The 72,089-nt window shown below is 38.6% G+C and overlaps 1 protein-coding gene and 2 long non-coding RNA genes across 3 annotated transcripts; 2 read left to right on the plus strand and 1 right to left on the minus strand.

The window, feature by feature from the left end:
* Positions 1 to 8,557: 8,557 nt before the first annotated feature.
* Positions 8,558 to 33,691, plus strand: LOC115605539. The gene is made up of 3 exons (XR_003990631.1): positions 8,558 to 10,901; positions 18,106 to 18,200; positions 31,481 to 33,691. It is a non-coding gene; the product is annotated as an uncharacterized LOC115605539 (long non-coding RNA).
* On the minus strand, positions 14,183 to 51,862 carry SYT10 (synaptotagmin 10). The gene is made up of 7 exons (XM_030480155.1): positions 51,413 to 51,862; positions 38,034 to 38,391; positions 31,569 to 32,133; positions 19,385 to 19,505; positions 18,916 to 19,087; positions 17,310 to 17,439; positions 14,183 to 16,235 (listed from the first exon to the last, which is right to left on the minus strand). Exons 1-7 carry the CDS (start codon positions 51,561 to 51,563, stop codon positions 16,164 to 16,166), a joined length of 1,569 nt encoding a protein of 522 aa, XP_030336015.1. The 5' UTR covers positions 51,564 to 51,862; the 3' UTR covers positions 14,183 to 16,163.
* On the plus strand, positions 34,181 to 41,159 carry LOC115605538. The gene is made up of 3 exons (XR_003990630.1): positions 34,181 to 38,121; positions 38,212 to 38,468; positions 39,477 to 41,159. It is a non-coding gene; the product is annotated as an uncharacterized LOC115605538 (long non-coding RNA).
* Positions 51,863 to 72,089: the final 20,227 nt, after the last annotated feature.

Below are 72,089 nucleotides of genomic sequence, written 5' to 3' on the forward strand. Positions count from 1 at the left end.
GTTCTAGGAATAAAGAACAGACATACCTTTCCTAGAACATCTACGTTCACTTTTTAGGCTGCAGCCACAACTCCAAACCAAAGTTTTGCTGGAATTTCCTCCTGTGAAACATTTCTCCTTCTGATTGTAAACACAGATAAAACTAAGCTGCCAATCCCTTATGATAGTGAGCTGTGTAGAGGTGATGATCTCCAGCCAGGTGTTTCCCATGCCCACAGTTAGAAAGTCTGACATTAGTTGTCTAAATCTCAGCACATTTACTTCAGAAGTGCAATCCGCAAAGGAAAATTGAGGAATTGCAGGATGCTGTCTCTTTGGATACCTTCCAGGTTTGGGAGTTTGGCTGCCATGCTAGTCAGGGGCTCTGGCCTTAAGGACCTGGGCATGGGTATTTTTCTGTTTGGTTGTAATTTATTAATCCACCAATGAAAGTGGCAGATGACTAAGATGGTTAGCTAGCTCATTTCAGACTGACTTGGTATCAGAGGGATTTTAGCAGGATGTTTACATAAAAAATAAAAACCTAATTTCATTATTTTTAATTCAGGGGTGTCCGAAACTGATGGTTATGAATTGCTTTTAACAAGGTGGCTTTAATACACACATCCTGAAAAACAAAACTAAAGGGCAGAGAAGCTTATTAGGTAGGTATCTTTGTGGACTTGATGGACACAGAACTCAGAAATGAAGAACTCAAATGTCAAGAATTCTCAAATTTAAGTTCGAAGTTAAATAAAATCTGAGTATAAAAGAGCCGTATTTCTTTTTTGTTAGTTTTATCTATATTTTAGTACAAAATAATTATCAAATTTCGATATTTTTTGCATTGTTTTGTACTTTTGACAAAATTAATCTTCAGTGAGTAAACCACAATAGCTCTGCATAAAACATATCTGCCTAACCCCAGTGTTGCAAAAACTTTACAAATATTTTTTTTATATAGCATTACATATGGTTTTGATATGTGAAGTCTCACATCTTGACTTGATTTTTTAATTTCTGTAAGCGCTTCGTAACAGCCAACCTTACAGAAAATCTTCTTCAGTCACTCCAAAGAAAATATTGACCCTTAAAGGCTCTATGTTTGAAATTGTGTTAGAGTTGGGACAGGCAACAAATTCTTGTCAATCTCACTTACTTTTTGGAGCAAAGCAATTTTCTTCATCATTTTCCTTGAGACGCAACATTGGAGCAAAAAGAATTTAGTTTTAAAAAGCTATGAAAGAAATTAAAATGGGAAAGTGTGGCTGGTCATCTTAACCGGAAATGCACTACTCCATGGGATGTATGACACTGACACAAAGAGAAATGCTATTTTTTGAAGACGTGTAGTGTCAAGCCTGAGGGCATTAAAAGATATATGCTGGAAAAGGCAAAAAAGCCCCTGAGTGGGAGTGAGTATGCTCACCACTTCAGCAGAAGAGCTTAGCCTGTGACTGCTCCATTTTAAAATTCCTAAGGAGAGAGTAATTGATCCATTTAAGTGTGGTAGGCCTGTTAAGCAAAATCAGTACATGCGCAAATCAGAGCACTTGCACTGCTCCCAAAATATCACCTTCAGCAGTGACAAGTGATAAAGATTTCTGTCTTTATACTGCCATAGACTTGAAGCTTTTAAAATAATCTGGTTTGTATGACTATAGCCAGCATTGTGATCAACTGAGCTGCATACAAGCAGCACAGAGAATGGAGTTCATGCAGAAGCTTTTGTTCTAAAAATATGTCTGTTAAAAAACAGATTCTGTTATCTACAGTAGCAGCAGAAGGGCTTTTATTCAACTTTCAGAATGACATAGTAGGCAATACTGTGAGAAACTAATATTTGTTTCCTTATCTGAATCAATGTGTTTTAGCAGGATAAGAGGGCACTATATATATTTAAAAAAAAAAAATCATTTTTATGCCCCCATGTGCATAACAACTCTTCCTTTGGGAGACTCTCATATGTTCCACACAAAGTACAAATCCATCTAGAGGAACAGTAGTTTTGTGGTCTAGAAGACAGCAGATCTGGATTCAGTTCTGATCCCGAATTTTCTCTGTATCTCTTTTAATGTTGTGGTAATTGTGTGTACTGGCTGAGAAACAGTGCTCTTCTCTGTATGTAAAACTATTTAACAATTTGTGAAACTATGTTATATTTATTTTTGACAGGGCCAAAGGGTAGAAAAGGATGGCTTTTTGCAGGAGCCATTCACCTCTCTCTAAGTCAATAGCATGCAACTGGTTTAGTCTATCTCTGAGGCAAGCTGCAAAGAGAGGCAACAGCCACCAAAAGTTTCCCCAAACCACAAGATTGTCTGAAAACACAGAGAAGTCTGGAAAAAAAACATCATGGTGCATCATGAAGCGTTCACTTGCAGGGGCAAGTGGAGAAGAGAGGAGGGACAAAGCCTTCCACTATGCAGCACAACCTGATTACCACGCTGGGGCCAGGCTGGGGTCATAGCACTGCAAAAAGGGGAGAAACCTGTACCACCAACCTGACACCCTGCCCCATGCAGCCTGCATTTGGGAGCTGAAGAGAAGCCACCACACTGCCCTGGAGAATGCCCATTGCTTGCTTCTTGGTTGGAGCAGAACAGTAAGGCTAAATTTCTCAGAGCTTTGTCTGCCCTCCTTCTTCTCCTCTTTTCCTGACAAATCTGCTCCTGGCTTCCCTTCTGGGTCTTGCACCATTTTAAGCTGCATGTTCTCCAGCTCCTCTGTGGGAAGGTAAATTTGATTATTGTAAGGAATGCAGAAACATTCAGCAATTATTGAAGCAGAAGAAATAGGACTTTAAAAGGAAATTGTATGGCACAGACTGCAATGAAATCTTAAAAAAGGTGGTATTGCTTCTAAGTGAATTACAGCTAATTTTCCAAAAGAAACTATACTACTTGTGAACATCAGAACCCATTCCTCTAATGAAAATGAGTATTTTTTATATTAAAGAGGAAATATTAAGACTAAAGACAGTGGCAAACTGGAATGATGTTACCCATGCTGGATAAAGACAAGCAATTTTTCAAAGAAAACTGAATCTTTCAATCACAGATATAAACCAAGTCCCTGAATTAAAGCAGAGAACAGATCTGCATTTAATATCGTAGTAGAAATTTGACTTAGGATAGATTAATGTTCAGCAAGCAGAGTTCAGAAACAGGATTGGAACCTCACACCATATATCAAATTTCACTTCTCGAGAACTACAAAAGCATGCCAAGGGGCAATTGCTTGAACTTGTTGAACTTGGATACTACTTTTGTCCAGACAATATTCTCCAGTGCTGTGTATATACTACAGTGGTGTATTTTCCAAATTTTTATCGGATCAAATTGAGCAGCTGGTAGAATGAAAAAAGATCACAACCAGCTGAAACTGAACCCTTGCAGCTTAGGTTTCCTCTTTTAATGCTGCTGTCCTGCTAAGTGCCAACTGCTTAGCCAGTACTTAGCCAAAGTATCTGAAGTGCTTAAGTCTGTCTATCTTGGACCATTGTTGCTTCATAAATGTCTTGTCATCAGCACCAATTCAACTTAAACATAAATTAAGCCCTGTCCAAATCTGTCTTTTTTTCCTTTGCATGGTCGTAAATTTCTTGTATGTTTGATCTAAATGATTAGGCAACTAGGAACAAGGAAGTTGGAAATTAGGCTTATGTCTAAGTGAAATTCTTTTATAATCTTAAACACTTTAAAAATCTTAAATTGAATAATTAATCCATTATTTAAAATATGGTCTAATGACTTTGAAGATTACAGTAAACAATATCATAGCAGGAAATGGAAGATAATGTGAAAAGCATTACACAAAGTACTAGTTAATAACGGAGCTGCTTGATTTAATTGTTCTCATTGAAATATATTCTGTCTTCAACCCTGCAAAGCTGGTGGCAATACCCTACACCTCTTCATGGTGTAGGATTTTAAAGTAATACATTCATGAGAAGAAAACATTTTTTAATGATACTTGGATATAGGCAGGGGTGCTCAACCTGGAGTCAGAATGTTAAGTAGGCTGCTCTTCCCACCCATGGAAATGAAAATGAACTATTTTCCTGTTTTAGAATTGATCTTCAGGCATCAAGTCAATGGGAATATGCTGTAGGTGCACAACGAATTCTGGCATGGAAAAGGGAGAGAATAAATAGAAAAAGATGATCTCTGCAATTGTAACCCATTGATCTCTATTTACTTTTGAACAGTTTGTTTTTGTAAGAAAGACAAAACCTGAATAATTTTAATCACTTTATTTCTTGTTCAAAATACATATGAAACAATTAGAATAAAATTATTTCAAATGAGTTCTTTTACTTGTCTTTTTAAATATAAAATTATCACAAACTGTACACTTCATAACATCTTTTGAGGTTTCATTGTTACCTATTTTTTCAGAACTGACAAATAGATTCACACTTTCTATAGAATACATTGTAAAAATACTGAAATGTATTACAGCTCTCAAAGGCTAGTGCAAAAGAAACATTTACGATCAGTAGTACAATTTTATGCTGTCAAGTTTCACAAATGGCCATTTAGCGCATACAAAAAGCCAGTAACACAAGTTCAAAAAGTTTTGTTTTCTTGTCTCTATAACGCAGAAGCCAAGGATATTGACTTGAACAATGGCTAGGTATCAAATCACAGACTTCATTTAAAAAGTCACATCATGAACACTGAATAAAGGGTACTAAAACAGTCAGGTATTTAATATTAGATCTTGGTCAGCCAACACCACATAGCAAGAAGAGACAAAATCTTAGAAGGACTCTGCAGTTCTTTGTAAGCTACATAGACTTGGCAACATATCTGATCTAATCGTAAAGGTTATTTTAAAGGTAGGGAGTTCTGTTAGAGTTTGGCCAGTTAGGTCCTAATCTAGAACCCCACACTATCACAGCAAAAATGCTCTTCTGACAGGCAATGTATTGGGTGCTTTCTTTTAACATTTCAAAATACTGTTTAAATTTTGAGTGGACTTGGTTGTTTTTTTTAGCTGTCAATGTTTCCTATGGTCAGGAACTCCAATTTAACTTCCTACCTTTTGAAGCATACACTCTGAAGAACGCTTTCCCCACAAATAAGCGTATACTAAGAAAACATAATGTTCTGTGCTGAAGAAAGGATGTGGCTAATTTCTGTGTTCTATTCCCCCTCACTTCAGTTCTCATAAGTGTACTGAAGCCTTTCAGTTTGAACACAGCATAGACTACAAGCTCATGAGTAGAAAGGAGAAGGTTTTTGGGACAACCCTTGCAGTGGCTACAGGAGTGTCTGCTGGTGTGCAGAGAAGCCAGTGCTGCAGTCCTGCCGCCTAAGGTGGTAAAGACTGGTCAGAGCACGACAATGAAGAAATGCAACTTGGCTCTGCCCGCTCTCATCCCAGCTAGCACAGCTATGCCAGCAAAGAGAGTGCTGAGATGTGCTTTTAGCACAGACTAGTCATGAGACTCCTCATATCACTCCATTCCTAGCCAGCAAAGCACCTGAGAGGCTGCTCTGCTCAGGCTGCATGCCCAAGCCATCATGACTTTGGGGGGGAACTTGATTAGCAGGTCATGTTTAAAAAATACTTCACATGGTTTGCTGAACCCCACCAGAAAGGGAAGAAAGCACAAGTTAGCAGTGTCTCCAAATCAGGATGCCAACAGTGCCTACTTGAGAACTAGCCATACCTCGTCCTTAGACATGTGCGTTTAAATCCAATGTATCCTACTGAGACTACTCACCTAAGTAGATAAAAATAGAAAGAATTTAGACTCACACTTGGAAGAAAAAGAAACAAGAAACCATATGAAATATATATCTATACTTCTTCCTTTTCTTCAGAAATAGTTTTTTATTTCTTTAACAAAAGTAAATTTTGTTCAATATTTTTCCATAGAAATATAGAGTGAAAAGAAGTGCTTTATATCTGATGTGCAACAGGACTATCTAAATATTACATATTAAAGGTTTAGTCTATACAGACACCCTCTGAGCTTCAATAGCAAGATGGCATCAAGTGGAAAACTGTAGGGCACTATCAAAAAGGAAAAATCCAGTGAAAATACATCTGACCTCCATTCCTAACTACAGAGACCAGACATTTTTATTTACCAAATCAGGCAGCTGAGGCTCATATTTCTTACCAGTGTTAGTAAAATCAGCATTTGCAATAATAGTTCATCCCCTAGAGATGAAGCTTCAGAAGCACTGAAGACTTTTAATATAGTCTGAATTGCCAGCAAGCCACAAGCATCTGTGGTGGATATGAGTATTCATTCTGCTTGCTTTGAGATTCCTTACTGGGTTCATTTCATAAGACGATACAATACATAATCACATGTAATCTGATACAAAGCCAACTGAAATCAATAGCAGTGCTCCTGCTCAATCCTTGACCAGCCCAGTGGTGGGCTGGTCAAGTATGTAGTGCTTTGCTCTGCAATGGAATGACATACTAAAAAGACCTACAGAGTAAGTTTGTTGAATATATTTAATGGTCTATTGCCATGATATTAAAAAGAAATATTTTCTTTTTATTTAACACAAGAGCAATTGTCATATAAGCTAGAAAGCAACAGACCTAAACAAAAGCTCCTTTTGAAAGCATGTTATAATTCTTGTATATTGGAAATAAGGTAATGAATAGATTTCAGTAAGCTTTTGTATTAATGCAAAATATATGAATATGTATTGTTAAAACTACATCTTAAAAGGCTGAATTTGACAACTTTTTTTTGTGCTGCATTATTTCAATGAATATTAAAGTTACATTAGATACATTTATCATTTTGTGTTTTTTGTAAGATAGCCCAAAAAAGGGAGACTAATACTATTAAAATAAAAGGAAAAAAAAATTACAGAAAAAGAAAAATGTCGTTTTATCAGCATCTTTATATTTTGCTGTCACAGATATTTTTGCTAAAAGGCTTTTTAATTTTTTTTTGTGTCAATATTATTTCCAGCGCATGAGTAGATTGATACTTTAGTACCACTTTTTGCCCTGCTAGAGATTAATTTATAAAGTTTTGCCTTAAGAAAAAGTTCATTTTTAGCAACAGTACAGAAAACAAGGCAAAAAATTCTAGAGGATGCATTGGAATAATCTGAATAAAATCTCTTTTCTCAGCACAGATTGCTCATTATCAAGCCCTCTTTAGGCAGGACTGCTCTTTGACTTCAAAGGCTGCCGTGTTTCTGGAGGGCATGCAGAATCAGACCCAAGATTTTAGAGGTTAATCCTCAGAGCTTTTCTGAAACCTGGCTATGGCCTACAATTGTCTGTCTGCTACTGGAAAGCAGTTAACGTGCGATAGTGCCAGGCTTCGTTTCAGAATAATAAAGAAAAGGTCTAGCTCTGCAGATAGATAAAGCTATACTTTTTTGTTAGTGATTGTGATTCTCTGGCCCCAAGTTACCTTAGTGAACTAAGAACTGAAAGGTTGTAGGTTTAAATAAATGAATTCTTGAACTATAAGGATAATTAAGTTCATTAAAAACACTACATAAAGCTTGAAAGGAATAAATGTAAGAGTGTAAAGTGCTCTTTGGAGAGTCTATGAAATCTCCTTTTTCATTTTCTGTGGTAGCCAAGTCTCCATTTACATGAAGAAAAACACACCCATCCACACATACCCAATTGCAAAAAATAATTACAGATGGCAATTCTGTGTCTTGTTCAGCTATGCAGCCATTTCCCTCATAACTATTATTACACAGCTAAGCCTCAGAAAACCGTGGTGAGGGAAGTAATGGTCCTCTATTGATCACTGATTTTCAGTAAGAGGCAGCCACTCCCAGGGTGAAACAATCACAGTACAGCCATTATTATGTGACAGTTTAGGACAAAGAAATAAGAATTCATTATTCAGCTGAACCTCCATGAACAGGAAGAACAGGAGGAGATGGGATTTGCCTGGAACACCAGTTCCAGGACCCTATTCATAAACAAAGACCTGTGGGATATTAAGTAAGAAGTACACCATAATTATGACTTCAGTTTTGTGAGTCATTGGAGAATTAGCACCTGCAACAGCCCAATGACTCGTCCACCATTGTGTGACATTAGTTTAGACTTCACTTGAAAACAAAACCAGTACCTTGTGTATCACAGCAGCATTTTCAGAGGTGTTACCTACTGGTAGTTCAAGTACTGATTGTCAGAAGCTTTGAAAATGTGAAGAGGTGACATTATATAAAAATGATTCTTCACCTATTGGAGATTTTCCAACCTATGCCAGGTGCAAATAAACAGGAGGCTATTAGTGCATCTAGAGAGGAATACATCTGAACACATGCTGGTAATGTGCCTTTTTTGCCTCAGTTATGCTGCAAGAGAAAGACCAGAGGGGGATGATGTGCCATGAGCAACTTCAGTGTTCTTCGCACTATGAACCCTTTGGGATTAGGATCTGTGGGGTGGAGGGATGTTTTTGTTTTAAGAGAGGACTCAGGTTCTGCCACATGGCTCCCACTACCCTTGTGAGCTTGCAAATGAATGTACAAGATATGAGGTAGGGGAATTACATCAAAAATATCTTTTCTGGAACTGTTTGCTACATATACACTTTTGACTACTGAAAATACTCTCAATTCACCCCCTTTTTATATTTTCCATTTTCGTTTCAGTTTTTTTTCTAGCAAGCTCTTTGCATACTCAATAGGCTTTTCCCCTCCTCTCTCATGATGATGTCTTAGATGTCACAAAGATTTTATATACTTTCTTGCTCTGTCCTCTTCACTTCTGATGCAATTATCAGTCTCATAGTAAATTGAAAAAACACCCTGACCCTTTATCTATTTCCTTTTGCAGATGTATTTATAAAAATCTATGTACTTCACAAAAAAATCTCTACCAGACCACAACCTCTCCTCCCCTGACATTAATCTAGAAACCATCCCAAAACCGAGATTTCTTTCTGGTGATGTTAATCTTAAGTGCTAAAATGCCTGTCTGTTATGTTGACAAACATTTGTTAGAACACCTCTGATATTACGAATCACTTAGGGACTAGGCAAATAGGAATTCTGTACCTGCAGAAAAAAATTGTTTTATAATAGGAAACATAGCCTTTCCTTTTAACCCTAAGAAGTCTCAAGATATCAGGTCTTAAATTTATTCATTATTCTACACATGAAAGCAACTTCAGACATGTTCTAGAGCTTTGTTTTTACTGAGAGTTTTGATTCCCTCCCCCTTTTTTTTTCATCATGCGTAGATGCACAGTAAGATTTATTTTACTACAGGGGTTTGAATTTCTAAGGTATGAAAAGATCCCAAACTATTTTGAAAAGCAATCCCTCCAAACATTTTTATACTTGTATTTTGAGGGAGAAAACTGTACACAGTAGGCTGCTGTCCTGAAAACATGTTGCTGGCACTCTTACTATGCTCTGTGTAATAAATGAGTGGCAAAGCTCTCTGTGAGCTCTGAAGTTGTCATGAAATAACTGTACCCTCATCCTTTCATTGGTCTGTTTTCTGCTATCTTTTTTCATGTCAGGCTTCCTGACTTCACCTGTCCCGGGGAGAGGCAGGATTTCACAATTGTCCTGTAATTATGCTGGGTTCTGGGACACTGTTTATGTCTACAGTAGCTGTGTTAACCCAGACAGCCTGAATGGATTTGTAACTTCTCTTTCAGGAAGTGTGTGAATACTTTGCTTCCTTAACAATAGAATGCTAATTAACTATTTAAGCTTAAATATGTAAACTTAAATATTTCAAATAAATAAATTGATTTGAAAATAGCAGTCTATATGCATATCTGTCCTGCCTCAAGCTTTCCCATGCACTAATGGTAGTGTAACCCTGACTAATTTCTCTGTAAAATATACCAACAGCTTGCATCCCAGACTGCTCAGACATAAGTCTTGTCTGTTCTGAAACATCTCTTGATCTTTCATATACTTTTTTTTTCCTGTGCCTGCTTGGATTTTCAATATTTTTGATGAGATGCATTTTTCAGACCGGCTGTAGAATCATTAGAATCTCCTGCACCACCAAAATGGACATTAGTGTTTTGTTAATCTCACTTTCTTCTAAGAGGCACTCCCTTGTACAACATTTTCTGCTTCTTGTTTTTTCCCCTAAAGCCTACTTATTGAACTCACCTAATTTAAGACCAATAGCCAAGTCAATATATTGTATTCATAAATCATTACAGAGCAGCTCCACTTTCATCACAGCAGCTATGTGACTTCCTGAAGATCCAACTTTCAGAGCACACTGTCTTGACTTACGTATCAGAGAGTCGAAACGTCTTTCCCACTGGAGAGAGCTTTGGTACTCTGATAATGTATATAACCTGTATTTATATTTATCAGTTATATTTTGACAATGTTGATACTAAGGGTCTTCAATAGTGCTGAAATGGTTCACCAACATAGGCTTAGCAGAGTACTGTATGAAATGTCCTTCCTTGGATCAGTAATGCACCAACACTTGTCCTTAGTACCAATAAAGTAAATAGCCCTCATGATGGTACAGTGCAAAGCTTTAATTGATTTTTCCTGTTCAGAAAATTCAACTAGCTTTGTACCCTTCCAGATGACTGAGTCCCATGTAACATAAGAGTCACAGTCTATACTTGGGCTGAAAAATTTTACATAGCAATATCAGAGCTCTTCTCCGAGCCAGTAAAGAAAAGGTTTCCCAGCAACAGCAACATTGTAGAGGTACTATCAGATAAAACATAAAATCACAGCCCTGAGCACTAGCTATCACCAAGCATTCCCTAACACTCAGCACAAGATTGAAAGTGTTAGTTCCATTTTCCTGGCCAGATTCCCCTGCAATATTTAAATCCAACCTGCTGCTTCCCTTTCTCTTAGAGTTCCAGCTCTTGGTCTCCTGTGTGCTGTTAAAAACTGCCGGTTTCCAGCTGGGGCTAAGGAAAAGGGGAATTGTGCAGAAGATATTTATTCATTTGGGTGAGTAAAGAAAAAAAACAATCTACTTTTTGAAGTTAAGGCATTATTTGCCTTGGAAATGGCAAATGGCTGTGATCAGCACCTCAATTAACTCTTCTACCTAATGCTGACTCTTCTTCAGGAACGCCCCTCTTTCTTCCTGCTTTACAGTACAGAAAAAAAGGACAAGTGATATGAATGTTGTAACGTTTATCAGTTTTGAAAGGAGGCTTTTCATTTCAGAGTGTTCGCAGTTGCATTGAATAGCTTTGTGTCTACTGCCACATTTTCCTTTGTCTTTCTTAGCTCTGCAGTCTGCTCTGTGCCATGATTTAGGTATTTTTCTGACAAGAGAGCTCAGTTTAGAGCAGCAAGGCTCAGAAACTAAGTGAAAGTGAATCTTGAGCAAAGGATAGAACTGAGTCTCAGCTGTTGTGTGAATGAGAAAGAAAATTTTCCATCCAAACATGCATTAATAGTCATGTCATATATACTCTATTTTATTCATATTTTGGATGGTCTAACAGATACTATGTGAGCTTTGTCCAAAAGTCACCTCAGTGTCTAATTAACATATAAGTCATATTTTAACACTTGCAAAATTTACAAGCATATGCATTGGTAGAAATAACGTCATATGAACTTTTCAGGTCAATGAACTATCCGTACAGATTTGACCAGTATTTATCATGAGCCAAAATGTATTTCTGATTAGGCATGGGTGATCTGTTATAATAGAAGAGCTAAATAATAATGATTATACATTTTGCAAGTGCAAGTACTTGTATGTGCAAATCTAGGTTTTTACATGCTCTAATAAGGTGGTTTTCCAATTCTGAGGCACATTTATGGATCTCTGAAAAATTTTGCATTTTCAGCAGAACTCTATTATTGAGTTACAAAATAATTACTCACTCTTAAATGTTTACATACCTTAAAAATATAGTCAAAGCATTTCAGATGTATAAAGCTTATTAAATTAATGGAGTTATATTAAAAAGCTAGTACATATACAATTTATAAGATATAAGCATTTAATTAAAAATATATAGTAAAATAATTTTGGAACTAGACTATCATGTATTTGTTGTGCATCATCATGTTAAAAACTTTCAAAAAGATCACATTGAAGCCAATTAAAAAAACTAAGAATTAGGAAAAATGGATGGATCAAATAAGTCTTTTTTTGCAACTTAAAGTTTTCTTAATATTGCTCCAAAAATGTGCCCATAAAAGAAATTAAGAAATAATTGCTTTGCCTTTGGAAAAAATTAACGTAATGAAAACATTTCATGTTTACTCCAAATTTTGTTCAAAAATATTGAATGTGGTTGTGATTCTTTAAGAAAAATATATCGTTTTGTTACTTAAATATAAGAAATCAAAATAACTCCATAGATTGAAGAAGAAATTTGGTAGGGAACTTGCATCCTGACATACTAGGTTTTGTTGCATTTTAATGGCTCTTGCCACTTTCTCTGTCCCTGATCAATATACATATCCCTGAAATATGTATATTGTTCTTTCAGTGCTTGCTAGAAGCATAAAGCCAGACAGGATTACTGATTTCTGAATGTCAGATGATCATATGGGATTGCAGAGAAGGAAAGTTACTTCCTGGGCAGCTCTTCATGGAATGAAGATGAGCGATGCAGCTATCCTACACCTTTTGGCCAAGACCTCACAGGTTTCATAGTTCTACTTTTTTAAGGCCAGGAGTCACGTTTCAGCACTGCAGAAAAAGTAAGGGTCAGGTCTCTACTGCTTAACAGAAACCCAATAAAGACAAAAGATGGTGGGAAAAATATGGTTACTTGCTGGGAGTGAGGGGAAGGACTATATTGGCAGAAGTATACAACACAGTGATCTAAAGTTGAGTTCAGGGAGTACAATATGTGACTTACATCTTATTGAGTATTTGCTCACCTATGCTACTTCGCTGTGTGAAAGTACAAAAAAACCTCTGCAGTGCTAAATTCAATTATTATTAAATACTGTTACTGTTTCCAGCAAATAATTTCAATAAAAAAGACTTAGGCTTTTAGGAATGAAAGTTTTTCAAACGGTTGTAAGAGTACTACAATAGACTTTATACCGACCGTTTGCAGTTTTGATTTTGCTCAAATAAGGCTAATGTTTGTGATATGGCAGAAATGTTGATAAGGAACAAAAAAACCCCAACAACACTCAGGATAGGAGCAGGGAGTTTACAACTTCTCCAAAATTAAAATATTTTAAATGTCTTTATAAAGAGAAATATAAAGCAAGATATTCATTGAGTAAAACTGTGCTAAGCTTTTACTTTGTGCTTCTGTGATTGCACTTGGAGAGTAAGTTGTGAACCAGGCTCTAATGCCAATGGGTTAGTTATACTAAATACACACCCTATTTTGTAAGACAGCTAAGGAAGCAGTGGGCAAAAAAAATATAATATTTTGCATTAATTATATTAATCACTGGTAAGGGACTAAAAATAATTAATTAGGGGTCATTTAAGTTAGACGTTCTGATAATTTTGCAGCCTGATTTTTCCTAGATGCAGAGCACTCATAAATCAAGTTTAGACAAAGAAGTCATTCACTACTGTTATTAACAATACCAAAAGTAACACAACAAGAGGGCACAAACTGAGCTATTATTCCTTTGGTGTTTGATAACGATTTAAATTTAAAAAAACAAATATTGAAATATCTTAATACTTATGATGAAACATACAAGATACTCATAGAGAACAATGAAATAGTTAAAAAGATGTTGCTCATTGCTGAACACTTATGCTACATTTGATCATGAAGTTGTTAGCTTTTTGGATATTAGGTGCAAAAAAGTGCAAAGAATATTTAGTTAACTGTTACAGTACCACATTACAAAAAGTATTTTCTAGGCCACAAAGGCCACTACCGATATAATTTATATTAAGATAAATGTATACACAAAATAGTTTTTCAATCTCCACATATATGGATATATATATCTGTTTCTATATCAACCTTGCAAAATCATGATGAAAATTATCTAGGCCACAGAATCTCAGGATGATAACAACAATGGAAGGGAAAAAAACCCACAGAGGAGAGCTTGTTCTCCTATTTAAAAAATTACTCACCCAGAGCAAATGGAGGAATGAAATTCTTCAAGGCTGCTCTGTATTTATGGTGATGAAAATACAATCTTGAGCAGGGAGGATCAGTGTTCAGAGTTACCAGTCCTCTCTGGGAAAAACTGTTTCTGCCTAGAGACCATGAATAGCAAACTGGAACAGGATTTATTTATTTGTCTGCTTGCTTGCTTGCTGTGTTTGTAGGCATAGAAGGCAAGGTATAAAATCTGCTGCTTTTTTTTTTTTTTTTTGCCTTAGAAACACCTGCAATTTTAAGACCAGCCTTCCTAACTTTCCTGGAGCAGTTAAGACACTTCAAGGCATATTTGACTTAGAGATTAGTTGATGGACTGGAGGGACTGGTTCTTCATAAATGGATTGTGTGTCAACCAGGCCAAACCAACCAAGCCAAAATGGTTCTTCAGAAGTCTGTCTAAACTGCTTTTTCCCTTCATAACTAGATTAATTCTCAGAAATGCTTCCATTATCATAAACCAATCTTCCATTGGCATTTTTCTCATGTACAACACTTCTGTAAAAATGCTGTTTTGGAAAATACTATCTATCTTCTCAGTTTTCTTCATACTTTACAAAAAAAGCCACCACGTCAACTTTTTCCTAGTTGCAGTTCAGCTCTCAAAATCTGAGTCCCAGTCATGAAGTCTTTGCTATGCTTTTCACAGACAAAAAACCTCAACCAACCAATCAACCAACTAACCAACCACAACAACAACAAAAAACTAACACCCAGAAAAAAAGAAAAGAAAGAAAATAACTATCCAATTGAGGTAAACTTCAGTGTTAAAAAGAGCTAAATCCACAAAATAATATGTAGTTCTCTTCTAGTTTTTAAAGCAGCTCACTTCAGATGATACTTTTTTGCATTTGCTGTCACTGTGTATTCCAATAAATGAGTTTACTAGTTTATAAAATTGTTACATTTCAATTATATTGACAGAAAACATATCTCAAATTCATATTTAGCATAGAACACTAGAGTTATCCAGCCAGGGACCAGAAACTATTGCGAGCTGTGCACTTAGTCAAAATAATTTCAAAGAAATCTAATACTGTCACATTAAATCCAGAATCAGAAAATGTTATGCAGAATTGCAGTTTTTCATCAATTTTTTTAACAGCTAAAATTCATTAAATCAATTCCTTTAAAGCGTTTTCATATCTACAGTTTGACCTGCGTAAAGACCAAGTAAGGGCTGCATGATGCTGGCAGCAAATTAGCTGCTTCGAAGGGGCTGGATGCATCTCATTAGGAGACACCTATATCTCTATGGAGCTTCATCAACTTCCAGACAACTCATTGCAGACACATTAGCGTTCCAGATCAATACCCGTACATGTGCTGTTCAGTGTCATGCAGAGACATCTGAGCTAGCTCTTCATCAGCTGGTGGGTAGCTGAAGCAAAATAGCTGCAGAGTACAGCCAGCTGCCTGGGCTCAAGCCTGGTTGTTTTGGTGAAGAGGCTAACGAGTTCCTCTAGGGGCAGCCGGCGTCTTGATTGCTGGAAGATTGTAACTGCATAGATCCAGCTGTGAGACCTGTTCCAAAGGCTGAACTAAAACCCAGTGAAGCCAGTAGGGTCCTTCTCTTTGACTTCAGTGGGCTTTTGATAAGCCCTTCCTCCCTGCCCAAGGGATGAACTGATTTTCCAAACACCCAAAACATGACAACAGTTGTTTTTTCCATGCAACATTCATTTGGAGTTGCTATCTTGAGATGTCACACAGGATTTAGTGCAATTTAGAAGAAATTTACTGCATTAGCTATACATGACTATTTGCTCTCTCTCAAAAGAATTAGGCATTACAAGCTGCATGAGTGGTTTTGAACTGCTTAAGGGATTTCTTTTTTTCTCTAATTTCTTTGTCTATGCAAAGATATAGGTCATATCAAAGCACTGCTTGGATATGACGCTGGATATATGTCAGCAAGAAAACAGGTGAATGAATTTGCATGAGGAAGGGTTATATTTGGCTCAATTCAACTTCATTCATACATTAAGAAATTATTATAAACTGTAATATAATACTTAGAATAGGAAAAATGTATTTTAATAAAAAAATATGGATACAGTTCATCTGCGAAAGCCAAACCTTCTGTTTATGTAGATGTGAGCTACAAGGGAGCTTTGGACACTGAACACGATGAATCCGCTCTTGTTCCCTAGGGCGTAAGGGGTGGTTTTGGTGATGAACAAGATCCCTGGCTATCAAAACTGGTTGCTCGGCCAGGCAACTGCAAAAAAATTGTTAGTTTTACAAATGTCAGCATATCATGATCATTTCAGAGGATGAGAGACTCCCTCGAAGAAGAACCCAAATCACATCTAAACCCTTTCTTGATCAATGTCTCCAGCAGAACTAGTAATGGGAAGAAAATTCCTAAAGTGACCTAAAAATGCCTCTGGGTCATTTCAGAGCGGGTTTATTCCACTAATTGGGGGTGGTACCTCTGTCTCCAAACATACATAATCCAGACAGAGCTATGAGCCTCTAAAAAGAGGCTTCTCTGCTGCACTGACTTGGTTTAGTTGCCCTCATATTCTTCTTTAGGTGTTTTCTGCTGGGCTTTTTCTAGCTGTCACTGGACATACCGTGCAGCCATGTGCTACACAATGCAGAAAACAAATGGCCCATAATGCCTCAGACAGCAACTCATTTTTCTGCAGAGGTTGCTTTTGGGAAGCAGTGTGCTGTCTGTGTCCTGAAACATTGCCTGCTGCTTCTTAAGGCTTCAAATTGAATCTTTCAGAATCCAAAGCTGTGAGCATTTTGCATACAGAAAACCAGTAAGATATAGCCGCAGCAGGTTGAAGAGGGAGTCCAAGCCCACAGATGTGTAGGTATAATCACTCATGCATTTGAATAAGCTTCCAATAAGTCTGTTTGAGTAACTCTGGAGGTATCTGCTGGTATGTTGCCTTAATTCAGCCTAATTAGCAGGCCAGTTTCAGATTAATATTTTAGCAACATACCTGTTCATGCTAAAGAATTTTGAAGAGGAAATGATTACTTTTGAAATACTTGCAAATGATCTCTTCTAAGTGGATATAAGCTCTTTATCATAATCTCTGGAAATTTTTAATGTCTTTATTTAATCTTATAATGCTATCAGTGCACCATGGAAGCTTTTGAAATAGCACTTTTAAGTAACCAATAAACCCACGCATCTAGATTTAGGTTGTGCTAAGGATCTTAGAGCTTCTTCTTCGATGCTGCACTGGTTTTCATGATTCTTAGAAGCACATAAGTGTGAGAGAGACAAAAACATTCAATATACTGAGAAGAAGAAAATTTGACTACTGCTTACCTCTACTAGTGGATGCCAGTGTGTTATTGGTTTACGTGGGTAAGCCAACATTTCATTCCAATGATCTCTTCCAAGCCCTTCAGCATCAATTCCTGTCCGACATACTCCAATGACCTCATTGTGCCCTACTCTGAGAATTGCAGAAAGGCAGATTTTTTAAAAATAAAAACAGTTTTAGTAACATCTGATGTAATTCTGTGTACTGGTTTAGTGCAGCACAGAATACATACCCAAAGTTTTCACATTATTTATCACAGATATTAGTTTTAGCAGTAGTATAGTAATATTATGTTCTATAATGGTAGCATCAAAAACCTCCAGACGCTACACGCTTATAGCAGCCATAAAAATTGCAATGAAGACTTAACCCTTGCCATTAAAAGGTTACAACCCAAAGAATACAAGGAGAGAAAAGGTGCATAATGCACCAAATGATCTAGAAAGAAAGCATGCTGAAATTTTGTCAAGAGGAAGGTGAAGGAAAACAGCGGGGAATACATTTCCTGCTTCAAATCCTTCAGACATTATTTCACTCTATTTCCCAGCTCTTACTGCTGTCATCATCGGAACTTCAGTCAGAATTGTGAAAGGCAAGAGGCATTGCCATGATAGGCTATGCCTTAATACTTCATACTCCTGGCAGTGCCATAGACTTGTTGAGGAAATCCAGAAAATAATTTTCTTTACCTTGCCCATATGTACCTTAGAATAATGTTTCCTAACTTTCTTATGGCAAATGCTTTGAAAGGAGCAGCTGAAGAGACTGAAAGTTGCTGTTCATTTCTCTCCCCAACAGCACCACAGTGCCCTTTCACATCTGACTGTGAAAGTTTTCCTGACAGAAGTTGGAGGACGATCAGAAATCTGATGGCAAGGAAAAACAATCTGAAGGTTTGTGTTACTAAATTTGACTTTCCTTGTTTGTTTGCCCTGCAATCTCAAAAGCTCACTACTAATAGCACTTGAATGAAGCAAACTTGGCTTGGGCTTGATTCTGCCAGTCACTGTCTAGTTTATTCTGCAGTCCTTGAACATCTCTAAGCAGGAGTCTCTTCCTGAGAGTTCTCGGTAAGGACATAGATAATTGAGGCTCAGATGTTTTATCAACCAGGGCTGAACCCAAAGGTTACAAAGCTTCTCTATTGACTCAAATGAAAAATTAATTATTACTTAATTCAATGAGGCAAATAGCATCTAATTCTTTTTTAGTAATCCGATTTTTTTAGTTCAAATATCTGCCATTTAAATAGAAATTAAGAGGTGTGAGGGACTTTTATAACTGGGAGACATACCTGATTTATAAAGATTTTACATAGTCCAGCCATCAGATGGGGAAAGAAATACATGCCAAGGCTAGTGGCCCATAAGAGGGTTGAGCCATGTTTCTTCTGCATCACATTTATTTATGACACAGATAAAATGGCTTGAGCTCTAAAAGGTGTGGAAGCTTTAAACCTCTACTTCCTTTTAAAGGAAAAGACCCAAAGGCTTTATCTTTTGTGACACTGAACCTACTTTAAAGTTCACGGAGGTGGAATGCAGTTGCCTGCAATGATCAGGTAACTTCTCACTGAAGATTAATGGTAAGAAAGCAAACTGTGCTTACCGATCGTAATCCATCACTGCAATAGAGAGGCTGACCTGGTCCACATTCTCTGGAGGGATATCAAAGATGATGGCCTCATTATAAACGGGATTGAGCGTGTTCTTCTTTGTGGTCGTTTTCCGCTTTTTCAGTCTTCGACCCTCACACATCAGTGACACTTTGACATATGGATCTGAGTAACAGATAATCAGTTGCATGCATTTGGACTCAAAGTCATTCAAATGTGTAGCATAAGAGCAATTTTTTTTTTTTTTTTAGGAATGTCATATCAATAAAACAATGCAAAGGAAAAACATGGGCATTCTGAATAAGACAGTGACTGCCAAAGACAGCCAGTAGATCTGAACAGGGCCTATACCCATTCTCCTGCTACTTCCATTTCACAACAATGTTAAACACGCAAAACCCAAGGAGTTCCTATTTGTCCACTTCCTGTCTGACTTCTTATTAAAAAAAGAAGTAGATTCACCTGATGCGCCAGTTATATCCATTGCTTTGAGATTCCTACATTTGATGACAGTTAATGTCATTCTCCCAGCAGTAGGCAAATAACAAAGGGAAAACATGATCTCACCCAAATCTATGCTCTCCTGAAAAAGAAAATAAATGGTTAGCATCTGACCATACTGCCAACAATTCAGTTCAGATCATGCAGAAACTTAGAATTTCTTTTTTAACATGAAGACACTTGTTTTGCAGCCTCAGGTGCTTCTGAGGAGGTCACAACCAATTTTCAGAAATTATTTCTATAAAATATAGAAAGGATGCCACAGGATAATATTTTAGTGACAGGATTTAGAATTACTAAACAGAGAAATTATTAAAAAGTGGAACCAAAACTTTCTGGATTCCTGATATGTTTGTGTTGAATTCACAGAAATGAAAAGGTACTGAATGTGGAATGTCAATTTCTGCTCTTGAAAGGACTCAGACTCCACGATTTCCAATAGAAGGAAATTTGGTGGGATATTTAGATCATACACATTTACATGCCTTTTAGCCACTGAAATTTATGTAGGAGATGATATATTTCTGCACACATGTTTGCATATCAAAAGTTTATCCTAAGTGCTTTGAAAAGATGAATGTGCTGGTAAAAGCTGCTAGTTTTATTGCTCTTACTGTGCTTTGAGGGGTTCTGTTCTGGAAGAAAAGCAAAGTAAAGGAGTAGCACCTACAACTTCCCTGGCTCAACAGTAATTTTTTGGAAGATAATATATTTGGAAAGATGGATAAGGTCCATGTGGATCTTAATAATCCTCACAAAGAGATAGTTTCTATGTTGAGACAATGTGCTGTGAATTCATATAATATCATGTTGCTATACAATTCAGATGCTGCAACATTTGAGAAACGTAATCTAATGAAGAGAGGTTCCATCAATTCTTATTTTTTCTTTTCTCACAGTTATATAATTATCCTAAAACTACAAAAGTTTATTTGTTGAGTTGTTAGTTATGTTCTAAATTGTTCCTTTTAAATATACCCCCAAAGAAAAGAAAACTACATATTAAAAACAACTTCGGATTTTTAAATATGAGCTTATAGGAGAATGTAACGAAGTCACTTCTGTATGGCAGCCACTCTCAAGCATGCTCATGTGATCGCAAAGGACTTTTTTTGACTACTACTAAAAAGCTTATTTTTAATATCTCTGCTCCAATATTTTATCTGTTAAACCTATAGCTACCCTGAGAGTACAAATTGGTTTGAAAACTGGTGGATTTATGGTACAGCTGCTCTAGCGTCAGAAGGCAAGCATGATAAATCTTTAAATGATACATAATGATTGCTGTGTAGATGACATGCATTACTTATAGTTACGAGACAGACTGGGACTGACTTCTCACATTTTTTAGCTGCTTATTTGAACATTTTTATTGACTTTCTTTGGGTTAAATATTCTGTCTAAATTAAAATAAGCACTTCAGATCTTTCTTGAGTAAAGATGGACTTAATCACATGCTTCAGGGAGGTTTTGTTGTTTGTTTGTTTATTTAGGGTTTATTTTTGTCATTCATTTGGTTTTTTTGGTTTTTTTTCCCTGCTTTGCAGTCTTTAGATTGAAGAATGCAGTCTTAGAATAGCTTTAAATTCTCCGTTGCACTGTTAGTGAAATACTGACTTTTGCGTAGCTTGGTCAATTCATATGTTCAGTCATTTTTCCAGGATTCTGTTCTGAGAATTAGTAGATTGATAAGCATGTGAACATGTACTGCGGGCAAATTTCATGCTTGTCAGGATTTCAGGATTTCAGATTGCTCAGGATTTCAAAATTATTTAGTTCATTCAGTCCACATAGGATAAATACAGCTATTTGACATCTCCTTAGCTCAAGCCCCCTAAATTGCCACACACAACACAGAATTTTGCGCTAGAGTACATTAACAAATTCACTTTTCTATTTCAGAAAATATAAATAAAACTTGAAAAAATGAAGTGTAGTTCTTTTCACTCATTTGTTAAAGTGGTAAGTGCTTTCCGTTATATTTTGCCATATCTGAAATTTGTTTGAAGCACAGCTTCTGTTACTAGCATTACTTTCTGAATTCAGAGTCTGATTGTTGTTCCTCATATCCATATGTCGAAGAGATCTCACTTTATTGTTTGAAAAGGAAATACAATTCTGCCACATCCAGTGTTTCAAAGCTTAAGGTCTATGTTGAGAAAGGTGATGAAGCTGGGCTGCATCATTAAACACAGTGGGCAGCTCATAAAAAGGACTAATTCTTCTTTTTTCAGAGAGATGACTTGTATAAGAGAATAGAGAAAAAATAATTTTTGCAAGATGTGAGTATGAACTTGAGTATACTATTATTTCTTTCTGAAGAGAAATTGGGTAAACACTCGAAGGTTTGGGTGAGCTAAAATGATAAACAAGAATACAGGCAGAGCTATTTATCATGACTTATATACTTTACAAGAAGCATTGTTCAAAATACTTGCAAACTCCATATGGTAGTTACTCTACAGTACTTTCTGGAAAAGCAGAGAAAAGCATCAGTGCTTAAAAAACTGGCAAGCATTTGAGGCTTATGCTCAGTCCTTTCTTTCCTTTCTGAACACCATGTACTGAAGTCATATTGGAAAAGAGCTTGGAAAATCCTCTGCAATCAAATCTAGTGTTTCTGACTGTGCAATGAATAAGCAAGATGCCTTAATACAAAAAGAAATGTTTGGACAACAAATGTGGGGAATCTTCCCACTTTGCACAGCAGACTGCCCAAAGGGCAGATGTACTGAAGTTTACCAAAGTTCTGTAACCCGTGTATTGACTACTCAGTCTGACATGGTAAAGGATGATTTTAGGATTGGGAAAAGGATCTCTATCCCTCCAATGTTTATGCAGGCATTTTCTGACACCTAAGACCTACACCTGGAAAAAACGTGGCTCGTGCTGCCCTGAAAGGTCTGATTTTCTTATTATAGAACAGTCATTTAGCTCTATCCACCACTTCAATACACAAATTCTGCAGTAGACTAGAATAGATATTATTTCAAATAAACATTCTTGTCTATATCAAAGATATTTGAGTCATTCATTGTGATTTCAATGGGCTAGAAATAAAATTAGTAGTTACCCTGAAGTAATCTGTAGGTACCATTTAACTCTTCTCCTGGTGGAGAGAACTGGCTATCATAGATTGCCATCACAGACTTGGATTTCCCATGGTCCTCAGGTTGAGTTAAAATACATGTTTGTTCAGAATCCTTCAAAGAACGCTGATATTTTTATCTTTTTAATTTAATTTGGTACTAGTTGTGGCACCTGATGTTTGCTGACAGTTTTGTAGACAGTGTCTTTTTGTTTAGTAAGTAGTAGAAAGTCTGAGTACTTTTACTTAGTTTCTATTTTTAGTATGTGCTGAGATTGGTCATACTTGAGTGAACTGACTATATTTTATTAGAACGTCTACAAATCATAGGGCAACTGGGGATTAAGGTATTAAAATGCATCATTAAAATACATATTCTTTGGAAAACAATCACACAGGGTGAAGTCCAAGACTTACGAACTTTCAAAAGTTGTTTTGAAGGATTAAGATTAATATTATGCGTATATACATGATAGCATCAGAAACTGGGACAGGGATATCACCATTTCTCTCCATGCACTTTTTTGTTAACTTGAGCTCTACAGGTTCATTAATTTGGAGCTGAAAACACAGGTTCAGGCCTAAATAATGAACAAAGTAAGGTTCAGCATTTAAACTTCTCATGGCAGTCTTTGTCTACCACACTGTTTATAATAAGTAGCATTTTTAAATGCCCTGAATCCTTAAGTATTATTGATTTTAATTGAGATTTAAAAATAGGATTTAATTACTTCAGAATCCCAGCGCTCTAGAAAATTTATATTTTTCTCACTTTATAATACACTAGATAGATAATTAAGTTCACACAAATCATCTGATAGGAACTGTTGAATACAAGTAAATCTGAGGAAGCCAAAGCACAAGCTGCCCTCAACAATCATGTCTGCATTACCGTCCACCTCAAACAAAACACAACTCAGAATACACAAGCTTGGACCGAGTGGTTGCCATTCATATGAATTTTTAACTATGCTTCACACTGTCTTACATGTATCATATATTCACCTAGAACTGTACCTTAGTTAGGTAACTCACATGAAAATTTCCCTCTTTTCTAGGCCTATTATGAGTCTTTCTTTTTCTTCTTAAATTAAACTTGATTTCAATTAACAGCTAGCTTTACAGATGCTTGTAATGATTCCTCCCACTGACTTCCAATAACAGATAAACCAGCATCAAGCATAGATGCACTAATGCAAAAGGAAGCATTTGTTGGTACTGCATATGCCTCTTTCATTTATTTCCCTTTTGTGTACACAAGCTGTCATACAGTACTAAGGAACTGGAATGGTGGCAAGTGCTATACCAGCTTCAGTTACTTTTATGGCTCCCAGTTTACCTTACTATCCAATCCATTTTCTGGTACAGCAATGCTAGAACAAAATAAAACAAAGAAAACACTGATCTTAAATGTGTATGTCAGCTATTTAGATGAACTTGGGTTTTCTTAGCTACAGAATACAGATTCTTCAGATAGCGTAATTCTCATCCCACACGAGCAATCACACCTGCTTTATGGGCTCTTGGAAAATCAGTCCAGGTGTTGGCAAAATCAGATGAAAAAAAGTCCTTATTCTATTATTTTTGTTATCAGACCAAATGCACAGCACTGCTCTCATTTTCACAGTTATGCCTCTAGAAGCAGTAGCATTTCTACAGAGGCTGTGCTCCCTCTTCACAACATGTATACACAGGGTAGTGATGTAAGGAGTAGTTTGAAGCCCATCTAGGAGAGCATCAATTAGCTTGACTGAGTTTTAGAACTGTTGCTGCTGGAGAAAGCTTTGCTATCTGTTACTTTAATTAACTTTCCCATTTGTTTCCATTAAATTCAATAGAAGAGACAACTTTTAGCTAGGAACCTCTGCAAATTCAGTGAGGAAGTTAGACTGAGATCCTTCCATGCTCAGTGTAGTTTCTTCACCCATAATCCTGAACTGAACAGGAAAAATTATTTATTGACTATACTGACAGTGTAAGAACTTCCATAGTCTCCCTCCTATACTCCAAGATCTTAACTAGTTTCCTATGCTAGCAGGAGTGAAAAGCTTATAGGGAGCTCATATGTGAAATAAGGTGTCATTTTTGCACGATTTTTGATCACAAATGAGCTCTAGGCCATTTTTTTTACCAATGTTTGTTTCTTTTTCTTTTCCCCTAGTTTTTAAAGTTTTGCAATTAAAAAAGTCTTAAAAGAGCAACTCTTTTATTCTTACAATGAGCTATGTAAATGTTACCAGAACTAAAGAATTTATACACTTTTATTATTCCTAGCATGTCATTAACTTCCATAGTTAAAATAACAAATATTTGTGTAATTAATACTGCATTAGAAATGAAATTCCCTCAAAAACTTCCTTGTTGCTGCTTTATGACTCAGATTATCATAATTCACAGTAACAATTTTAATTTTTAATCTCAGTTTTAATATCCAAAACTACTTTCCTATTAATTGTAATTTAAATGATGTTTCAAAGATTGATTGCATGTGAGAGTAGCATAGCAAAAATATCAAGGGTGGCATGAATTTATTTTGTACTTGATTCCTAAACAAATGATTTGCAAATTTTTTCTTTTAATTTTCCTTCTGTATTTTGAGTAAGCATCTTTACTAACTAATAATATTTTCTAGATATCAAAGAAGTTATTCAGGCATTACATTCCTAGACTTTTAGCTGCTTCCTTTGGGCACACTGAAAATTGCTTTTCTGTATAGTATACAAATGTAAAGAAAAATGAATTGGCAGATTCAGATCTTCGGATTACTTGAGTACTGCAGAAAAATAATTTTCCTAAAGGAAAGATTTTTCTCTCTCTTTTTTTCTTGTTCTGTTTAGAAACATACTATATATATTCCTGCTTTCCAATAAAAACTACTGACCTCGAGCTTCAAGAATCAGGGATAAAATAAAATATAATGATAAATGTTGGGCATTGAATGGAAAGAAAAGAAGAGGGAAACCTGTTCCCTCGCACAGTTAGTTAAGAATGCATTAAGACATTTCTTGTTTTGAGATAGTTTAAGAGTTAAAAGAATAATAGTAAAGAGCCATACAGAAACCTACCAGTCTGCCTGTTTTCTCATCTATGCATTTAGAATTTGATGGTATTTACGCTATCACAGAAGTTATTGAAAGTTACATAAAGAGAACTGGAGAGCTAATCTAACCACCTTTCAAAGGGATTTTACTTTGGAAACCTTGTCCCCACAGCTAATATTTATTTTCCTCTCCTGTTATTCTTTGCATATCAAATGCAGATGTTTTTCTTCCTCCCAGCACCACCTACTGATTGAGCTGTTGTCCTGGGAAATGAATCAATGAGGTTGTGTTTGTTCTTGCCTCTGTGGAAGACAGTATGGAAGCAGTGGGGCCTGTTGCCCTATAATGACTGTGCCTGCTGCTTGTGGAGGTCTAATGCTGGTTTTTGCCAATCAGACACTCTGATTGCTCTGGTTTGCAGTTGCTGATTGCGGTCCTGATTGCATAGAGAGGACTCCCTGAGACAGCATGCTGGGTCCAGCGAGCTGAATGCTCTCAGTAGTGTCCTGGGAAGCCTCCTGGATGCTTCTTTTGTCACTCCCTCTGTACAGAACCATCTGTCTTGTGCACCAGGGAGACAGTTTCATCTTGCCAGGCAGAAAGGAAGCCCATTCCTGCTTCAGAAGAGCTGAGAACAGAGGTACTTCTGTGAACTAACCGTAGCATCTACCAGCACATAAATGAACCGAAATGTATGTGGCTTCCCGCATAAAGAAGCTCTTCTGAAGCAGCAAGGCATTGACTGCAAAGAGACAATTTGCAGTGAGAAGCTCAGAGAGCACATAGGACATCGCAGGTCAGTCAAGCCTTGCACCTTAGCATAGCTGCCATGGTACTGTCTGGATGCAGAGATGTTAACTTCCCTTGAGAAAACCATTTTCTTATTTTCAAGGTAGACTGAAAGTAGCAGTTTGCCTCTAGCAAACCAGAATATTAAAATAATTTGTCCTTTTAAATGAAATGTTCACTAATAATAGAAACCTTTCCTGCTTTCAGTAACTGGACAGAAACCTACTCTTTCTCCATTGTCTTTTCTAGTTATCACTCAGACATAAAGCAGTCCCAAAACTAATGATAAACCTCAACATGTTTCTGGAAAGACTGACCCAGAGTATTCGCTCATCTACTCAGCAGTAGGCAATCATGTGAAACCTTTATATCACTGGCCTTGAGTAGAAATGACAAGTGCCAGCTACTCTTGGCTTTAAAAAGGCTGTTCCCACTATAGAGATGGTAAATGTTTGTAAACTGACAAGTCTTTACTCTTCCATGTCTATTTAACATCGTGTAAAAGCTTTCATGTACATTTCCAGAAACATCCATTCTGATGGACTAGGCTAACAAGTTAGGATGGTTAACTGTAGGGCATAGTCTACTACACTGCTGGTGATAAAACATTTCTTGATAGTGTTACTCTTTGAACACTAAGAAATGGGACAATCCTTATAATGTGGCCTCAGTGTTTGACCACCTTATCTTTTTCAGCTCTATACCACTATTGCCTTACTCAGTGCACAGCCTAGTGTGCCGGTTTTTGTCTCCTTATGAAATAGTGAGCTATGGCTGAAACTAAGCAAAGATAATGCCCATAATTGCTCTGGGTGAACTGCAGAGGTGGGCTTCATTCTTGTTTGATCAGGAAGTCAGAAGAATCTCCTTCTATAACAGGGAGGATTACCTGTGTGGCATTCTACTCTGGCAAGTGTCCTGCTCGTTAAAAAGAGGTATTTAAGCACTTCTGTCTTTTCCAGCAATGCTATTCACTTACATGCCAAGTGCTTTAGAAACAGCAATCACACATCATGGGCATCACATGAAGTGTGTGTCCTTTCAAAACCTTCTTTTATATCGCACTTCACAAATAGGAAAGCCATATCAGTGAAATGCCTGGTGTCAGAAAACTAAATGATAATCAAGTTCCATCTGCGTGAGATAATTCAAGAGGCTACAACTATATGACAGCTCCATGACTAACATCCTCAAAAGAGTAACGCGGTGGAAAGGGCTTTCATCTAAATTCTAAGCCCTATTTATTTTTTTCCCAGTTGTATAGTTTCCTGTAACTGGTTCCACTAACAGAGCTCACAGGTTTTTTAGGCAGTGATTTTCAAAGCAATCAATCATTTTTAAAAGTATAATGGGAAGTTAATAAACCTTTATACTCAGAAAGTGTTAAGATCACTAGTTTTTTTTTGTCTAAACATTTTTACAACACTGAATATTTGCACTAGTGCTTGTTAACAATTCCAATACATGAGGTGGGTTTTTTTTAATTTTTTTAAGTATGTGGTATATTTTGACAGCAGCAAAACATCAGAAATGCATGCAAAACTCACGAGCACTTTACAAAACCAGAAGTTAGGTATGTCGACTAAACAATCCATTTAATATTATTTGTTTGCCTCTGACGTTATGAATTAATTATTAAGTGTATTAAGACTTACAATATTCCAATGTACTGAACAACCTTCACAGGTGGTGCAAAGCTGAGTCTTGAGGTTTTGGTTTGGGTTTTTTTTAATTAACCAAACGAACAGAAGTAAATGATGGATTATTTATTGAAAACTCAATATTCAATATTGAAAACTCAAAACTCACCCATATATAAGCAAAATTTGGGGATATTAATATAATCAGATATCTAGGATACTTCTTTTCCACAACTGATTTTATACCAAATTCATATTGATAATTTAACATTAAGAAATGAAGATCCTTGGGCACTTACAACAGGCACATGCTATGTGGTATACAATAGCTGTAAGTTTTCAACATGTCATCATATAACAGAGAAACAATGACATGAATGAAAAATTATAAGAAAAAAACCCCAAAACTACAAAAGATGAATAAATACCAACAATTGAAAACCATAAGGATAAAAATGAGGGTGTGTGGGGGTCAATCCTGCACTTCTACAAAATAGTTTCAAACTACTATCATGTGCAAAAACAAAATAAGTATTCAAACTGTAGATCTCAACACAGTCATTGATTTTATGGCCAACAGGACTCAGTGCAATCACCCAGTCTGATTCTTCCCCAGACCATTTATTTCCTGTAACAAATAAAAACTCCTTATGGATGTACAAGCAAACCTTTTTAAATTATGCTAACTACTGACAGAGAATATTTGCATAGCAGAGAATCTCCTGATCTCCTTTGGTAACTGCCTTCACTAGTAAAATGTTGTAGTTCCTTTCCTCGGTAAATCTGTCTAGTAGGTGTTCAACTCAAGGAGTGCAGAACATTGTGTCATAAAAATGGGTTCTTTCTAACCAGGTAAAAGGAATAATTTTTACACTCACTCTACCTTCTGAATAGAAAAGTATTGACTATGGAAGAGATGTAAAAGACTCAAAGCTGAGGAGAGGCTACTTCTGCTGTTTTTTAAGTTTTGGACTAAACCTTTGATCTATCGCTACCATCTATCATTTAGCAACAGCACGAGGAAACCACTGGGTGTAGGAAGCATGTCTGAATAAAGGGCTGAAAAGCTTCAGAGAACAAACAACAAAACAGAGCAGAGGTGAAGAGCGAAAAAGCATGAGAGAAATAAATTTGCAGAATGACATCTTGGTTCCTGTGCTCTATAGTGTGAGTACGGACCTTCCCACTGAGACAGCCTGTTTGGCTTTTAAAGATTCTTTATGAACACCAAAGTATGCCTGCCTGGAGTACAATTACTTTTCACTAACTGTAGAACCAGCTGGATCTTTTCTTTTCCAGGTTTAATTCAAGTCCAGTTGAATCTGTCAAACATTAGTTAGTTATTTAATTGCTAGTTAGTGACTTTGGCAAACTTAAACTGGTGCTTAAGACTTTAATTCCCTGTTGATTAACATCTTATGTACTGTTTATTCCTGTGCAGGATTGGCTCACTCATCTTATAACTTCTGAAATGGCAGAACTAGAAACTTTTATTACTAACCAATTTTAATCTACATGAAACAGCTGAAGTAAAACACAAAGCAGCACATTGCACACATAGTAAAAGGACATATTACAGGAGGGTTTCGTTTTGTCAAGCAAAGATCAATTCAATCAGTTTCTTACACAATTTTCTGGGAACAATGTAAGGCTTGGGAAAGCTGATGCGGTCACCTGATACTTACTAGAAGATACCTCAATGTTATGTGTTTATTGTTAATAGCTTAAGTGGAAACAACTTACTCATACACACTAAATACTGTAAACTATACTGGCTGAAAAGCTGAAATCCAAAACCTTCACGCTTCCTCCTAAATTTCAACACCAGCAGAGTGAGTTAAGCACTGTAACTGCATGTAGTAATTAAAGTAGTTAAGCATTTTTAGCCTCTCTCTCTTCCTTCACAAGATTCCCAACCTATTATATTCTTCCTCAGTGAGGAAGAAACTTGAATTAGAATTCAGCCCCAAGATTAGCAGCCATTTTTATCCAGATGTATATTAGTATATATCCAGACTGCATAATTTGGTATGGCATTTTAATCTTAAAACTGGTGATGAACAGTCCAGGGATTCTAATTTGCTGAAACCATTCTAGTTATCAGTGAAAAATCTCATACACACGCCTGCTGCAAAGGACCAGTGAGCATTTAAATCATTATTAAAGTGTTAAATATAATATCAAATCTAGAAGAAATTAAAAAAAATATTACTGGGCTATTATTCCAAGACCGTAAACACAGATTCAATTTGCAGCTTGAGAACACAGTTCTTAAATTTACCTGAAATCAGAGCTCAATCAAACTAAGGATACACAGATACAATTTTCTGGAGGTATGCCAAAGGCTGTTCATACCATTTTGGTAGACTCAGCAGGTAAAATAAACAGCCATTTTTACAAATTCACATTCAAAAACTGTCTCCGCTATGCTCCACTCCCTAATACATCTCCTTTCTTCTTTCTCATGCTCAAACTACTCAGGAAAAACCAGTCTTCTGTGTCCCTCTAGTCATGCAGACCTAAACTTCCTGTTTAGCAGGAATGAACAGCATGAAAACTTTTGGGGAAAAAGGCATGGGAAGTCTCCAGCTCTGTTGAAGGGGTGGTATGAACCTTCTATGACTTAAGCAGTGTCTACTACTGCTCTGTCCTCTGTGAAAGTCCAGCCCATGCTCAAACCCAGAGATGACTCAGACTGTTCTGGATACCTCCACAGAACATGGGATGGGAAAACTTTTATATAAATCGCATAGTAGTTAAAAAACCCAAACAAACAAACAAAAAAAAAACCAAACAAAAAACCCCCACAAAAAACCCCAAACAAAAAAACAAAAACGAAAACAACCCCCCCCAAAAAAAAAACCCAAACCTACCCCATACCCTACCTTTCTCCCCTGCCAATTGCAGCCAGAGATGAATTTGGATTTCAAGGTTAATAAATATAATGTTTGGAGACTGGAGGTTTTCCTGCTGGTAGCCTGTCATCCATTCTGTCATCCATGCACTGGCCTCCTTTTCTTGCTTGCAACAATAAACAAATGATTTCTATTTCCTAACTGTATTTACTTGTGCCTCTTGAGTTTTGCTAGTAACCAGCAGCAATGCAGATACATTTACTGGGGACTCAAGCACAGGGTAGCTGGCAAAGAATATTTTAGACTTCAAGCATTTTTAGCCTCTCTCTCTTGCCTCACAAGATTCCCAACCTATGAAACTTTTCTAACAAGAGTAGAATGGGCCCTGTTCCTAAATATGTGGTCATTTTAAAGGACAGGGTATTTTGCTAACAGGAAAATGTTAATTGTTCTTGTTAAGTAGTGACTTTCATGATGTACTATTTAATTAATAAACCTAATTTATATATGCACAGTGAGCCATAAGGGTGATGGTATGTTCCCAGAAGATTTTTTTAGTAATTAAATTTTGTAGCTTCCTAAGCATCTTTTTCTCTATGCTCACAGGAAAATATTGACAACTTTTTTTCTTTTTTTTCTTCCAGACTCTGTTGATAAACAGGATGCTCTGCCACAAACTACAAAAAAAGACATGAAAATATTACGTTAATACTTTTGGAACACATTACTTACAGTGGTGGCACAGTGGATGTCTTTCCATACATTGGCTTCCCTGGAGAGATCTGAGACTTCAAAAAGGTTATCAAGAATAACTTCCCCAATCATGTCATGTCTAGAAAATCTGTCAAAATCATAAACACTGAAATGCAATTTCCTGTTGCTGAGTTGATCATAGGCTACAGGAAACTGAAAGGTTTCATCAAAGACAGGATTTAATGTCTTTCTGTGAACTCGTGTCTGAAACTTCTTTTTCCTATCTGGGAGCAGATAAATCTTAACGTAGGGGTCAGATGTTCCTGTGAAGTCTTTAGCAGGCAGATCTAAGGCTTTGACAATTGTGACAGCCAGAAGTTCATTCTCATAATCATACCGGAGAGTGAAGTTAAGCTTTCCACATGTTTTCACATCTTCTTGTTGCCCATCAGAATCCACAGACTTCTGTTTGTAGAGTTCCGGTTTTATTCTCCCAATGCTGGTTGTTGTCTCTCCCCTTTGCAAAATCGGGTCTGTCCCCATGTTAAAATCAACACTGGACACTTGCATCTGCCTTGGCAAGTGCCTCCTGAAAGAATTGTGCCTGCACACATACACACACACACAGAATGGGCCATGGTTATCTCTGGGAAAAGACTTGGCTATTACTAAGTAGAAAATACAAGAAGAACAAATCAGTAAATGTTCCTCTCTTTAGAATAACTTTAAAATACCTCCCCATCTCCCCCATTTCCCCCAAATATTTCTAGTGTTAAAACATCCTTGAGAAGAAATGATCATTCAGAATGAACTTCTTAACTTCTTGGTCTGAGAGATACCCAGTGTCCGCACAATACATATATTTATAAACTTATTTTCAGGCTATGCAGCTGAAACTTAATTCAGGTTCTTTCACAGAACAAGTTGACAGTTCCAACATTGCTTGATCCCACTGTGCTAGGGCCTGAGTAAAGCACAGTCAGGCAGAAAAAAAATGACTTTCACAATTGACATCAGTACTTCCTGGTTCTTGGAGGCATTCCATGGTGGTTTTCTAATTAAATATTTACCAAGCTTCACACTGATCACTATGAAAGGCACCTGAAAAGGCCATGCAGAACTACGTCGAGGGGTTTTCAGCACAGTTCATTCTACAACATTTTATATACACCCACTTGGTATTTGCTACACTGAGGTACAGGCTGCCTTCTCCAATCCTACTTGGAATATTTTGTTCCGGCTGCAATACATTTCAAAGTTCTCATCAACATTTTTCTGTGATAGGTTTTTTAGATCTGTTCTCACACTGCTGTGTGGTGTATTAGAAAGCTGATTCCTATACTCCCAGCAAGAAACAATATGTTTAAATCCTTGTAATTCTGAATTCAGTGTTGCATATGTATTTATCTTGACTCATGAACTTCAATGGAAATGTGTGCCCTTCCTACTGAGAGTGAAATCAAACCCCTGACATGCCATGCAGCCTTACAGTAGTATGACAACACTGGTCAAAAAGCTTTGTAGAATTAATCATCAGCAGATGGATTATGACCACACTGCCCAGTTTATTTTTTGGACATTTTCACACTTCCTTGGTACTTCACTACCCCAACAATCTGTACTGAAAAAGCTCACTACCTCCTCCAGTGAGCATGCTTAGTTGCCATTAAAAAACAATTTAATTGTCAGACTTTCCTCTGCTTTTTGAAATCAATTGCTTATTAATGCCAAATGCAGCCTTGCCTTATTGCTTGGTTTCCCTGTGGTGCTGTGTTCTGAAAACAAGAGGTGTCACAGCTGTGTGTTTCTTTCTTTAAATCAGAAATGCAAATCGTCCATTTGAAAGCAACCAGGACTGATTTCAGAGATATTATTTGTATTTTTGCTGTAAGTGAAGTGGTCGCAGAAGGCATGAAGCACAAAACTACCACAGTTCAGCTGAGCAGAGATACAAGAGGGTAATATGCAGCCATTAAATAATAGACAAGAATGTTTCCCCTTTTGGCTGTTAAAAGTACTGCTAGGTGCAGGGAGCAGTCCTAGCATAACACAAGAATAGGGGAGGGAGAATATCATAGTATAGATTTGAAGTAGATCCAAAAAATCCAGCTGTTCTGATCTCAAACACCCCTCTTGTAACACCTAACATTCTACCTTTCTTTTTTTTTACAGAGACACAAGTTGAAATATTTTCAAATGTTAAATCTCCCTGAATTCATAGCATATGATGGAATGGACTGAGGAGTGGAAAATTCCTAAGCAGTCAGAAAAGTACAATATTGTCCTCAGGTAGTTACAGGGATGTCTTTGTGCCTTTATTGTCTAAAAAGTCCAGCCTTGTAGGTGTGTGAAACACAGGGAAGGAACTGAACTCCACCCAGAATGTAGTAGCAGTAAATATTTGGGCACACAGCAACTTAGGCACTAGCTCTCTGGTATCTTTGACTCATAACTAAGTTCAGGGAGACCTGTGTTATTGCTACTTCTATCTGTGCTAATGAAACCTGTGCAGGCAGGTCTTCCTGAGTGCTCCTCACGCCTGCAGCTTTAGTAATGAGATGATCAGATAATCATGTTCAAACCCTGCCATAGACAAGCAGTAGAGAAAACTGCTTATGCAGGGGAAGCAGTGAAGCTGACTGTATGGCATTTCCAGTTTGACTGAAAACAGATAATTGACAAAATCTCTTTTCCTCAATGTCTCTTGAATTTATAAAGATTTGGGTTAATGTTTGTAAAACCAACATATAAAACTCGAAATCTATGATTCGTAAGGTACTAATCTTCTTTCAAATTTTCAAATTTTATGCACGTAAGTTCCTCCAGTGAATGTAGTCATCGTTGCAAGATGTCACTAAGTAAAACAGTGCAACTATATGACTGTTCCCTGTGGGAACCAGCAGCACTTTTGCTCTAGCAAGCCGAAGTCCTAATTACATAGCGCCTAGTATCTGTTCTGAGTCACAGCATTTCACCAAGATAGCTAATTGGTCTCTTAATTATTAAGATGTTTCATTGTTGTCATGGTAACATATTTATCTTCCTTTGTTCTGCAATAACAAAGGAATTAATGACTGTGATAATGAAGTACAAGGATGTCAGGCAACCAGGTTGTGAAAATGCCGCAAAGCTACTAATGTGTGCAAAGCCACTAATGTGTGCAAAGCCAGGTACTTTAACCTCTATTGGTTCTTACCCATAGCACTCCTGTAACAGACATGCCTTCCATAACTTAGAACAAATACATTTTGAGTGACCGTAAATCTGTATTTATATCTCTAATATAATATTGTGGAATAGTGATAGTATGAAGCTGATTTCTAACTCAGTAAGACTACCATATGTATGACAAAAGGGAAGGGTAGGATGCTAATTTATGATATGACTTGAGATTTATGAGGTTTGGCTCTAGTCTAGCTTTCCTAGATGACATTAGACCAATTTTTTGGACCAAATCCAGGAATGGACATCAGCACTTGCGGTATTTAAACAGAACAGAGGCTGCTGTCTCCTCCTTGCAATCACTAAAGTTAACAGACCTGCTTGTTTTTCTTTAACCTTAGCATTCCCAAGAATCTCACTTTTGCTTTTGTGCCTCTTGGGAGCTGACTTACTTGACAAATTCCTCTCTCCCCTAATGCTAAAGAGCAAAAAGCATGTCCTTTGAAAATAGAGGTGAGAATTTGAAGAAAGGAACATCATAGAAGTGATAAACTATAGTAGGGTACTGGGAAGAGTATTTCTCAATAACACAGAGCAGAAATGTTTGTAAATGAACACCACTGGTGCAGGACTTCTTATATTGTAGTTTACTGGTTTATTGGTATCAAGGACTAAAGAGCTTGTTGGTTTTTTTTAACAAGCAAGTCTTTTCATATTACCAGGAACTATAAATGATATAGTTCTAACTAATCAGAAATATGTAATTTCCCTACACTAACATGTCTCCCAGTTAAATATGCAGTCTATAAAAAATCAACAGGCATGTTTTATTATTGCTCTGAATGGCTTCTTAAAATCATTATGCTTCAATTACAATGACTTAATATGATTCCATTTCTTTTACTAAAATCTGATGGCTGCATGAACCTCACAGAACTGGCCACAACCCTTTTGTTTTCCCCAGCTCAGGTGAGATCAGCGTAGAGGAGACAATCCAGACAGCAAATATTTCTCTTAGATTCTTTGTCAATGCAATACATTTAGGAGCTGGTGAATTTGGATCACTCAGGACTCCTGAGCATAACAAAGCAGTGCTGCACTGAAGATAATGCAAGAGAAAGTTATGCTACGTCTGTATCTGCTACTGGATCCCCATTTTTGGAGGTCCTCAATGAAGGACACCAGAGTCAGGTTTTAGAAGGTCTGTGGTCCAACACTCTGCAACACTATGCAGGAGTAATCCAGAAAGCTGGCCTAAATGACCAGCCTTCATCTCACACATTATGTTGTTGGCAGCAATAATTAATATGGGTTAAGACTCCCTTAAGGCAGGCAAAGCTATAGAAAAAATACATTTACAAATACAGAAAGGACCATATCTGGGTAATTTTAAAGACACTTCTTATTCTAAATATGTTTTGGAGCAAGGGTGTAGAGTTTTTCAGCAAACTGTAAAAGAAAGTAATGTGTCCAACCACTCTGCTATTACTTGGCTAAGGTGGGACAATAAGGATTACTCAAAGCAAACGAACTGTCCCTCACAGGAGAGATTTAACCCTGATAATCTGGAAAGGATAAAAAGACAAAGCTGCCTTACAAAGTTACCAACATATGCAGAAAGAGCAGGATTGATGGCAGGTTTTAATTTCTTAAAACTGTCCTTTGCTTCACGGATATTTAATATGCATTTAGATCCCAGTCCAAATCGCTCTAGAGGTCCTTGGGAATATTTTCATAGCCTGAAGTAGCTCTGGATCATGTCCCTGGAACTTCTAACTTCCCCTATAGTACCACAGGGACTATTCAAGTCCATTCGCCAGTCAGCTATTTCTTCTGTTTGCTCAGAAAGTCAGTCAGTCTGATTACCTACAGATTTACCTATTGGTACACGATGGATAAAACTCTTCCAATTAATATCCTATTAGGAAATGGCAAGTTGTGTAATATCCTTGTCATGCCAAGCTCTGTAAGTTTTGGTCTCTCTTTGTTTAGTGTAAGAGTTACAATTTCAAAGTTGTCCTCCCAGTGTTTTGGAAATGTTCCTCAGAGTGCCTTGGATACTGTGCTCTCTCCCTTAGCAGATGGATACAGTAGCTGGAGCTAGGGATAGCCGGGGCAATGTGGCTTAAAGCCAGCTCTACAGTCTCGTAATTCAGGAGATGGTTCAGCTGTGGAAATCAGTTAGACCTCCCCTGGCTGGAGTGCTGTTGTTTCTGGGAGCCTCCTGTGGTTGCCTGTTGGCTGTTCCACATTGTTGGAATAGCTGGGAAAAGCACTTCAGCACTCACCACCACAATGAGCACAGTGAGCTGGCAAAATGATGTCTTAGGGACTCACAGAAGGCCATTGTATGTGCCCACTAAATGTAAAGCACATCTTCTCCAGTCTTGTGCCTCCAACAATTATTGTGAATGTGAGCCTTTTGCTGTTTTTTTTCCTTTGGTAGCATATGTTCATTTATCAAATGGTTTATTGAGGGAAAGCTGCTTCCTATACAGTGTTTGTATTCTAACATGGCATTGTGCAATACTTAAGGTCTCGTTTAGCCTTCATTTTCCCCTTCTTTGTTCACAAAACATTTGCGCTTTTTTGTTTATGTAGAAAGTGATCTTTGCAGTTCACTGTTTGTTTTGAATGCATGAAATTTGCTGACAGTATTTGAAGAAAATACCACTTGAAACTATACGTCACTGCACGTCTTCACTACTTTTCAGTATAGAGCAGTACCTAAGACAAAATAAAACTTCTTGTCCTCCACTTCAATACAAAAGAAATTATTTCAAGAATATTACATGCTTGCCACTTATTTAAATATCTATATAGAAACTGTACTGCTCTAAGATCAGTCCATAAGAGTCTACATTCTTAGACTGGGATTATAAGTGGCAAACTACTCCTTAAAAAAAATGTGTCATCAACAGTTCTGTCATTTATTTAGTGGAGAGGGAAACTTTCATCTGCAAAAGCAACTGCTGCATCTGTAAAAATATCTCCAAAAAGCTAGACTTGCAGTACTTTAAAAAATAACACCGAAACAGATTTTCCTAAACACAAAACCTAAAATGGAAATGCTCAAAGCAGCAACATATATATTTACAAAGTAATAGAAGATGTAGATTTGATCTTCATATGTTAAAATAATGATGCAACTGAAGATACACTGTATGTTTCACAATATTCTGTTCAAAGGACACTGAGGCTTTGCCTTCACATGTCTGCTGTTTCACCCATCACTGCTAAGAAGTCAGTGAATAATCCAGGATCCTGGAAATTTTCAGCAAAGCATTTTGGCTCTACCTGTTCCCAGGAAACGTGCTATGAACACGAATGCCCCTGACTCACCTTGATGATGACGTGGGCTCAGTGATCTGCCTCTGCATGCGTGCATGTCTGATCAGATGCTCTTTCAGCGCGTTCTGGACCTCTGCTGGTATGTCAGGAGAAGTGTGGCTAATTTTCAATGCAGCTTCAAGTACCTTTGTTGTAGGTTTCCCATTTTCTTTAACTTCCTTTTTCTCAGTGGTCTCAAAAACCTCCGTAGGAGCACTGGAGTTGCTCTGGGCGGCATTACTGGCATTAGAAGTGAGAGGTTTGCTTCTCCAGCAGGGCCAACACAACTTCCAAAAGACAAAAAGTGAGACTACCAGCAAGGCAAGCCCACAGAAGCTGACGACTACTGCTAACAGACTGACTGAGATGTCTGCAAGGAATTAGAAACAAAGATCATCATGACAGACAAACTTGGAGAGAAAAAAAACATAATTAAAAATGACACAGGTAAGGAGATAGAAGTATTTTGATCATTATCTTGCATAGACCTTTAAAGTCCCATTTTTTTTTTTTTTTGTCTTTTTGATATCTAAGCCTGTACCTTTAAAATGTCATGATTCTCTAATATCTATTTCACAAATACTCCATTAATTTTTGTTCAGGCCAAGGGCCAGTATCTGTACCACTGGCCACACACTCAGACTTCTCAGGAAGTAAGGGACTACCCAAATGTTCTCAACAACTCCTAGCCACTGTTGTCAAAGGGTGTCTGTTCAGGAACACATCTTGTGGAAAAAAGTAAAACCACAGTCAACATTTTCTATGAGTGTACATGAAAAAAAAACAATTCTAAATTGCCAGGCTGATACACAAATTTCTTCAGGACTTGCCAGACTTTTTACTCTGTGTGCTAACTGCTTCAGAAACATGTTAAAACCTAATGTTTAAGTGGCATAAATAGGGGCAGGATATCATCTGTCATAAATAAGAAATTTCTAGGGTTAATTCTTCAGCCCTGGACCACGACTGTGTTAGACCAAGACAGCACATATACATGTGTATCTAAAATTCTGCTCTGAAAATGCAGCTGGCGTTAGTGTATACTGTACAATGCCCTGAGTTATACAGAGATCATACTGTATCCTTAGCTATCCCTGCTGCCCTGTATTTGACTTTTTCTGCCACAATTTGTTAGCATATCCAATAGCATGGTCAAAGATAAAACAGTTTTCATTCCAATGAAATTCTGTGAACAGACTTGTATTTTAGAGATGGTGGATCACCAGAAATGCCAGTTCAGCCCTAATTAGGAGTTTTATTCTGTGTGACATGTTTCAGTTTGATTTTTCCAGTATCATGTAACATTATAACTAAAAAATAATCCCTTTCCTTTTGAAAGAAGCCTTTTACATGCTTTAAAAGTATTCAGTAAACCCTGCTTAAAAGTCCCTCAAGTAATGGCTGCTGCTTGTTACAAGTTTTGACAGTTTAACAGCTAATATTTTGTATCTATAGCTCCAGGCCGCTAAACTGAACCCGCGGAAAAGTGCAACAAGAGTTTGAGCATATTGAGTAGTTGAGAGTCACAGGAAGAAAAATAGTCCTCTAGGTACGTACTACCTCCATGGAACAGTACGTACTTCACAGGTCCTTCTGAGAGATAAAGATTCCAGTGGAAAATTTGGGAACATTTTCTGTATTAATATATAACGTCCAGGTACATCTCTCAGTAACCAACACTGAACTTAAGGCCCATTCAACATGAGAATGTGTGAGAATAGCAAAAGCAAACAGAAAATGTTTGTAGTCTGTTGACTTGAAAGATTACTGTTCTGCTCAACCTTACTTCATAGATGTCCTGGACAGCATCATGGGAGAAATGGCAGAGGATGTGCCGCTTGATTTAAAGAGTCTGGTGCAAGCTGCTGCCCTTCCCTGAGCAGGAGGCTGCCTCCTTGACTGTTTCCTGCCAGTTCTCAGAAAGGTGTCCGCCATCTGTCTGTAGTTAAATGTCAAAAGGTAGCCTTTGGAATATGCATGTCAGCTTAATGAGAAATTCATATGGCAAATTCTGATTTAAGATGCTTCCATAAAATGAATGGATGCATAATTATACCTAATAATGATGTAACACAGGAAGCAAATGATACTTTTGCATATGATTTTTCTAGATAATTTATCCCCAGTAGGGATTATTAGGCTATTTGGTTTAATCTACTGTTTACCCCCGTATCCTTCCTGAGCCCTGTAATTTCTGCTTGGCTTGCAGCAGACTGTCCTATCTTGACAACAAGAGAAACATGAAGAGATGCTGAGTTTACAGCTTGTTTCAATGGTTAATCACTTTGTCGTAAATTTGTATTTCTGATTTGTACTTCTGTAGTTCTAATTTACAGTCTTTGCTTCTTTTGTGTTTTTGAGAAACAAAGATATAATATGCTTCATAAAACATGCCTATACAAAATGCAAATAAAATAAATTGTGCCAGGAAACAAACCCAGGACTTGAAATTCAATTGCCTGAAGAGTTTTAAACCCTGAAAGAGTTTTAAACTGGGCCAGTTTATACGGTCCCAGCCAATTTCTGGGCATGGATCAAGAATAAGAGTAGGCCAATGACCATTCTTAAGAGGTGATTTGGATGTGGCCCTTCTGTTTCAGCAGATGACAGACTTTAAAAGTATGGAGAGAGGTTCTTACATGTGAGTTGGCCTAAGTGCCAAAGAATGGCCTGTGGTGGGTTGACCCTGGTTGACCCAGATGCCCAACAAAGCTGCTCTTTCACCCTCCCTCCTCAGCTGGGCAGGGGAGAGAAAATATAACAAAAGGCAGATGCATTGAGATGAGGACAGAGAGAGATCATTCACTAATTACTGTCATGGGCAAGACAGACCTGACTTGGGGAAAAATTACCAATCAATCCAAGTTGGATAATGAGAAACAAAACTAAATCTTTAAAACACCTTCCCTCCACCCCTCCCTTCTTCCTGGGCTCAACTTCATTCCCAATTTCTCTACTCTCCCCACTCTTGCAGCAGTGCAGGGGTTGGGGAACAGGAGTTGCAGTCAGTTCATCACACATTGTTTTGGCCACTCCTTCCTCCTTAGGAGAAGACTCCTCACACTCTGCCCCTGCTCTAGCATGGGGTTCCTCCTACAGGAGACAGTTCTCCACAAACTTCTCCAACCTGAGTCATTTCCACAGGCTGCAGTTCTTCAGGACCTGCTCCAGTGTGGGTCCTTTCCACAGCGTGCAGTCCTTTGTGGGTCCTCTGCGAGGTCACCAGTCGGGCAGCAAATCTGTTCCAGCATGGGCTCCTCTCTCCATGGCACCACAGGTCCTGACAAGAGCCTGTTCCAGTATGGACTTCCAACAGAGTCACAGTCTCCTTTAGGCATCCATCTGCTCACACAGGGGGTTCTCCATGGGCTGCAGGTGGGTACCATCTGCTCCACCATGGACCTCCGTGGGCTGCAGGGGGACAGCCTGCCTGCTTCACTGTGGTCTGCACCATGGGCTGCAGGTGAATGCCTGCTCCGGCACATGGAGCACCTCCTCCCCTCCTTCACTGACCCTGGTGCTTGCAGAGCTGTGTCTCACATATTCTCACTCCTCTCTCCAGCTGCTGTTGCACAGTTTTTCTCCCCTTAAATACATTATCACAGAGGCACCATCACCATCACCGACAGGTCTCAGCCTTGGCCAGCAGCGGGTCCATCTTGGGGCCGGCTCGCATTGCCTCCGTCTGACACAGGGGAACCTTCTAGCACCTTCTCACAGAAGCAACACTTATAGCCCCCGGCTACCAAAACCTTGCCATGCAAACCCAATATATGGTCATAAGTGAATTTAATACATTATACCGAGGCATAGCCCACTAAAGGAACTTTTTTGATAAACTGAATCGGCTGAATTTTCAATCAAGCTAGATAAACTATTTTTCCATTCTCTAAGCCTGACAAAAAGTAGAACTCTTAGAAATTATGATCTATCAGAAATAAAAAAAGGAAAACAAAAACCAATTGGGTCATTTGCAATATTTCCAGCTCAGTCTAGAGATGGCTCCCATAATTAGTTTACATTTTGAGAGGAAGGCTTTTAGAACTGAAAATTGTATTTTTTTTTTTTTTTCATTTAGAAAATGTTGAAACAGGATGTCTTAACAACTTTGAAATTACTGGAAACATTTCAAAATCAGAAATATGAAAATTGATCCTTTCCAGTGGAGTTTCAATTTGATGAATAGACACTATCAGCTGAAAAACATTCCATCAAAGCACTTCTAGCCAATTCTATTTTAAGTTTTTCACTGCGAGACATTTTTCAAGCCTTCGAATAACTTGGTGTCTCCTTTCAACACCTACTCCAGTACTTCAACTTTCTCTAAGCTCTTTTTCTGTATTTCCATTAAACTATTTCCAAGTCACTCCCAGAATCTTTACAGAAAATGTATGGTTTATAGCCCTAAAATAATCACATGAAACATCTCAAGTCTCAAGAGCAAAGGAGCTAATTCTGCAGTTGTACAAATTACAGTCTCCAATTTTGCTATTTTACTAATAAATTAAAGAACCTTACATATTGTACATCATAACACAACAAATATTTTAGTTGCTAGCAATTTGACCAAAAAAGGGTTAATTTCAAAAAAAGTATTTAATTACTGACATAATTACTAAAAAGCAATCAGTATGCCACATAGACATAAAAAGCATATTGCTTCATTTCCTCACTTCTGACAGTCACTCAATTGAGCAATCGTGAGAGATTTGCAGTTATGTGAAGACTGAAATTGTCTGTAGAAGAGCAGTCAAATGGAGCTTTTCAGACCCTTTGTGTGTTAGATCAGATATGTCTCATATTATCTTTTTATAGGAAGCTTGGTTTAAGAATACACAACATTAAGAAACAGTTTTGCAGACTAGGAGTTTCTTCACTTCCCTGCCAAGGAGACCTGGCTGGGAAGGAAAATGGGTACTGAAGGATGGCTGTATCATCAGACCAGGGTTGCATTTCACATATGTTTAAGTTGGTTTTGGTTTTTTTTTTTTTAAGATGTAGAACTGGTGACAAATTCAAAGATTGCCTAAGTTTTTAGAGGTAGAAGGAGATATACTCTGGGACAACATTAATTGCCAACATTGGAAGCAATGTTCTCAGTGGTCTCTGGTGCGAAGGAAGAGAAAAATCATCTTGAACTACAAGCAGTTGCTTGACAACTCTTTTTCCGAACTCGTAGTTGCAGCTTGTCTTCAGTGCTACACACTTGCACAGAACAGGACATCTTTCTGAATATTCACCTGGACATGCAGCATCATGCTTTTGCCATCCCTGTTCTCATGCTGGGTAAACTTAGCATGTGAAGAAAATGCGAAGAAAATCCTCTTTCTCACATACCGGCTTCTGTATCTTCCAGCAACTCCAATGGATTTATCATTTCACACCAGCTGATCTTCCTTTACTGAATTCTGTCCTTAAGACATCTTCATAGCCTTGATAACATTTCCTAGCTGAAAGAAAGTATCCTGTTCCTTCATGGTTTTCTATTTAAAACTGCCCTTTCAAGATATTAATTTTGGACAATCTTATATTTCTCATTTGAGAAGGGCATGTGAAAGGATGTTAGGGAATGTTTTAAGCAATGGTTTCTGTAATATGGCTTCCAACAATTTGTTGTTTGAAACTTGCCTCAGAAAAGTTCTGCCCATGAATCTATTCACAAACACTGGCAGACTTCCATTTACAAACCAAATTCAGTTTATTTACGATCTGGTAAGTGTCCTGACAGCATATGCCCCCTGATGCTTAACTCTGAGAAAACACACTCCACCAACCCATGATCTTGAATGAAGAGAGAGACCACGCAGTGCTGCAATGTACCTGCCCATGTGTATAAGAGGCAAGCACATGTCTGATGGACCATACTAAAGAGAACGTACTCTTGCCGGCAAAGGAAAGGGGGTAAAGAAACACCTGGGAAAAGAGCGGTTATATTGTCTTTTCACCCACCTCTTGGTCTATATCTGATCTTTGTTCTCAAATATTTAAAGTACAATGTCTGTAACTTGTTTTAAACTTATTTTCTTTTAATTTTTAATTCGTTCTCTTGTTCATCAGCCATAAAGAACTTCAACCATTCCATGGTGGCCACTCCAAAGGGAACTCTTGTGTCTGGAATATCAGGAGTCAGCTCAATTGGATAAATTAATGTCTCTGATTTTCTTTGGAGGGAAGCATTATAAAAGGTCTGGGTCCAATAAATCTCCTTTATCCCCATGCATATGAACTAGATGGTCCAACCCATCATTTCTGCTGTTCAGTTTTCCTTAGGGAAATTTAAAGAACATAAATAGTTGCTGGTGTTCATTTTTAATCAGCATTAGCAGATCTTCCACAATTACCTGTCTCATTCAAATCCCTGCAGATGGTGATATAATACTTTAGCGTCTCTCAAAGTGGCAGGTGTAGTCTTGTATTTTCCCTCATGACTTGAATGTGTCAAAACACCCAACTTAAATTTCAAACAGCAAAAATAGCCCTTCACTTAAAAGTCTGTCTGTGATCGCCTCTCCTGTTATCAGGGAGAAATACGCTTTGAACATCTTACTCAAATCTTTTTACTCTAGCCCTATTGTGAATGTGTTCCCTCCTAGGCTATTAATTCAGTCTGATGTTCAAAAGTCATCACCATCTACTGGCTGATGCGTCATTTTTTAATGCTGACAGAGCTCTATGGTTGCATGTTTCTTGACAGTAACGGAATCAAATGAAGCCACGTATCACTGTAATTTACTATATGATTACAGCACGTGAAATTACTAATCTTTTGTCAAAACAATTTTATCTAAGTTATATTATTAAACCATCTATATCTGCACGACGACAGATGGAACACCCTCTTCTGCTGTTTCAAATTCCATGTACAGAACTTTAGATTATGTGATATACAGCAGATAAAGGGTATCTTCCAAAAGGTTATTAGCTTTCTCCAAGACCACACTACCTTCTGCTTTCCAGCAATCAGAAGGAATTTCCCACAACAGTTGTATATTCATGAGCCTCAGAACATGGTTTGTGTGCCGTATGTAGTTAGAGAAGATGGCTCTCACTTTTGCCTGACTGGGTCACTGTGTTTTGCCTGCAAATTGGCCTCTCCTAACACACCAAATCTAAATTATTTGTCTCTAATTCCAAGACTTTTTCTGGCCTGTGTACTTTTCTAATTGTTAACTCTCACTTAACCTCAACTGGAGGTAATCCCAACTCTGCTCAACCCACATCTGCCCACCTTGCCTTCCCTTAAACAAAAAAACATCTTTGGGATTGGTCTCATTCTGCTCTCACACTTGCAAGGATGTCTTTGTAAGCATCTGCAAGAAACCCTCATTATCCTCTTTTGGACAAGAAAATGAAATGAAAATACATCCTAAGCCCACAGGACTGTTATTATTCATAAGCATACCATAGCTGTAACAAGGTTCATGCAGCTCAAGTGTCACTTATGAATTGTCATGCTTATGTTTATTCTTACCCAGTATCATATAACAAACATCTCACACATATGATGAGACCAGAAAAAGTGTCACTTTATCTTCATCATTACAGATTTGTCCTCCAGCTGTTATAAATGTTTCTGTATTTTTCATCCGTATTTCTTTGCAAAATGCACATGGGGGAAGATTCTTTCATAATCTCTTGTTTTTACTGTGTATTGCTGCTGTCTGCATGTTGAGCACTTCTGCATTGTTGTGACTGCCTTCACATTTACTGTAAATAAATCTGGTCTCTGTGGTATGTTTACCCCTCTGTTCTGTCTTTATGCTGCTGAATTAGATGCATTTCTGGTTTTCACAGCTTGTTAACACTGATTTTGTGAAGCATATTTTTCAGTAACCCTGCACGTTTTTCCTCTCAAACTATATTTCTTTCTGGTAATAACTTTGTTCTGACCAGGTGATGAGCTGTACCATAAATAATTTGATCAATCTGCTAACTGCTCAAATGTTTATTATTTAATTTTATCACATTTCTCTTTAATGGAATGCTCAATTGTTTCACACAACAGTTACTTTCTCATGAAGAATAATTTTCCTTTCTTGTATGACAGTCCTAGTCTTCACATTCATTCAAGCCATTTCTGACCCCCTTCATACTTGCTTTGGCACAGTGAGAAGAACTTACAAGCACACTACTGGGTAAATCTGTTCTTTCTCCCTGGTAAATGTATCTGCGCAGTGTAAATATACATGCAGCTTATACCCTGTGTGTCTGTGTGCAATGAGTGCCTGCACACGTGTATTTAAAGGAAACAGGACTAAATGTAAACCACCAGCTGCCATCAGCAGGCTGAGAGCTATTACGGAAGCAGCTGGCAGCCAACGCAAGACTCATGGCAGGTACAGCAGGAGGACCCAAGACGCTGCTCTTCAGGGAAAAGTGAGACTTTATTACCAAATGGCCATGTGCAGGATGCTCCAGTGTTTTCTTATTCCCTCTGTACTTCTACAGAAAACTGTCAATCAGTAGTAGGGCTAGAAACTTGGCAGGTTAAACTTTTATGTTAATAAGTTTATTGTGAGTAGAATATTTAGATGAATAACAAATAGTCCTGTAGAAGCTGACGATCTTGGCATGGTCAACTTAAAAAAATTCATTGTCTGACAAGCAAAAGAGCAAGAGAGAACATCACTCTCTAGAACTCTCTACCCACTCTGGGTGGCTAAATATGCCCTCCTGGCAGGAAAGCAACTGGTTTCCCATCTCTGTTATAAAGCATCAGTTCCCCGTGGGAACTGATAAATGAGATTGTGAAGTTCTGCAGGAGCAGCAGGCCTAAAAAAAGGCAAAGACAGCAGAATGTGCCCACCATTTGCAGAGGACACACAATGAATTTTAAACATGTGTCCCCAGAGCAAGATGCCGAAGCTCCTCTCACTACACTCCCTGCAATTGGCTTAACCTTCAGAAATGCTCCCAACTGGGGCTTTGATGTGCTTGGTTCCTTTGAAAATAAGGAGGGATGCTTAACTGGCAAAAATTAATTAGAATCCAATCTGAGTCAAAATACAGGTATAACCAAGCTGCATGTATGATTTTTGACACTTCTAGAAAATAATTTACTTGGATTAGAGACAGATTTTGCTAGCTGCAATCCCACATATCCAGCTCCTATATATTTTCCACCTGAACTTTTCCTACTAGTCGACAAACCTCTTAATCATTTTCCCAAATCTACTGGAAATCAAGGAGGTGTAAAATAAAAACAAAACAGTTGCACATCTAATTTAGCATTTTGTCAAAAAAGTTACATGCTTCAGAAGCAAGCTCATATAGTCATCTAAGTATATAAAGGTACCATAAATGTAAATAGCTTCCTAATCTTTTCACTTGAGCATTCCCCTGAGATGAGCGAATTAATAGCCCTTGTAATTACCAGGGCAGAAAATATAACAGCAGATGTTTATCTATCTTCACTAATAGTCTAAAACTGTTTGAAATTTACAAAATGATTTACCTCACTAAGATTCTTTGCTGTGAGTTTCGTAATTAATTATCCATTACACTGAACATGATTATCCCTTCTTGACCCAAGCAGTGAGCAGTAATTGAGGATCCTAAGGTGGTGCTTCGTTTTACTCTGCCTTCTCAAAGCCATACTCTCCATTTTTTGTTCTGACTGTGTCTCTGGCTCCCTATTCTTTGTGTTTGATTCTGTTACCCTTGTTATGCTTCTTTCTCATACCTAGACACCTACACTATCAAAAAAACAGTACACAGCCTCTCTGCTTGCCAGTGAAACTTCTTGGTTTGCAAGGTCAATGTTGTCTCATATTTTGCTTTGAGCCTGTGACTGGGTGGTGCATCTTTTTTCTCAAGTAGCTGATTCCTCTGAGAAGCTTGGCTGCTTTTCATGGTCTAGCCGAACAGAAAGCAATCATCACACCTGCCAACATAACCATATCATAGCAGTTCTAGTTGCCATTTTTAATATGTTTGACTTCCAGAGCATGTTTATTCTTGTATTAAATAGAAATGGTCTGCTTTCCTTTTCATCATCTACTCTTCTCCTTTCTGAAATGTTTCTTGCACTCTCTTTTACAATCATGGAAGGATCCTTTCCAAGGGTCTCCTTATCTTTTAGACTTCTTTCCTCCAATGAAATCTCATTAGTGATTTTTACCTATGCTACCTTTGTGACATTTTTAGGTATCTTCTTTCTGAGATGTGGAAAACTGAATGCACCCACCACTTAAAGAGGGAATATGCTATCCCTATGTAGTCAACTACTATTGTTATTTCTTTTCTCTCCTCTTTGTATTGTCTCCTGGACTATTTAGTTTTTGGATTTTTATTGAAAGTTTAGCTATGATTCTATAATGTAACAGCATACAATAATAAACCCTTATTCTGTAATAACCCTCTCAGAGTCTTTTATCTTCTCTACATTTTCCAGAACTACTCCTCACAACTCAGGTATTTTCTTACTCTTACTACAGCAGTTTCTCCTCCACACACTTCAGTGCTTGTTGCAGAAGCTAATTCCCTCCATACTGCTATAGCTGCAGCCTCAGGGAGCAAATAACTGAACTGGCTGCATGATGTGTTATCACCCAGTGTGAGCACATATTGGGAAAGTGCTCTTGGGATATACAACAAAATTGATACGGCTGAATTAGCCATTCCTCCTCTCTGCCATACTGCTACAGCTGCATGACACCAGAACTGTGCAGAATTTACTCAGCCATAGAAGGATATGGCTACATGATATGGACTCTCATGATAACCAAATGCTACTATCCTATGTGTGAGACAGATATTTCAGAAAAACACAAACATTTATGACTTCATTCTCAGAATAATGATGGAGAACACTTAGTGTTTCTACCTTCAGTCAACAGGAATTATGGATGTTCAACACTGTGGACAACATTAACCTTATACGCAGAGATGATAAGGAACTCTACATGCATTTGAAGAGCAAAAGAGATATAGCATGGTTTACTTCCCAGTGACCTCATTTTTCTCAGTCTAAGCTGAATTTACAAGGTTTCAGTTCATAAAATTAATGCAAGTGATATTTATATCTTGTCTATCCAAGTGTGTACATATTCAAATATTGTCAATTATCAGCAATGGCACTGTGTTGGTTCCTCCTCTGGAGACATAAAGTATTAATATATGCTCATTAGCAGTGTTATTAATGAGACAATGTTTAATATAACTTGTGTGCCAATAAAGTTGACACCCATAATCTAATAATAGTTTCCTTTTATGGAGGAAAAAGTGAGATTTAGAAACTCAGCTGAGATGCGGGACCCAGTGGTTTAAGCCCCTGGTCTGTTAATTATCGGGCCTTTTTTTTTTCTAATCCAACAACTTCAAGGTAGTTAGGGTTTACAAATGAAAAAACAAGAGGATGGTTGACTTTGAAGACGTGTCTCAAAAGAAGCTTCTGTTACTCTACACAATACACTATCAAGGCAAGTGTTGAAGTTCACATTTTCTAAACAGCAAACCTTGGTTTACCTCATAGGGACATATTTGTAGCCTCCATATCCCACTTGTTTGTACATCAACTTTGTTTCTATATGACACCTAATACTGACTTCCTGTGCAGTACTCTGTAAAATCACATCGACTAATCTTTCCAGAGCACAATTTTCCAGGCTCTGTAGGGTAATTTTATTTTCGTGCAACCTTCTATGATTCAGACCAAGACAACTAGCACAGCGTGCAATCGAAATATACTCAGTAATCTGCTTTTACAAAGCACAACAAACCCATGATCCATGAGGGTGGAAGCTCACTACAACCCCCGCACCCTCCACAGGTGTGGGGCCAGGACGTGCCTTCCTTCACTGGCTACAAAATCATATTCACCTCCAGCACAAAGCCCTGGGAGAACCATGTGGGTACCAGGATGTGAAAGAGGAATCACTACTCTTTCAGACAACAGGTTTTTTGTTCTGAGATACCACAAATAACCTGGAATTTGCAGTAAAATCTGGGGGCATTATAAGAGAAAAAAAAGTAACAGCTGTGGCAGCAGCTACAACACAGCTGGAGCACATACTGAGGACCTGCTGCTTTTCATGACCTGGTGTTAATTTATTTAATTTGCACTGTATACTTGGTATTTGTTGGCCATAATGCAAGCTGCCCATTTGCATTTATGGACAGACGGAACAGGTTACCAATCCCTTCTGGCAGAAATAAAGCTCAGAACTTGGACTAATGTTCAAGCCCTGTCCTAAAAATAGGACACAAAAGCCCTCTCTTGGAAAGCAAAGGGCACAGAAGAGTACTCTACAGAGTAACGCAAAACCAGCAGAGTCGGTTCCAAAACATCCAGACAATCCAGAAATCAGTGACCAAAGATACCACCCTTAGGAGTCAAAATTTTGGTTTCAACTCTGAGAATTTTTTGAGATTCAGAACATTCGAATTAACCCGAGTTTCCTCCTCTCCCCCTTCCCAATTTTCCTGGAAGAGTCCTGGACCGGACCGGGGGGGTGCCCTGACTCCGTCGGTTCCCAAGGGCTGTCCTAAAGCCCTCCCGCTTCCCTCAGCCACAAACGGAGGGGATGTGAATCACCCCAAACCCCGCTCGTAAAGCACCGGGGGCTATGCGAAGTTTCATCGCCAAGGCTACTGTGAGCCGCAGCTTGGCGATCTATGCCCCGGGACCAGGCTGCGCCCTAAGCTGCGGCGGCTGCCCATCGCCAGCTCCGCCGCACCTCCGTGCAAGCTCCGCGCAACCTCCGCGTGTTCGGGGGATAGCTAGCGCGACACGACGAACACAAGAGGACAGCCGGGGAGAAGAGTGAGGTGCGACCGGGTACAAACCACGCGTGGCTCGCTCGTCGCACGGAAAGGCGACCGATAAGAATACCTTCTTATCACCCGTGATAAGAACACCGACCGCAGCGCTCTGCCCCGGTCCCCGCACGCACGGCCCCGCACACACAGGCAACAGCCCGGGTCCGAGCTTTGCAGAACGAGAAACTCCCACCGCGGGGAAAAGCTTGCTGGAGCGGAGCTGCGCGGCGCAAATGAGCGGGCTGCGGGGAAAAGGGGCCGTCTCCGTGGCGGCACGGCTCCGGCCGACGGAGGGGCTCGAACGTCGGCGGCGATTTCTCTCCCTTCAGCGCGTCTCGGTGCTGCCCGTCCCCACGCCTGCGCCCCCGCCAGCTGCCCCGCGTCTCTCCGGGGGCACTGGCCGCCACCCCGGCGGCGGTGCCGGCGCTGCCCTCGCTGCTTCCCGGGAAGCTCGCCGGGCTGCGAGAGGGAGAGGATTTTAAAGCGAGCCGTGTGCCTGCCCCCCCCTCCGCCCCCTCCGCACGCAGGGAAGGCGAAGGGAAAAGTTGCGCTCTCCGGCCGCCCACGCTGGCGCTGCCCGCCCCGCGGCGGCGGCAGGACGAGCCCGGCAGCGGCGGGGCCGGTAGCGGTACCTGTGCCGCCGATGCCCTGCCGGGAGGTCTCCAGGGGAAAGATGCCGGCGCACTTCTCCCGCTCCACCTGCCCGCCCAGGCACAGCTCCGAGATGATCTGCAGCGCTTTGTGGCAGAGGCTGCCCACGCCGTCCTCTGCGGGGAAACTCATCTTCTGCTCCGGCCGCCCACTTTAGGCCATGGCGGGAGCGGGACGGCTCCGCGCCCTACCCGCGCAGCCTCCCGCGGGGAGCGGAGCGGGGCGGAGCGGCGGCCGCGACGGCGCGAGTGAACCTAAGAAGTAGTGAATGGGGGAAGGGGGGGGGAGACAAAAAGAAAAAACGGGGGGGGGGGGGAAGGGGAAAAAAATAAAAAGGGGGAAAATGAGCATCCACTTAGCAACGCCTTTTGTGCCTGGCGGGCTGCGGTAGGCAGCTAGGCCAATGGCAGCCCGGGGAGGGGGGACTCGGCGCGGGGAGTGGGGGGGCTCTTTATGCCCCGAGGGAAACTTTTCCTTCCCTGCCTCACCGCCCGGGGGAACGGCTCCCGGGGGGTGGCTCCGGGCTGCGCGGGGACGAGCGGCACGGCGGGGAGTGGAGCAGAGCGGAGCGGTGCGGGAAGTTGCGGCGGTGCCGGCGGGCGGAGTCCTGCCCCCTTGCCACGGCAGGGAAGGACCCCCGAGGCCCGCTGAGCAGCGACGGCAGCGGTGCGCTTCGTGCCGAGCTCCTCGGCCGCTCACCGCGCCGGAGGATGAAGCAGAGTTTGCTCCCCGCCGCTCCCGATCGCTTTTCCCGGAACATTATTTCGTAGGTGACCTGGGCAGTGTAATTTTCATTACGGACTACGGTCAAATAACTTCATGAACCTAATCACCATCTCCACTACACTTTCCAGCAGCAGAGTTACGGAATAGTCGACTTCGGTTACTTCTGTAACTTGTGAAAGAGTTAAGAGTAACCTGACGACTGTCCGGTCTATTTTCCCAACAAGTTCTGTAAAGTTGGGGTTTTTATTAATAGATTAAAAAGTTCCAGGTACTGCGTATGCTTGAACATACTTCTAAAACTCTGTACAGCATATACTGCTAGTGGTTGTTTCAGATACTGGCTGTATAGCCGAACAAACCTTCAGCTGTTAATGTGTTCATATACTACTGAAATTCTGTTTTTATATTTGTGAAGAAAAATGCTTCTACTTCGATGGCATATGTGTGTCTTGCAATACTTAATTAGGCATAATTGAAAAAAGTTTGCTAGCAGTTTGCTTAACAGCACTGCCTGTAGTCTGCTGCAAGTGTGTCTGGGTTTCATAAGCATGGGAAGTTCACTTGTGTACTGCTGTGCTTTTTTTTTTTTTCACCCAGATTGCGATTTTTTTTTTATCTGTCACCTGAATATTATAGCTATCTCTAATAAACTGCAAAGTTTAACATTTGAAATCTTTATAATCATCAATCATTAACTGTAAATGATGAAATAATATAAAATGTTTATTCTAGGTTATTCTAAGTTTAATTCTGAGATTCTGTACTTCATATAGATTGTTGTAAGAAACACAAGATGATACTTCTAAAAATCAGCTTCTTGACATTTTGAAGTCTCATGCATTTATGCATATGAATTCATACACATGCATTTTTCAAAATCTTAGGAAAGTGATAGACTCTGTTGTGTACAGTGTTTAACACCAACAGAAAAGCTGTTCCGTAAAGCTTTTTCACAGATATAGCAGGTACTTCAGAAATATCAAATGCTACTAAAGAAATCATTCCCTGTTCAATGCGTTTTCTGGGACTAGCATTGTCAAAACTCTGTGTTATTTCTGCAAAATGTTCTGACAAATTCTAGAATGTTTAGACTATAGCTAGTCAGGGCACAGAATTGTGTAATAGTATTTGAAGACTCATTTAATCCTCATAGGGACCTAAATCTGAATAATTATCTCATGAAAATAGGCTTGCTAGCAGTAAAAATGTATGTACATATTTTCCTTACAGTGAAGGCAACTAATGTCTACTTCCAAACTTCAAAATATGAACATATTTACTGTTTGTGTGACATTTACAGTCCTGTTCCCAAAATTCTGTCATGCATCACCAACTAATAATTAAGCGGTCTGTTTATTTATTCAGAACTCTAGCAGAAGCTAACAGGAGGTACATACGCAGACTGACAAAGGAAGGTTCTTAAGCAGAAATTAGTTTTAATGAGAGTGAGGACTGCATTTAAAGGCTGAGACCTAAGCTCTTCTATTTCTGAACCGTTCTACAGACTGTCCTTGTGCCCGTGAATGTATCATGCAGCCCGTGAGTCAATTTTTTTGTCTCTGAACTTACAGTCAGTCTTGCCATGAATTATAATAGGGTCAAAGTTTGATACATTGATCAGTTTACCACCCTGGTTGTTTACTTACATGGGAGGACTTTGGTACATGCTTAAATTGTTCACTTTTGCACACAAGAACTTCAGTGAAGATCATACACCTTAATAGTATTACTATTGGTAGTACTGGTAAGTACATAGACACAGAAAAGCACGAACAGCTATATTCTACATTAGTATTAAAAAAAAAGAAACAAAAAGGACAACTGAGATCTCATGGGATATGGCTTTAGAAGGTAGGGGAGTCCATCCAAGAAAACTGGTTATTATTCAAGCATCACTTCCTCCAAGCTTAAGATTTGTGCATCCCTATGAGTAAGAAATCAAGCAAAGGGGGTGGGAGACCTGCATGGATGAGTTTTGTTTCTGGCAAAACTCAAACAGAAGAAGGAAGTTTATAGAATGTGGAAAGAGGGACAGACCACTTGGGAGGACTATAGGAACATTGTCAGAGTGTGCAGGGATGAGATGAGGAAAGCTAAGGTCCATTTGGAATTAAATCTGGTGAGGGATGTCAAGGATAACAAAAAGGGCTTCTTCAACTACATGAGTAGCAAAAGGAAGACCAGGGAAAATGTGGGCCTGCTGCTGCATGAGGTGGATGCCCTGCTGAGGAAGAATACAGAGAAGGTGGAGTTACTGACTGCCTTCTTTGCTTCAGTTTTTACTTCTAAGGCCGGCCCTCAGGAATCCCAGAGCCCAGAGGCAAGAGAGAAAATTTGGAGAAAGGAAGATCTTCCTTTGGTGAAGGAGGATTGGGTTAGAGATTATTTAGGCAAATTTGACACCCACAGAAGCTTGGTCCCCAATGCGATGCAGCCATGAGCACTGAGGAAACTGACAGATGTTATTGCTAAGCCATTCTCCATCATCTTTGAAACCTCACAGTGAATAGGAGACGTGCCTGAGGACTGGGGTAAAGTCAATGTCACTCCAGCCTTCAAAAAGGGCAAGGAGGACACAGGAAACTACAGGCCAGTCAACCTCACCTCCATCCCTGAAGAGGTGATGGAACAGCTCATCCTGCATGTCATCTCTAAGCATGTGAAAGAATAGAAGGTTTTCAGGAGTAGTCAACGTGGATTCACGAAGGGGAAATCATGCTTCAGCAATCTAATATCCTTCTGTGATGGGATGACTGGCTGGGTAGATGACGGGAGAGCAGTGGATGTTGTCTACCTTGACTTCAATAAGGCTTTTGACACTGTCTCCTGCAACATACTCATAGGTAAGTTCAGGAAGTGTGGGTTAGATGAGTGGACAGTAAGGTGGATTGAGAATTGGATGAATGGCAGAGCTCAGAGGGTCGTGATCAGTGAGGTTGCTGACAATACAAAACTGGGAGGAGTGGCTGATACACCAGAAGGCTGTGCTGCCATTCAGTGAGACATGGACAGGCTAGAGAGTTGGATGGAGAGGAACCTAATGAAGTTCAGCAAAGGCAAGTGTAGGGTCCTGCACCTGCGGAGGAATAATCCCATGTACCAGTAGAGGTTAGGGGTTGACCTGATGGGAAGCAGTTCTGCGGAGAAGGACCTGGGCGTCGTGGTGTGCAACAATTTAACTATTAGCCAGCAATGTACCCTGTGGCCAAGAAGGCTGATGGTATCCTGGGATGCATTAGGATGGGTGTGACCAGCAGGTTAAGGGAGGTGATCCTCCCCTTCTACTCTGCCCTGGTGAGGCAGCATCTGGAGTACTGTGTCCAGTTCTGGGCTTCGCAGTTCAAGAAAGAGAAGAAACTACTGGAGAGGGTCCAGCAGAGGACTGCAAAGATGCTTACAGGACTGGAACATACCTCTTCTGAGAAATGACTGGGCGAGCTGAGCTTGTTTAGCCAGGAGAAGAGACGACCGACTGAGAGGGGATCTTACCAATGCATGCAAATATCTTAAGGGCATGTGTCAAGAGAATGGGGTCAGACTCTTTTCAGTGGTGTCCAGCAACAGGATAAAGGGCAATGGACACAAACTGAAACACAGGAAGTTCTAGCTTAACATGAGGAAAAACTTCTTTACTGTGAGGGTGACAGAGCACTGGAACAGGCTGCCCAGAGAGTTTGTGGAGTTTCCTTCTCTGGAGATATTAAAAACATGCCTGGATGCAATCCTGGGCAACCTGCTCTAGGTGAACCTGCTTTGGCAGGGGTTTGGACTAGAAAATCTCCAGAAATCCCTTCCAACCCCAACCATTCTGTGATTCTGTGATTTTCAGGTAGATGTCTGGAGACAGGTACCCAACCATTACCTTTCTTAGCTGTCTTAAGTACTCTAAAAAAATGCTTTAGGTATACAGAAAATACCAGCCATAGTAAGTAGCATCTCTGTATCTTTATTAAATGCATCATCATCTAAATCCTGTTCTTCAGTAAGTAGCATGGATATAAACCTTAATTCATTAGCAGAATAGTTTTTCTCAGCCAAAGTATAATGAGATGAGTTTCACTAGGAGATCAATGATTCTGTTGGTGAGATATGCTGAAAAACTTGTCCCAAACCAGATCCAGACATTTCCTTTATTGCTGTGGTCAAGATACTGATGAAGGAAATTCTTCACTTTTGTTTTGAGGAGGTTGGTCTGAAATGGGAATTCAGATTAGGAATCATGACATTTTTCTCCAATGTGTTCTTTCAGTGGAAAACTACCTTTTCTGCATATGAAAAAAACCCAAACAAAACAAAACCAAAAACAAAAACCAAACAAACCAAAAAAAAAAAAAAAGAAGAAAAAGCAGCTTGTTTTCTAGCTTCACCTCCCACTGATTGGATTTTCATCAGCCTGCCAGTTTTGAAATGAAAATGCAGTTGCATTGTGTGCCCTTGTATCCACAAAGACCAGTTGTCCTTTGGAAGTATTCTCAGGCTGTCACACCACATGTGATTTGTTAGGACACAGTGGACTCATGCCTCATGGGTTCCAGCTGCTGGGATCACACCAGGCCTAACCCACTCTTGCTATGCTGACTGCTGGTCATTACCAAGTTCATACTGTCTGCTTTCTGTTGATTGATGTTGACTAAGGGAGAAAATTTCTTTTTTTTTTTTTCCTCCCACATTAATTGCATGCATTCACATTCTCATATTGTCTATTCAATATCCAACCAGTGGTTAGGGTACTATGCTTTGGACTGGAAAACATGAGATAAATACCCAGTTTTGTAAGATGTATCCTTTAATAAACACTATGTTAGGATTTTTGAAGTTTAGTCAAAATGTATAGCCTGAAGGAAGATAAGGTTCAGATATCTTTCAGAGTTAAGCTGCACTACTGAGTGTAAGGCCACAAATTATCTCATGTAAATGAGTGAAGGCCTGGTAATCTGCAAAGGAAGAATGGGCTAGTCCAGTGAATATTGAGTCAAAAGTACTCTGTCTGCTGTAGGTGATGATAAGCAGGTGTAAGAATAACCATAGTGATGGTACACTCCACAATTCATAGCCTTTTACTACTTTTGACCACTTACTGAAGTGAATTTCTGAAGTGAAATTCAGCTAGAGTGTCAGTATCACTATGCCAAAGACATCTGCAACAGAAAGTAGTCTCTGACTGGATTTGTAGCCGTGCTTGCCACGTAGCCATTGCATCCGTGCATGCTGGCTCTGAGGATACTGCTGGGCATGGCCAGATGGACGCTTATTAGATATACTGAGGGAGAACCATGATTTGCTCTTGACTTACTCAGTCTTCAACAGCTTCCCTCCGTGCTTCTTGTACATCATGCCTGTTCACTTTTTTGAATAAAGACTTTGTATTTTTAACAAGATGGCACCCGGGACTTAGCTGGAACCTTCAAGTATTTTTCTTTTACCTCAGCTGAAAGTTTGGCCCTGGTCTTTGTTCAGTAAGGATACCAGAAAAACAATAGTGTTGAGGGAAAAAAACGTTTCAGCATTCAGCTTTTAAGAAGCTGTGGTAGAAGAATAAAGTGAAAACAGGTTACAAATACAGGTTTTGTTTGTAACTGTTAATTTTTTTTTTCTCCCTGGCAACATCTTAACTTTTAAATCCCTTTTAAACAGCAAAATAAACCCTAAAACATTAAAGATTGCTCCTCTAGCTGCATATTTTTAACCCCCTAATTTTGACTAAGAAGTGCCTTTGACTCCTAATGAAAAAAACCCAAAACCCAGAAAAAACCCCAAGAGAGAGAGCTGTCTGACAGGCATTATTACAGTTACACAGCAATTCAGGAGACAGTCAAAGCAGAACATTCCTAACCTGCAAATTAGAGAGGAAGGGTACCATGAGCTATGTAGAAGTGCCTGTAATAACAGACTGAAACATTATGTCAGCTGGATGTGGGAATGCTGCTGTTCTTTGCATCCTAATTGGATGAAGGTGAGATCATTTTAGGCCAGATTTTGGCCTCTGCTCATGAGGTGAAAGGCTAGCACAGGAATCCAATACATGAAATCACACTCTTCTTTTTTGTGACATGAAAGGGTAACTGCTTGGCATCATTTTGTCATCAGAGCAAATACTGAATAGGTTGGGAGAAACTTTCCAGCTTTCTGAATATTCAAAACTGCCTTCTTGGATGGGGACTGAGGCCTTGTGTGGCTACAGCAGTGAAGGGCCACAGTGTGAGTTCTCATTTTCCAACAGTCTTCAAGCTGTCCCTGTGACTTTGGGAAAGACCCTTCATTTCTCTGAGTGACAAACTACAGCAAGAGGACAATAGCTTTTTCTGATATGCCTTATTTTTCTTGCCTATGCAAGGTTTGAACTCTTATGAACAGGAACCTTTCTTAGTTTCAGAAGAAATAAGAAAAAGTTTAAATTTCCTTTTTTTCTATCATTCTTCTTAACTTGCTCTTCTCATTTCCATACTTTCATTGTACGTGGTACAATGGAGCCCTCATCTGTGTTGCTTTTTCCAACTTCTAATTGACTGAATAAAAACCACAGAGCCCTCCTCCACCCCATAATTTGGTCCAAATGGATGCTTCCTCAATTTTCAGAAATGCTGAGCAACCTTTACATATTTTTCCACTCAATTTGGTGTAGTTGATACTTTAAGAGTACACACCTGAGCAAAGAGAGTCTTACAGGACCTGCATAGACAGCTGAAGCAACTTCCGAGAGTCAGCAGCAAGTAACATTTGCAGTTTTGTGAAAATGGTTTTTAAAAGATGTATGGCATGGAATAAAACATGGAGATTTAAGATGTTATAATTGCTCAAGAGCAATTGGTTAGGGACAGAGGATAAAGTGATTACTGTTCCATTTTATTTCAAATCATGCTTTGTAAGTGATACACAGGATGGGGAATTTTTTGGTGCCTCAGATTTCTGAATCCACTGTGAAATGTTGTTGCTTTTCAGCAACTAGCTGGTAATTAAATACTTTTTTTTTTTTTTCTCCCCACTGTATTCCTAAGCGTGTTGTATGGTCTTTTCTGTGGCTATTTGAGCAGAGGGAATAGGGAAGCAATGAATCAGGAAACCACCAGATCCCCAGAGCTCATCCTGGCTGTCTGGGGGAATGGCTGTGTGGCCTGGCATGTCATTTGCCCCCTGTGAAGATTTTGAAGTCTACCTAACCAGTTACGTGCAGAGGTGATGTGAATGTTCTCTGATTAATAACCACAGGATGAACAAGTCTGCTGCTGCCAGGGTGTGGGAAGGGCCAGAGCTTGATGAGCACCATGGAGCTGGGAGCCGTATGGAAATGGAGTCCTGGGCTGTGGGCAGGGTGCATGGTTTTCCACAGCACAGTCAGGGACAGTCTGACCTTGCAGTGCCTTTGGGGCTCTGATACATTGATACATCAAAGGTCACAATTACAGTTAGATGGAAGTGAAGGGTGCTTAGAAAACCTAATCTGGCTAATCTTCAGTCCTAAATGGGATGAGACAGTGGTTGACGACCTGGCGGTCTGTGAGGAGGTGGCTCTAGGCTGGTGGTAGACAGTGGAGCAAGACTCCTGTTATGTGTTGGAAGGTTGGAAGACAGGAGAAGAGCTGTTTGGAGAAAGTTTCCTCCTCTGATACATTTTTTTAACCAGCTAAAGTATTTTTGAGGCTAGTAAGCCTTTTGTAACTGCCGTTTCTCAGTTGAAGGGCTTCCTTGTCTCCACTCTGTGATAGCTGGCTGTATCACCTGCATCACACAGCCTCTCATTTTTATAATCTTTCACCTACTTTTTGAAACAGAAGAAAGGCAAGGTCACAGAGAAGCAATATGTTCAAGCATGTGTGTGTGACATGGTGCCTTAAAGGGTCATATTCTATCGAATGGTAGCATGTTAACAATCTCTGTTGCCTTTTTTCTTTCTATTATTTTGCCTTCTTTCTCTTACTTTCACTTACTGGGGAATGAGGTTGTGACTAGCATTAGAGAGGTTTTTTTCAGCTGTGGGTAAGAAGTCATGCTTAAATAATCTCATGATTTGTGAAGTAGGTGGGTTTGAAGAACTAATAATAATAGAATCATGATTTCTTTCTTTCTCAGCAGACTTTTCGAAGTTTTTCCTCAATGCCAGCTTTCTCAAAATACTCCATCTCTGGCAGTACAAGCCAACCATAATCTTTGGTGAAATAGGGTATCTTTTGCTATTAGAATAGTTTGATGCAGCCAGATTTGGGCTATTCATCCGCATTTAATGAATTTGTGTCTCTGTGTGCGTTCTAGTGAGCTAGAGGCACACAGAGAGACAGAGACGCATGGCTGTGAGAATGCTCCTTGTTGATTTCCAAAAGCTATTATCAACCTAAACCCAGACACAAGTTGGTTGTTTGGTGTTCATATTTTTTGTTCTGGTTTTGTTCCTCTGTACTCGATCATTTCATGGTGAGTGCCTCCTATAACAATTCCAAATTTTGCTTCCAAAATATTTCATTAAAAAGCCTAATAAATTGAGGATTTTGTGGCCCATTATATTGTATTCCCTCTCACAGCAACACTGTTCAGTGAATGTATGATTAGGTCCTAATAGAGCAGTACAAAGCTCACTGAAATTCTTTGTGGTAGTGCAAATACAGCAAAAAACATTTGTTTTGAAGCAGAAGCACTCTTTTGCTACAATGCATTAAGACATCTCCTGTCTAAGCTAATTAGAATAAAATAGATCAACCATTTATGAAATGAACACTTGTTCATCTATGCTATCAATAACCACTGAACAGAATTATTACATCTATATCAATCATTTAGTTCCACATAATAGAAACAAATAATTACTACTCATCATTGTCAAAAGAGTAGAGCTTTTAAAAGACACCAGCTCTGCCTCGACATTCATTCATGATAAATGAGCCTCATTTCAGCATTTGTTGAGCGCAGGAGACCTTTATCCTGTGACATTGTTCTATTTCACTGTCATTATTTCTTAATTATCTCTGTCATCAGTAGTCTGGAGCTTGGTATATGTTACTGGCCAAATTCAGCTTTGACTTAAGTGGGTACAATGCCATTTACTCACAACAAAAATTATGCCCATTTGTGTCAAGACTGAACTTAATTCTCAGCTCTCAACCAGTGGCCCATGGTTCACTTTCCCTGTCCACAACAGATGCTAGAAAATTAACTCAGAAAACTAATTTTTGCAATGAGAAGATGCCATTCAGTATGCATCTGTGGATCAGTTTCACCCTGCTATCTTCCTCCTCTCCTTGCCTCCTGTCCTTATTCTGCTGGGGGAAAAAGGAGAGCTGCCGTAACAGGGTATCTGACGTCCGTTTTCACAGTGCAATATGTTCTTTGAAGGTCTGATGGTGGCAGCAGGAATGCAGTATTCCTTGGCCATCCTCAACCAAAGCAGTTCCCTCAGGTAATTGAAAATTAATCAGATTCTCCCTGCTATGCTGAAGTCTTTTGTGCTTTAACAACTGCGGCATATTCCTTTGGCTAAACCATGGGACCACAGTAATGTGCCCAATCATAAAGTGATAAATCATGTGCTCATTCTGAGAAAGCTTGTTTCCCACCTAGGTAAATAAATTCTGTTAGGCTTAGAAGGATGTTTTCTATTCTTTAATAGCTTGAAATTTATTTGTTTTCAGTGAGAGAGGAACTAATCTCTGGTAATTCTAATTGACACAACTTCAATTTTGCGTAATCAGTTATTTCAGGGATTTCTTCCTAACTCTTAATCACTGCTCTCGCTTTAGTTTGCAGGCAGGGGAATAAGCCAGAAACAATGCTCAAAGGCAATGTGTTAGCGCCACACAGAGACTTGTTTGTGAGGTCTTTCATTAGCAAGCAGAGTGCAGTTGCTACTGGCTGAAGACTTTGGTAGTGATGGGGGCTGGCAGTGTGCATGGCTCCCAGAAGAGATGGAAAGGGAGCACTTAGGGCCATGGCATCAGTTTTCTTCCAGCACTTACTGGCAAAATGGGTATGTCTGGTGTACTGGAAGAAGTGTGCTGCATCTCTTTGAAGGGTTGTCTTTTCCCTTTCACTTGGCCTGAGGGGAGTCAGATTTCCTGGTGTACTCCTCCTTATAGAATAGTTGTGGTTTTGCAAATGGCATAAATAAATGCCAGGAATGCTGATTCCCTCCACCCCACCCCAAACTCTAGTTACTCATCTTGAATTAATTATCACATCACAAAGTACAATATTTACAAAATTCTTGATCTACTGTGTTAGCAGTGAGGAAATGACAGCAGCAGGACCTGTCTAGAGGTCACAGCTATTAATAATTGTGAAGGCTGTATCAGAACTATTTCTTTTTTTCCTATGCTTATGGAAGAAAATTATTTTTTAAGCTTGTTTGAATATGCTGTCACTACTGCCCACCACACTGATAGGAGTCCTGTGATGTATACGCAGATGTCATGAGGGATCAGGATATAAAAGAGAATATCCATAGTAACAACTCAAGCATCTGAACCAACATGTTTCAAATGTATCTGAATCATGAATATTCTTAACAAGATTTCATATCAGGATTTGTAACTTGTCATTCAATCGTTGTGTATATATATCTGAATAAAAATATTGTGGTGAGGCACAAAATTAAAGGCATATGATCACAGCCAAACATTCTTACTGGTACAATTGAGTCTCTAAAATATGTGGTTCACTAACTTTCACAGGCAGCTCCTCTTGATATCTGGTCTCTGTATCCTTACAGGAAAGTGTCCTAATACGTATTTCATTTACAAAATACATGAGAAGGAACATGACAGAGTTGTAAAGGATGCTTTCCCATTTCGAAGTCCCTTAAGAAAATTTGTACCTGCAAAATGGCACTCCTACATTTTTTTTCTCTTAAAAATGAGCTTTTCCCAGATGGTTTACAACATATACATACACTCAAAGCCAATAAATGTAATGATAAAATAATATAATGATGATCTGAATCTGTCATATATTAACTGACTGAGAGCAAACCTCTGGAGTACTCAAATTATAGCATCTTCCCATTCACTGTAAAATTCAGAAATTAAGCCACAGTTTTAGGGTCGAATCACTGCCAAACAACCATGAATACTGACTGTTTAGTGTTCCTTTCTTAACGGTGAATGATGTCCTTAGGGAGAAAACTCTGAGAAGGTGAACTTTAAAAAGGTTGTTTTTAAAGCAAAAAGAGAAAAAATCAAACACAAGCTTTTCTGTCAACTTGAAAGCTTTTATACAAATTCTGAGTCTGGCACTGTAGACATCAATTTCTTCTGTCAATAAAGATAAAAATATGGCCAAATGCTTCTCCATATCTAGTCATCATTTGATTTAATGGAAAGAAGCCCACAAAGAATCCACTTGTAGGCCTAGTTGTGGGTCATAAAATTGTTGTAGCAACTAAATTATTAAGTGCTCATATTGTATTTGCACATTGCCCATCTTCACCAGGAAACAGGGTTCTCTCCTTTCTAAGTTGCTGGAGCAATCTAATATAAGAGAAAGCATGCTTTGATAGATTTATAACACAAGGGCAAGGTTTAGTCTCTTACAAAACATGATTGAGACCACATACTTTCCAAAGCTCCCTGGCATGACTAGCTGACCGTGTGATGAACAGTTGATTCATGCAGGTGTCACGAGACTAACAGTCAAAAAGTATTAGATTCCTGCATATACATAGGCCCATGTGGACAGCACATAGTAAAATTGGCAGCTCTGAGATGTGTAAAGAGGCCACTGTTTATATAATGGCTTTGCAATTGCAGCCCTTGCTCACTAAGGGGAACCGCCTTCTTTAGGAGTCTGTTCTTTCCCCTGAAGGCACATATTCTAAGTATTGCATGGCAGTGTGTTAGAGCAATTAGGAAGAACGAGAAATTCCTGTCTGCTAAGCTGCCTGAGTGACAGCAGTGTTTGGACTGAAGATGAGAATCTGACCCACAAAGCATATCTGTGGATCCAGCTGGTGTTGCTGTGCAATTATGTGAAATTACTGAGAATGATATAGGTGTGTCCTCTAAGAAATTGTAAATCTCTTCAAAGAACAAACTGGAATAGGCTGGGCTGGAACAGCCTTAATGAAAGAATGAAATAAATGTTTGTGTCTGCACACTTGCAAATGCACTTTTATATATGTTATACACATTGTGTGTAAGGAACAAATCTAAACAATCATTACCTTTGTCACAATTTTTCCACATCATAAATAAGATAACATTATATAATTTCTAAATAGTAAGGTAATCTGAGCTCATTAGAGAGGACAGTAAGACTGGGAGCTAGTGAACTGATCATTCTGTATTGGTATATTTTGTGGAAGTGATGGTGAAACTCATGAACTGAAAGTGATTTTCATGGAGAAATCAGCACACAGACATAATGGAGACTGACATTTAAGGGATCTATTATAAAAAAGAAAAAATTGCGCAATATTTATGTGATTTTTGGTGCACAAATCTAATGAAAATAAAGTGTAAAATAGGAGAAAGACAAGCATGAATGGATTGTAGTCAGCCAGCTACTAAGGTGGTGAGAATTATCAACCAGAAGAGGTTCTTTAGGGGATCTTAAAAAAATATTTGAAAAGATAGAATCAAAGAAAAGGTAGGTAAACTGGGGAAATAAAAGATAAACGAATGCATAAAGTTATGCCTGCTCTGATTAGTTAAAAACAAACACCGCCCCCCAAACAAACAACAAAATAAGCAGCAAACTTTTCTTAAAAGGTAATTATAAGACATGAACTAAAGTAGAAAAGCAGGCTGGAACAGTAGGACAGGAGGCTGAGACTGACACCAATATCTTAGTGAACAGGGTGTTGAGTAGAGAGAGAATTAGTGAAATCGGCCAATAAAGTTCAGAGGCACGTGGTTTGGATTCAAGAGCTGGTGACACACCATATTTATTACTGTTTGATGGAGAGTTTCTTTTGGCAGGGGATCTCTAGCTCATTCATTTTGGTTGGCAGTACCAGATAGCTTTCACTCTTACCCACACTTAGTAAAGAGTATGCTGAGGAATCATCACAATTTGCTGAGTTTATCAATCATCTCAACCAAAAATCTGTATGTCCTTTAGCTGGGAGCAATGCTAGACCATATCAGTGATGACTTGGTTCCTTTGAAACAGAGACAGGAAATGAATGTCTATGCTATCCCAATAAAACAGTGGGTATGCCTACAGGTTTTGAGCATTTTTTTTTTAAAAATACCGATCAAAATACTATATACAACGATGCATGCAACACTTGAAAAATAGGTTAATGCAGCACTTTGAAGTATGAATTTTGTTTAATCTCAACTGAGTAGAATCATGATGGTTCATAGTTGCTGGGAAGCTTGTTGAGCAGTAAGAATTCAATTAGCGTTTAAGATGAACATTTCAACAGTTGTAGAGAGAGATATATACATATTTTTATATATGCACATGTAACATGCAGATATGAATCTATAACTGGTTTCTCGGTGTCAAAATTTCAATGACCTGCTGCTTTTGCTTTCTCTAATTTCTTATTGCCCTATAGTAACAGAACAGTCCTAAAGTTGTCTGTGTAACTGATTAATATTATACAATACCTACTTGGGACCAATCCAAAGCCACTTGAGCTAATGAGAAGACTCTTATTGACTTCCAGGGACTTTGGATCAAGCTCTCATGATATGTCTGTTATTAAAAAAAACCATTGGATTTATGCTGTTATATAATCCTAGATGATGATAATGATGATGATGATGATGATGATAATGCCACCAAAACAGCAACAAAACAAAACAAAAAAACCCAAAGCAAACCAAACCAAAAAAAAAACCAAACATAAATTCAGAAACAGAAGTAACAAACACACCATTTTTTAGTACATATATGTACACATACACATAATGCACTTATCTTTGAAATAGTAAATTTGCTTTAAAGCTTTTCGTATACCAATACATACGTCTTTTAAAGATGTACAGCTGTCTAATATGTTTTGTAAGCATTATATGTTTGGGTGCCAGACAATTAATCACTTCATCTTACTTTTCAGTAGAGGGCACTCAGAACAAATCATAGATGAAAATAATATATGAAAGACACTAAACATAACACAAGATATTAATTAAAATCACTCCAGTGTCTTGCACAAGGCCACTATTTATTTACATGTTTCATATGAGAAGCAACTGTATGAAAAGATAAAACTTTTAAAAACTTGAGCTTCCTCTTGTGCACATTCTTACGTATTTCACAGCACGATGTAAGCAAGCTATTAAACTTCGGGGAAAAGCGTTTTGCTCATTTTTATGGATTAACTAGCCAGGGTCTAATAAAAAATTTAACAACTTTTTAATGAACTAAGCCTGTCCTCTCTTTCCAGACATAGTGAATTGTGTGTATAGGTCTCAGCAATAGACATTATTCCTTTTTTTGGTACACATAATTTAAAATATGCAAAGTAGAAAACATTCAGGCTTTGTTTTCAGAAAAAGCTGATCTGTATATAAAAAGAATAGGGTCCTGATTCCTCACTGTTTTTATCTGGCTTTTATACCAGTATAACTCTAATGAATGCAGCTATCACACTGTTATAAAAAGAGTAATGCAGTGTGGATCTGGATAAGCAATTTGATTATATTACATTTCATAGAGAAATACTGCAGATTCAAATAAGCTTTTATAAAAATGCTAATATTTTAAATAACATTCAAGAAAAGACTCAAACTTTGTCACTTAGAAGACATTTCCAAGGGGATGTGAAACATAACAAGTTTAAGGAATGAAAACTTTTGATGCCTTTCATACAGTTGTTATATAAGAGCTCCACTCGTTCTATAAATAGGAAAAAAGAAGCTATGTTTCTTTATTTGTTTTGGGTTTTTTTTAATTAATTTTATCATACAAATATCTAATCTTAGAATATGTATTTGTAGTTGATAAAATGAATGCTTTGTGAATTAATATTTACTAACCCAATCCCACAACCTTTGTACACAAAAAAGTGTTCCATGAACATATCATTTAGTCAGGTTTTGTTCAGGGAAGGCTTTCATTCTTACATGGAACTTAACATATATCAGCTATTATGTCTGCATTAAATCTAGACAATGGGGTGTATGTGTGTCTGTATCACACAGAGAAAGAAACATCACTCACAGGCTTTTAATTGTTTCTTCCAATGATAATTTTATACCTTTTTTTATACATTTCTTTATCCTTGTAGAATGCTAAAACTGCTACTGTTTATCTAGAGAAGACGTGCATCAGGACAGTAAATTTTTATAGAATCTTCAAATCATAGAATGATTTAGGGTTGGAAAGGACCTTAAGATCATCTAGTTCCAACTCCCCTCCATGGGCAGGGATACCTCCCACTAGACCAGGTTGCTCAAGGCGCCGTCCGGCCTGGCCTGGAACACTGCCAGAGATGGGGCAGCTACAACTTCTCTGGGCAACCTGTGCCAGTGCTTCGCCACCCTCATAGTAAAGAATTTATTCCTTATATCTAACCTGAACTTCACTTCTTTAAGTTTGAACCCATTACCCCTTGTCCTTTCACTACAGACCCTGATGAAGGGTCCCTTTCCAGCACCCTCGTAAGCCCCCTTCAGACGTTGGAAGGCTGCTGTGGGGTGTGCACACAGCCTTCTCCAGGCTGAACAACCACAATTTTCTCAGCCTGTCTTCATAGAGGAGGTGCTCCAGCCCCCTGATCATCCTCGTGGCCCTCCTCTGGACGTGCTCCAACAGCTCCCTGTCCTTCTTATATTGAGGACTCCAGAACTGCATACAGTACTCCAAGTGGGGTCTCACAAGAGCAGAGTAGAGGGGCAGGATCACCTCCTTTGACCTGCTAGTCACCCTCCTTCTGATGCAGCACAGAATATGGCTGGTTTCTGGGCTGTGAGTGCACACTGAAGCCATCTCATGTTCAGTTTCTTATTGACCAGCATCCCCAAGTCCTTCTCTGCAGGGCTGCTCTGAATCACTTCTCCGCCCAACTTTAGCTGTGTTTCTTATACTTTTTTCAAAGCATGATTCAAGTTTGATGTGCTGGAGGAGAAGGAAATTCTATTTGCATACTAATTCTTTACTGGGCATAACTCTTGAAAAATGGCCATGCTTAGGTGAATTGTTTGCACACTGTTTTCAAGACTCTAACTTTAGCTATAAATGCTAGGAATTTCTTTTGCAATGTAATGCATCTCACTAATACTGCACTAACCTGCTATGCTGGTGAGAAGTTTCTATTAAACTAGAACTGGTAATCATCCGGAACCAGACACCAGTTTTTTGAGACTAACTATTAGGTATTAGCGGGAAAATTGCAAAATCGTTTTATTTATTTTTGAGCTAAACTGGCACCAGAATCTGAAGCTACTTTTAGATGGGAAAAGCTAGAAAGCTAATCTGCCATACTGCTAACTCTAAAGGTTTAGCCAGTCTTGTATTGCTGTGTGACATAATTCAAAGCTTTTATTTATTGAAATGTATAACCCTGGTGATTTAGATATTGACTTTAAAGATCTTCCTAGAAGACCATTTATTATATTATCTCTTCTCTATGTCAGAAAAGTACACACTGTGAAATTAAAGTAACACACCATTTCTCAGAAAAGGAAGCTAGTCTGTGCTCTAGCTTTATTGGAGGAAAAAAATCTTTATCACAAAGTCATTTAAATGAGTTTTAGAGATGTATGTGTTAAGTTTGAAGAAGACTGTGACTTGAAAAGAAATACGCATGCATGCTTATGCTCTTTGAAATGTATATATGTGTGTAGTATTTATGTATATGTGCTCATATTTTAGATTCCCACAATGATACTTAGGACTATTTCAGAAATTTAAATACAAAATAGAAACATTAAGTATTTGTGGTTCTATTTTGCTTAGAAATACTTTACATCATAAATTCTAACAAGCAATACCCACATAAGGTACACCTACAGCACTACAGTTTTTGTTTCAGATCAGGAGTACAATCCCAGTCATCCCTTTTCTCTGTGCTTTGGTTTGTGTCTCAGGGTGGTCTTGGAGCACCCTGGAATTGGGTTTCTTTCCAAAGAAATGAACCTTGAAGAAGAGATCCAGGAGTGTGCTTAGCATGCTCAGCCACTAACGAGTACTCATTAGTCATTCATTCATCAGGGGGCCAGCTTAAACTTCCTGAAAAATGCGATGTTGGTATTGGGTTCTCAGAACCAATGTTTTCACCCTGTGGGGCTCTCCTAATGTGCTGTACTACTTGTTATCTAGGCAGTGCCCAAACAACCGCAAATCTGTATACTTCAGACATCTTGAAAATTCTCATTAGTATTTCCTGATCTATAAACTATACAGAGGCAGTTCATCATAAGCATTGAAAGCTGAAATTTGAGCTGTATTGTTTGATTTAAAATGTGTATTTGGATCTGATGGTAAGCTTTCATATCCTGATGAACTGAGGATGGGAATGGAATATTTATGTTTATAAATTCAGTTTGTTTTCCAGAAATATTCTCCAGTGGTCACTTAAAGTTCAATATCTTATATATTTCTACCAAAAAGCAAGTTTGCTGTAAAAGTCAAACACAAAAAGGTTCATGATTATAAGCACTTTGAGAACAAATTAATCTTCTTAGAAACAGTTTTACAGTCTTTGCCCAGGACTAATTTGGTATGTACACTTTTCAGCAACAGAAAACATAGGTTTTGACTGTTTTAATAAACATTTATGGTATTAAAATATTAATAATCACAGCAAAGGTGATTATTTTTACTTGAAAAAGAAAACATTAATGATGGCTGGAGGAATTGTCTTTTCACATAATGGCATACACCGTAGCCACACAATGAAATACCAGAAGAAGACTTTTATCTATTTTGTTCTAACACATCGTATTTTACATTGTTGAAAATGTTATTTTTTCAGAATGTCTGTTCCCATCTAACTTTACATGTCATTGCCCTCATCCAAATAAAGCTGTATACTGTCTTATGTGGATTTTTCTATTAAGATGCCCTAATGTAATGGATAGGAACCTAGCTGAGAGTTGATTCACTCTCATGGCTGAGAGGCATAACAAAGTATGTTTTTTGTCAAAGTGTATTCAGCAGAGTGTATCTATTTATGTTCATTGTGACTGTTGGAAAGAGGTAGGAAAACACAGGTGTGCAGCTGTTCTGTGACCTTCATACTTGGCCACACCATGCTGTCAGTGTGGACAGCAGTGAGATCATAAGAAACTACACAGCCCCACGACTAAACAATTATGGATCTGGCATAAAGCTGTTTGCTTTTCTAAGGGTATAAAAGCAGGGCCCTCTTGTAGCCGAATCCAAAGCCTCACCTATAGGTGGATGCACTGTGTAGGAATTTTCCCAATTACCTGAGACTCCTGGCATCAGCTGCAGTCGGGCTTCCCAGTTTGAAATGTGGGCCTGGATGATGATTTGGTGGTAATTGGTGATGTATTTCTTTTTAATCTCTGTTCTCTCTCATGCAGTAATGATTTGATGCATTGCTAATTTTCCTCTATACTTCATATATGTATGTGTGTGTGTGTATATATATATTATTTAGATATAAGGAAGAAGTTCTTTACCGTGAGGGTGGTGAGGCACTGCAACAGGTTGCCAAAAGAAGTGGCAAATGCTCCATCCCTGGCCATGTTCAAGGCCAGGTTGGATAGAGCCTTGGACGATGTGGTCTAGTGTGAGGCGTCCCTGTCCATGGCAGGGGGGTTGGAACTAGATGATGTTAAGGTCCTAACCATTCTACAATTCTATGATTCTATGATTTGCTTTATTGTACTTATTTACTATATATAGAGAGATATATACCCAATTCACAATAGTGTGCTTGTTTGCTTTAGGGTGCTTATTCAGTTTAGTGTGCTCATTTAATAAACTGTGCATGTTATACAGCTAGTGTATGGTAATTTTGTTGCATACCCTGCCTGTCGGCAGAACACATACTTGCTTATATAAATTAATAGAAGTGGGAATGTGGAAGAAACTAACTGCCTGCTCCCGTAAAAAAGTTTCCAAATATGCACAAGCATTGATGGAGGTTACAACAGCATGGGATTTTAGGTCTCATAAATAATTATAGTAGTTGCAAATAACATTCAATATACAGATAACTTTTAATTTAATCATAGTTCTTAAACAAAATGTATTGGCAAAAGAGCAAAGACTTTATCCGGCAATGTTTTCTATACAAGGCTATGTTGCTGAGTACAATAGCTTAAGTGCAGTAGCTCACCGGTGAAAAGCCATTTGCAGAACAGTGGTCTTTGCGCTACTTTTTTTTAAAAAGTGAACTTTTCACCCAATCCATATTCAAGTGATTTAGAGATTGAATGGCTTGGTTTATCAATGTTAAGCGTAAAGCAGAACATTACCAAGCTATATCAAATCAGTCACGTATTAAGTTTCTATTTCCCTGCGTTCAGACAGAGTTTTGGTAACACCAACTTTTTGCTGATGTGTACCTCAAGAAAATGCATGCCTGATGTTCTTGTGTAATGAATGAATATGTCCATTATTCATGCACTTTGTTTTGTTTTTTTTTTAATTTTGTCTTTTATAATTCTATTTAGAGCTTGCCTTGAAATAATACTTCCTGGAAGAAAGCTTTTTAGGACATTCCCACAGGTCATAAACATTAGATTTCAAATGAGATATATCCCTATAAATACTTTTAGTTTCAATTCTTTCTGACAGTTATATAGGAGACTAGTTGTCCTCTTTACTAATTTCTAGAACAAAATTAACATTGGTCCTAGAATGGGTTATGCTTTTTCCAGGCTCTGGAGAAGAAAGACTAAGATTGAGCTAATTTTTACACCTTCAGAGTAGATATTGGGCATTTTTTTCACTTAAATTATATTTGACTACACTTCAATATTGTATGTGCCTTTATTGCCACAAATCGCTGCAAACATTTCAGCAGAAAAAAAAAAATCAACCCACATTCTTTTGTGGGAACATATTCATATTAGCCTAATG

The sequence above is a fragment of the Strigops habroptila genome, chromosome 3 (genome assembly GCF_004027225.2).
Source record: "Strigops habroptila isolate Jane chromosome 3, bStrHab1.2.pri, whole genome shotgun sequence".
Classification (NCBI taxonomy): domain Eukaryota; kingdom Metazoa; phylum Chordata; class Aves; order Psittaciformes; family Psittacidae; genus Strigops; species Strigops habroptila.

Bases quoted from the DNA above. Each gene is read 5' to 3' on its own strand.
- SYT10 (XM_030480155.1), bottom strand. From the start codon at position 51,563: ATGAGTTTCCCCGCAGAGGACGGCGTGGGCAGCCTCTGCCACAAAGCG. The intron at 32,134-38,033 runs GTGAGTCAGGGG...GTATGTGTGCAG, and splicing joins GAGCCCACGTCATCATCAAG to GCACAATTCTTTCAGGAGGC. The intron at 19,088-19,384 runs GTGAATCTACTT...TCTGTTACTCAG, and splicing joins GGATATAACTGGCGCATCAG to ATCCATATGTCAAAGTGTCA.